The following is a 72,089-nucleotide window of genomic DNA, read 5'->3' as shown; positions in this document are numbered from 1 at the left end:
AAGTCATGACTAAAAAAAATCGACAGTTTTCACTTACACAGTCAATTTACAGACAACATTTCTCATCACAATTAGAATTTGAAGTTAGTGACAAGCTCCATTGTCATTGAGGAGTTTCTGTTTTCTATTCTGTGCAACTCATTTTTGTCAATAGAGATCTCAACTTTGTCACTATTTTAATAAACTCACAATTTTAGCCAGTAAATTACTTATTTAAAATAAATAAAAAGAAGTAAACCTAGACAATTGATAACGTAGAAGTACTCAAATGTCATATTTAAGTGTACATTAACCAACAAATATCTACGAAAGTAACACTGTGCCCAAATATCACATCTACGTAAGGTACTTTTACAAAAGGAATTTGAGTTCAAGAAACCGAAGAACATTTAAGCGAACTACTGCATTAGCAAAAATGAAAACGGTAGCCGAACCACTGCATTAGCAAAAAAGGGCTTTATTCAACATCCTTTAGTCAAAACCTTATCTCTCATGTTCTTCACTCCTGTAATAGCTACTGATCTCTTACAAAGTTTGAATGAACAACATTTATCTGCAGTAAAATAGTACAATAAGTAGGAGAAAATCAAAATTTTAAAAGAACAAAATAACTTTGCTTATCATACCTACCACGAAACTGGAGTCTAATAAAAAAACTTAGTAAAGATAAAAGCAAGTATTGGCAGCAAACTCCAACAACTATAATATTAGAAATATTCTGATTGGCTTCAAAAACTCACTAATTTCAAAGGCTGGCCACACATGCTTGGAGTACAAGCATTACTAAAATGAAAATGTATTATCAAGTGAGAACAATCAAATGTCAAAACAACGTTTATGCATGAATGACTATTACCATATCCAAGTACCGGTGTAGTACTCATAATGAGTAACATAGCAAGTATAGTAAATAAGTTCATAATATTTTAAATCTCAGAAATAAATGCACATAGAAATGAAAAGAGCATGATAATCAACTACACTGAACCTCTAATTCAGTCTTGATGGAAAAAAGTATTCAGCACACCATGCAAAACGTATAGAAAATTCCCCTACACAAGTAATCAGCCATGACATCCAATTAGAAGGATACAGACCGGTCATTTTATGGCATCCTTTTATGCAAAATTTGTTTTCACCCATGCGACAACCACTTTGAAATTTCATAAGAATAAAGTCTAGAAAGTCACATGATTACATTGCTTGTGTAACTAAAACTCATGCAACAAAACCCACAGATCAAACAGAGTTCATAGATCATATTACAAACTTTTGAGATGATGTCCATGTTTATTTCCTACTTATCACTGAGTTCAACTTATATCCAGCACGAAAGATTATTACACACTTTTACAGCAAGGCAATTACATACTTCAGGTTTAAGCACAAAGACTATTCCAACTAGCCATGTTAAGAAAGTATCCAAATCTGAGTATTTTAGTGTTATTGTATGAGACAACTTGATGTACACATAACATCTAGAATGCACAATCTATACCCGGATTAGAAAAGGCAACTTTTCTCACAATTCATTACTCCACCAGAAACACCAAGCAAGTATGTATGAACGCAAGAAAGAACTCCATTTTATTAACACAGACAATTAGTGAACATTACTTTAAGCATTTGCAAATAATTAAGAATGCTATGAGATGGAGTTACATAAAAACAGATTGAGTTAAGATGCTCAAAGTTGAATAGATTCATTGTGACATGCACCTTTTTAACGACATACTAAACAAAGAAGAAAAGTAAATCCAAACTACAATAAAAAATGAAAAGAAAAAATTCCCTTCAATTAACCAATAACAGTTCCATAGCTATCTCTCCTGGCAAAGCACAAAAGAGAAAGGAAGAAGAAATAGAAGTGATTACTCTCTTGGAAACAGAATGAATGCTTCGTATTGCTACCTTCGAGAAAATTGCAGTTCGCAATTCGTGAGAAAAAAATCACGGCAGCAGGAAAATAAGATCTCAAATTCTAGTGTCAACACCGAGTTATGGTAAAAGTTCAATAAAAGAAAAAGACAATCCAAAACTCTTATTCATAGGTATGAAGCCGAGGATAAGCAATTACAACATAGCAAAGTACCTCTAAAAACATATGGCGTAGCCAATGCTATAGCATAACCTACCAAAACAGTAGTTGAGCTCATAAAAGTGCCAAAATTAGTTGAATTAGCAGTATTAAGCTTGGCAATAACACTAGCATTACTGTGACGACCCCATCTCCCCCTAGGGCTTACCCCAGGGTTTAGCGGACCACCTGCCCAACTTTCGCCAGGACTCACTCACTCACTTCGATGGAAATAAGTTACGACCTCAAGAGTAAATGAAATAACAGTTCCCAAACTTAGAATGTACAATTACATTCATTCCCATCTCAAACATTCATACGATCCCAAATATAACAAAAGATTTGAGTTTCAGATACATTCAACCCTAAACGAGCACTAGCGCGAGTACAATCGCCAAAATAAAAGAAACTAGACTTTGCTAGCCTGTACCGGTCCCCACGCCCTTGCTTGTATCCCCTGTAAGGAAAACAAATCTCATAGAATGAGTTAAAACTCAGTGAGGTTCCAAAACTTCATGCAGACCCAAATAACAAGTTGACCATGATTTAAAATCACAAGTATCAAAATAGCGAGCATATGAAAATCAAGAAAATGAGCCAAGCAATGAATATTTAACATGTCAAGTAAAAGGATACAGCCGCTATGTGAGGACCCGAAAATTTACTTACTTTTACCTTATTTTACTGGCTTTAATTATTTATTCAACTATTTTCTCCGAATAATTTATTTCAACCATGTTAAATCCATTTACATGGAATAATGCCTTACTTATATTTTTAAAATGTCCCGTGAGCAAATTTAATTTTTCTGCTACTCGTTTAGTAAGGAATAACGAGTACACGTTTTTCAAGACAATATTCGATTCGAGAGTGCAATAATTTTGGAGAATTAAGAATGATTAATAGTAGACTAAGAAAAGTTATTTGAGGAATTAGAGGTGAGTGAGTTCAAATTTTTGCTTTTATCGCGCGCGCGTCGAAAGTTTCTCGTAAGTCATGCCGTTCCGATTAATTGGAGATTTGAGAAATTAATACTAGACTAGTAAGAGTGAGTAATTACAGTATTCAAGGAATTACATTGGAAGATTAGTGCATGAGTGTATCAAACCCGAGAGAAATTGGTAGTACAAAACCCTATTTCGTATTATTAAGAGTTGACTTTTGTACACCATCTTAAAGTAGCTTTTCCATTCTTTCTCTCCAAGTTTTCATCACACAAAAACCCTCAGCTCTCTCTCCTTCATTCAGCCGACCAAGAAGAAAGAAAAAGGGGAAGAAAACTTCAATATTCTAGCCTCCATTTCACTCACAAATCCTCCACCAAATTACTCACAACTTGGAGTACCACTCTAGCTAGGAGCAAGAAGCAATCTTGTGGATTTTCTTGGAGAATTTTCGGTGGAAAAATCTGATATCTATCAAGGGTTTCAAGGGTAAGCACTCAACCTCTTTAATCCTTTCATTTCTTCAAAGTTTAGCGGTTAATCTTCATGGGTTTAAAACCCTAACCGCATTGTAGGCTAGCGGACTTGAGGAACCATTTATCTCGCTTTAAATCATAGGCTAGCTGTCTTGATGAGGCCTCTAGGTAGCTGAATTGAGGCTTGATTGTTTGATTATGGTTGTTTATGTGATGAATGAGATGATTATGGTTAGAAAGTGGAGAGAAATCGAAGGAAAAAATGAGAATACAAGCTGGCTGAAATTTCTGGTCATGTTGCTCTGTTTTTGTTTCGAAATTTTGATGCTTGGTTGACTGTGAAATTGATGGATATATGTTGTATATTGTGTGTACAAAGTGTCTTTAAAAAATTGTATCGGATGGTTGTGGAAAACTTGAGTTTTTGGTAGAGGTTCGAATCTAGAAAACGTATAACAGTGCACTCAGACAGTGCTTCTTTGTTCGAATGTAACTCTTTGTACAAAAGTCAAAATAGAGTGCCATTTGTGGTATTCAAAAATAGACATTCATAACTTTTTAACGGTATAAAAATCCCCTACTGGTTCGTTTTGAGTGAACCGTAGCGAGTCGGCAAAGTTGGCTGTTCTGTTTCGACTGTTTATGCAAATAAAACTGGAAGCTGCATCTTGTGGCTCGATTTTGTCCCATTTGTAAATGGATTTTCAAAATGATGTCTTCTGATGAATTGTAACATTTGGAAGCTAGTTTCGAACACTGTAAACCAATCTCAATTTAGAGTTGTATAGAGTTAGATATGGTTTGGTTTCGAAAATGCGACAATGCTGGAAATTGGAAACTTTTCCCTTTCTTGTTGACCGAATGGTCAATTCTGTTTTGGGATGTTATATTTTGAAACTTTTAGTGTCATTTAACCATTAATTACTTATTAAATGTTTCTAGAACTTTGGTTTCAAAATTGGAGCGAATTGGGGCTGATTGTGTTGGACAAAACGTTTGAGAAAGGAAGAGAACTACGGTTGGCAGATTAGCTTTGAAAGTCGTTTCGTTAACTGCCTTTCTGGGCGATTTTTTACCTGAAATTTGTAGATAAGTAGTCCCTATATGAAATTTTAAGTGTACCAAATTTGGTGTGATTTCAATACCATTTTGATACTCAAATAATGCCCCAAAGATTGCTCTTCAAATCTGGAAATTCACTGATCAGATTACAAAAACCAACTGACTTCCAACTGTTATATCTTGTTGCTCAAAACTCCGAATTTAGTTTTGCTTGTTGTGTTTGAAATTTTGTATGGAACTCTTATTGTGTTACAAATTTAAAAGGCTGATTCACTTTCTGTGAATTTTGCCGAATTTCCAAATTTCACCGAAAACCAAAAACTGATTCTGTCTCACCTTCTTGAATCAGGAACTTTGAGCTAAAAAATGAATGATTTCTGTTTGGAATCTTGGAAGAGTGTCTTCTAGGAACTTTTAGTACTTTGAATCTACATTCCAATGGTATATAGTTTTCCATTTTTGAACATACCAAACTCAAAATCTGATTTTACTAAATTTGTCGCGCAAAGCTGAAATTTCATGATTTCTTGGGAAATGAGTTTTTGAGAATTTTTCATTGTCTTTCGATATTGATTGTCCGTTTTAAACTCAATTTCATGGAGGATGCAAGTTTCTCTTGTGACCTTAAATCCTCACTTTTGAATCTCGATTTTCGAGATATTAAAGCTTTTTTAAGACATTGTCTTAGTATTAAACAAGTGTACATTCTTCCTTGTTTGGCAAGGAGTTTGTAAGTATTTTTGGGTGATAGTTAATTGTTATTTCTTCACGCACTCAAGAGGATCTTGAAGAGAATCTCGGAGCCGACCACTAAAGATCTTTTTGCACTTACTCACTTATTTGAATTGATGAGTGTCAAGTGCATGGCTTGTTGCATAATACCTGAATTACTTCTAGTTGAATATATGAATTGGTTTTATTGAGTCGAGTGTGTACTTTATCGCACTCGTTCTCTTTTACTTGATTTTATACTTGACTTGCTCATACTTGAAAGTATGCTTATGTTTGACTTTTGTCGATTGGAGTGAATCTCATCGACTTATACTTCTAATTGTCGACTGGAGCGTTGTCTCGTCGACCATTCTTACTTATGGTGGACGCCTAACCTCATTGGCTAACTTTACGAATCGAGCCAGCATGGGTTTGGTCAAGAGACTTAGTAAACCATGAGCAAACACGACGATTGATCTATTGGAGAGATCTTGCTTGGCATACTTGCGTAGTATTGCCATGATATACTCGAGTAATATCAAAACCTTGACGAGCGGGCCCGGTAAGGGGGTGTAACGGTGAACAGGATCTAGGGAAAGTGGAGTTCCTACAGATTTGATACTTATTTGATTGACGGAGTGTCAATATGGAATTGGATCAAGACCTTGACCCTACTACGTGGAATTTAGCTCCTGAGAGCTACGGTATCTTTGAATTGTTTCTGCTTACTTTTCCTACTTGAAATGTTAATTACTCGAACTTTACAGTTTTACTTACTGTATAAATGTTGTTGTTACTTGGACTATGTGGTTGCATGTGTGTTTCTTGGCCTCACCGAGCGTTCGCTCACCCCATTAGTTTGTTTTTTTTTAACAGGAGATCGGATTGGGAAGAATTTTGGGGAGCCGATTTGAGTACTTTTGATTAAGGCGTTGAGATGTATTTGACTAGTTGGCTTGTAGTGGTTGTTTTTTTGGAAAGTTGATGTACTTTGGAGAACTTGTGATGTAAGATTTGAAAATTTGTTTAAAGAAACGACTTTTCTTCATTTCGACTTTTATTATTTTGGTCGTTATCCTTTAAGTTTAAACTTGACCTGTATCGAGTCCTGGCGAGAGTTGGGCAGGTGTTCCACGAATACCCTTTGGTTCGCCTTAGAGAGAAGTGGGGGCGTCACACGCTATTTCAAAATAGCTCCACCATAGCTTGATACAAGTAGTAGTTGACTCTCCGTCAACTTTCAAGTAAAGTAACCAATCCAGTAGTGCCCCGTTTCACGTCAATCTGTCCACCATTAAACCCCCTTACCGGGCCCGAACACCACGAGAAACACGCGTGGTAATACTCGTGTATACCGATCAGTCGAGGAGGTATCACTCTACTCGACAAAACAAGAGACCCAGGGTTCGTTATCAAATCGACCAGGCCCTTACCGACTCGACTCGATTAACTAACCTCAGGGTTTCTGGAATTCTATAGTGTTCATGCATAGACAAGTATATCAAGTCATGTGCACTTAAGGCACAACAACAAGTCATGTTTAGGACAAGTGCGATAAAGTATACCCTTATCCGTTCAAACAAGCAAATATTGTCTAAGCACATTAGTAAAACATGTAAAAGCAAGTATCAAGTATAAATATGCACTTGGAAGCACTCACCAAAAATCTAGTACTTTTCAAGGTCACACTCAGGTGCAACTCCTTGGATGGAGTCCAAATTTGCGGTAAAATATTATGCAAGAGTTTAAAATCAACTAGGATTCGAAACACAGGAGTTTCGCTTTTTAAAAAAATCAAGTAAATGAAACGCGTTTAAGTAGTATTCAAGGTACTTATCAAACTCTAAAAAATTCAAACTCGCTCGTTTAGTTTTAATGAAGAAGTGATTTAGACTTTGGAAGTTGCATTTGGTATCAAAGACCGGGAAAATCATATTTTTAAGGGTCACTACTTTCATTTTTCCAAGGGTACGAGTTCCGGTAAAATTTCAGCTTATATACCTCTATTAAAGAAAACTTGAATACCATAGATGATCCAAGTCCAATTCGACCACAAATCTTCGCTCAAGTCGCGAGTACATACGCCTAACCCTCGAGTGAAAATTTGGGCAGCGTGCCCTTTGTATTTAGCTATTTTCCAGCCACTTAGGGCTTCATTTCTTTCCTCAACTCAGCCCAAATTCACATATAAGCAAACTTAACAAGATAGCTATTCCACTAGGCTCAATATCATTGAAATACAAGTCAATTCTAGCAATGCAACCATCAAAATCAAAGCTGGAAACTAGTTTTAAAGAAGAATGTCTAAGTGGCAGATTTGTCATCCTTCGGTGTTTTGGTCATAACTGCAGCTAAGTATATCGGATTGAGGTACATCTTATGGCATTTCGAAGCTAAGACATAGGTCTACATTTCTTATGACGACATTGACACACAGTTCTCGCATTTTCAGAGTAAAAAATTGAAATCTCAGAGAAAACAGAAAGCTCTCGGTTAAACAGGGCATTTGGGTAGTCAGGGGTCCGATTGAGCTGAAATTTTCTGGGTAGAAAAATAACTCAAATCCCTACAACTTTTATGTTTTGAGCAAGAACTGTTTTGGTCTTTATCATAGACGAATATGCAGTTCAAGTTGGTTCCAAAAACAGGGCAGAATCACTACAAATGCTGGAAATTCAACTTTAACTCTAAAAAGTCACAACCAAACCATTAATCACTTCACCAAATCCATATTCTAGCTCAATAACATCACTTAATAGGTAAACAACAATAATCAAAGCTGAAAAATTGCAAACCCTAGCTAAACATGCCACTACACCATCAAAACTAAACATTCAACCATAATAAGCCAAGATTAAAAGCTTCTATACCAACTTTAGCAAGATTAAACCACAAAAAAGCAAGTTCAAGCCTTATACCTTCCAAAAGTTTCTTGCAAGTGAGAAACAAACCACTATCTTCCCAAAATTTCAGCACACCAAGCCTTCCAAGCACCAAGAGGTAAGTTTAATCGGTTTGGTTTTGTTGATTTCACTCAAACAAGGCTTGATTCAAGGTTGGAAATGAAGTTGGTTTTCTCTCTTTTTCCCCCTCCTAGTTTCGGGCACCAAGGTGAAGAAATGGAGAAAATGAACCAAAAATGAAGGATAAGAAGGAAGGAAATTGGTTGGTCAAAGTTGGTTTGATTTCCGCCAAGTGTCACTACAAGATGGTTCCTTATTTTTTTTCTTTTCCCCCTCTTCTTTTGGTCAACAATTTCAGCCACTTAAGAAGATATTTTAGGGGTGATTAGCTGAAATAAAAGCAAGGAGATTAAGGTAATAAAGTAATATTCAAGTGGTGCACTTAATCGGTAGCAAACGGTGCACGTTGGTTCAAACCGATTTTCCTTAACTCGCGTGTACTAGTGTTTTAACTTATGATTCACTAACTTATTCTTAGCACTTCTAATCACACAGTTTCTCTTATCTAAAACTCACTCTTAACCACCAAAGTTAGTACACACACCTCACCAATTAATCACACTACCAAAATACGCAGAAACCCTAGTTTATCCTAAGTATAAAAGTAAACGTAAAACTCTCGATTCTATTATATATTGCAATTATTGAGGGAGTAAATTAGTAGTAAAGATATTATAAAGTAATTTGTTCAAAAGAAAAGGAAATTTTAAGAAAATATAAGCAAATTTCCAAGTCGTCACAATTACCCATTGCTATTGCTAACCAATCAACAAGTAGTTTAAGTAAGAAAGGCTCTTGAACATTCGACATATAAAATACACAAAGTTGCTTAACAAATAGAAACTCTAAAATGTTGATTTCCAAACAAATACAACTTAGAACAAGTTGTAGTTTCAATTATTTGAGAAATATAAATATTCTCTTTTTTTTCACTTTCCTTTACACCACCCAAGAAGCCTAATGCACAACAACCTACAACTGAACTTCATAATTGTCCTTCAACCATAAATACTTTGCTAGCAAATTTGTCCTTCAACCATAAATACTTTGCTGGTATTTACTAGACTTTGGCATTAGGAACTTGGTCTACTGACACTGCTCTCACTTGCTTTGGTAGGTAGTTTTTTTTCCCTCACCAACATTTCCACTATTCGTCCAAAACATCCCAGCACTGTGTGGTTGACCCGTAAGAACTTTTTTTACACTAAATTAAAAAACAAAGAAAGCATGACCAATTTTTACAAAACCAAGAAGAAAAATAGACCAGAAACTTTCTCAAATGAACTCATGAAAAATTCTTTCCTTCATTAAAATGTTAGTAATCTCTAAATAAAATAAAAAAACAACTTTAATATGCACCAAATAAATTCATTGAATGGGAATGAATGATAGAGGGGTTTGAATTAGGGCTGGAACTGGATCATCACTAGTATAGGGAATCAAAAAATCAACTCCATTGAAAGACTTTAGGAGGGGGGAAATTCAGGTACAAGTTAGGGCTTGAAGGGACTAGGATTTGAGGAGACCTCATGAGAGAGACATAGCCAGAGTGAGGGAAATTCTGACTAGAATTGGAATGGAAAAATAAAACAGGTCTAGGAGATGCAACTTGTTCGTATGGATGGGTGCTTGATTTACAGATCAAAGATGATGACGATGCACGTTGGAACGGCCTGTGGGGAGATTTTCTGAAAGAAGCAATACCTTAGAGGTATGGGAGTCAAAATGGAGATGTTTTGGAAGACAACCCATCAAGAGAAGTGGCAGATCTACAACTGCAGAAGTGCAAAATGAGATCTAGATGAGAGAAGAGAGACGGAAGGCTGCTCTGTGTGTGTTTCGAATCTTCTGTCCCCTCTATCCCTTCTTTGTACAGCTGCTATGTCGCCTCTAATTTTTTGATAACCAAAACTCAAACAAATTGATAATAATCAATTGACAGGTTTATTCAAAACCAATTAAAAAGGATAAATCAAAACTTATTTTTTATTTTCTTTTTTAACAAGAAAGAGTTTTATTGGTCATAAACATAGAAATTAACTAAAACTCTTCTTTATTTTTAAACTACTTAAACAGATAACTCAAAACCTATTTTTTATTTTCTTTTTTAACAAGAAAGAGTTTTGTTGACCATAAACATAGAAATTAACTAAAACTCTTCTTTATTTTCTAACTGCTTAAAATGGATAGCTCAAAACTTATTTTTTATTTTCTTTTTTTAACAAGAAAGAGTTTTGTTGGTCATAAACATAGAAATTAACTAAAACTCTTCTTTATTTTCTAACCGCTTGATTTATCTAAAGAAAAAAATAGTTTTGAGTTATCGGATGAATTAACGAGGGAGTAAACTTGTCAACCGATTATTATCAGTTTGTTTGAGTTTGCATTATTAAAAAATTAGAAGCAATGTGGTGGCTGTACAAAGAAGGGACAGAGGGAACAGAGACTAATTTGGGGATGGAAAACATACTGCTCTTAGGAAGCAGTGCTAGAGCATCTTGGTTCGAGTCTGAGTGGCGGCATGCTACCTTCTAAAAAAAGCAATATAATAGAAAATTAAAAAATACAACAATAAATTCATAAAAAGTCTTATTCTTATGCATTTTGATTTTTTGATTTTTTTAAATTTTGTGTCTTATTCAGTTAATTGTTATTGAATTTTAAGGAAACAAAAAAGAACTAAAACATGATATTTATAAAGGAGAAATAATAATATAATAAAAGGGTAAAATACCAAAAAACTTCTTGTGATTTACTAAATGTTTAATTAACTCTCTCTGGTTTAGAAACCTAACTATAACCCCTTGTGGTTTCAACTACTTTGAAAATTGGACGAAAAACATCCAATCGAACAATAATACGTGAAATGTCAATATTGCCTCTATACAAATGAACTCCCTATGGTTTGTCAAATATTCAATTTAATCGCCTCTAGTTTGAAAAAATTACACTATAACTCCCTATGATTTCGACTAAATTGAAAATTGAATGGACAGCATCTTACATATATTAGGGGCAATATTGATATTTCACACACAACTGTTAGTTGGATGCTTTCTGTGAGGACTCACAAAATTTACTTATTTAATCTCCTATTTCTAGCTTATTTAATTATTTATTTGGTCTTTTACTCCGAATATTATTTTCTAAGCTCTTGAGACCTAATTACATGGAAATATAGTTTCATTATATTTTTAAAATGACTTGTTTCAAAAATTAATTTTCGGAAGCTCATTTTGTAAAAATAGTGAACACGTCTTTGGAAATCTTGATCGATTGAGAGTACAATAGGTTTGAAATATTGGAGACATGTACAATGGACCTAAATTAGGCATTTTAATGTTTAAATACTCAAGTGATAGTTATTAGTACTATCGTTATAAGAATTTCTCGGAAGTTTCGCGTTATTGCGCTTAAATTGGAGATACGCGTTTTCACACGCGCAATTTAAATTGAGGAACTTTAGACCCTTATTTTGGGACAATTAAGAGTGAATAATATTTATATGAATATAAATGCATTAGAAGTTTAGTACACTAGTGAAACAAACGCGAGAGGAATCGAGCACAAAACGCGCGCGTGCGCGCACTTTTTGCGGTTGACTTTTGTGCACCCAATCCTTAGTCATTAAGCTTCCTTTGGAAGCCTCATTTCAGACCACAATTTCTCTCTCTTGCTCCCTCATCTGGCCGAACAACAAAGCAAGAAAAACAGCTCAAGAGTTCTTCCAATTCCTCCATCAAATCTTCACCAAACCTCTTCCAATTCACTCCAAATTCGAACTACACTTAGCTTAACACTTGAGGAGTATTTTGAGCTGCAAAAGGGAGCTGAAAAGCCACGGTTTTCTGGAGCAAAGAGTGACCAAAATTTCTGATCTAATCATCCAAGAAGGTAGCAAATCATCCAACCCATAGATCTTAGTTTTTGTAAGATTTATTGCACATATAAGGTTATATAATCATGTGGGTAGCCTTGTTTATGGTATAAAATGTGAAAGTGGGCTCTATGAACTCCCACTCTTGGGTTGTTGCTGATTTGATGTTGGATGATGAAATTAATGGTGGTTTAGTGCTTATATTAGTAGATTAATGTTTTATTGTTGGTAGAAAATCAAAGGAGGTGCTTGGAGCAAAAGTGACCGTTTTACCCCTGCCTTGTCCGACCATTTTCGTGCCAGATTTTGAGATTCTAATGAATTGATTATGTTGTTTATCTATTATTGTAAGTGTGTACAAAATTTCATTGAAAAATAACATGATTTGGTTGGTCAAATGAGTTGATTTCCAAAGTTAGCAAAACTGGAAAATGAATCCCGTATTGCCCAGGCAGTCATTTTGTAACGGCCATAACTCTTTGTTCCGATGTCGAAATCAAGTGCCGTTTGCGGCATTGGAAACTAGACATTCCTAGCTTTCTATCGGTACCAATTTCACATTCTGGTTCCACTTGAGTGAGCCACACCATTCGATTGAATATCACTGTCCTGTTTCATTGCTCTCCAGGAGACAGGACAGAAATTGCTACTTGATGCTCAAAAACGAGCTATTTGTGAATGGAATTTGAAAATGGTTTCTTCTGAGAAAATTCAGCTTTAGAAGAGAGCTTTCCAACGCCATCAACCACGCCCAATTCCAAGTTGAATGGAGTGAGTTGTGGCCAAAGTTTGAAACTGCTACAGTGATAGAATTTTCCACTTGGACAGATTTGTAACTAACAATGATTTGGGACTTGTTGTTTTGGAAACTTTGATGTCCGACATCTACCAAACTTTAGATTAGATGTTCCTTGGACTTTGTTTCACAAATAAACCAGATTTGGGTTGGTTGCTTTGGACAAAATGTTTAAAAAGGAAAGAAGAGCTAGAAGACAGTTTTACCTTGGGAAATTTCCTGAACTTTGATGGTTTAGTTAACTACCTTCCCGTGTGAATTTTCAAATGAAATTTGATAGAAGAGTAATCCTCATATGGAGGTTTAATTGTACAAAATTTGGTAATATTCTAAGACCATTTTGATATGCAAATGATGTCACAAAATTCGCTCATCGAATCTGGAAAACTTTTCGTTTTCTCTTAGCCAAATGGTCAAATCTGATTTGGAGAGTTTTATTTCTAGAATTTGGATGTCAATGGTCTTTAAATTGCTCAGTGGATGTTTATGAACTCTTGGTTTCAATAATGGAGAGATTTGGAACTGATTTCATGGTACAAAAAGTTTGTAAACGAAAGAAAAGTGAGAAGGTAGTTTAGCCTTGAAACTCTTCATAAACTTTGGTTGTTTTAATGACTACCTTACCGTGAGAGTTTTTGTACGAAACTTAGTAGAAATGTTGTTCACACATGGAAGATTTAGTGTACCAAGTTTGATGTATTTCTAATGCCAACTTGATGACCAAATGATATTTCGAATCTAGTTTTAAACCTGGAAAATAGCCCAACAGTCTTAACTTTTTCAGCAACTTGGAGGTACTATATCTTGGTGCTCGAAACTCCATTTCTCGTTCCGCTTGTTTTGTTATACTCTTGGATTGCAACACTAATTGATTTCCAAATTTCAAAGGTTAGTTCAAAACAAGTGAATTTTGCCGAATTTCTAAAGTTGGCCAAAAACCAACTTAAATCTGTCTTGGTAATTCAAGTTACCAACTTTGAGCCAAAATTTGAGTGCCTTTCACTTACATTCGTGAAAAAGTGTCTTCTAAGAACTTTTAGTACTTTGAAAGAGGATTCCAACAGTACCAAGTTTTCCAATTTTGGACTTGTGGAGAGTGAAATATGATTTTTCAAATATTGCTTGTTAAATCTGGAATTTTCTAACTTAAAGGAAACTAAGGGTTTCAAACCCTCCATTTTCCTTCAATATCATTTGATCGTTTTACATTTGATTTCAAAGATGGAAATCAGATTTGTCTTGTATTTTAAAACCCACTTTTGAACCTCGAGTTACACGAACTCTTAGACTCGTCTCTGCGTTAATTTCTTAGATTGTACTAGTGTACAATTTTCCTCGATAATTAGAATGATTTTGAGTGGTAGTTGATTATTGTTTGCTCAGGCACTCGAGGGAATCTCCCAGAGGAACTCGGAGCGGACACCTAAGACGCTTGTTTAAGAACTACTCGCTTGTTTTGACTAGGTGAGTGTTCCATATAGGAATACGTAATTGGAATAAGTCTATGACATGCTTAACCCATGGTCATTAAGTATTTACCACACTCATGCACATTTGAATAATGTATACTTGAATTACTCGACATGAAACACCTGAAGTAGGTATATTTGAACTATTCGATATGAAATGCTTAAAGAGCATACTTATGTGATTACTTGAAATACTAGATATGAAATGTTTGGAGAGCATATTTTCATGATGTGTTTAAATGATTAATTATGCTATGACAGCATAAGTCGGTTGGAGTAAATCTCCTCGACTCTTACGTGGTGAAAGTGAAAAACGGCCAATGGCGGCCTATTGAAATGACATATGTCTACCAATTAACCGTAATTACTACCGTTAACCGTTTACCGTTTACCGTTAACCGTGTTTACTTACCGTTTTCTAATCTATTTGGTTACTTGCTTACTTGGTTATCTGCTTACGTGATCACCAACTTACTTGGTTACTTGACCACCTGATTACTTCATTATCATGAATCACATGTTATATGAAGCTGTCCATCATTATTAGGCGAGTGTGTACTTTACCTCACTCGACCTACTCAAATGATGAATTTTACCTTTTGTCGAATTACTTGGTTACCTGTGCATGTTGTAAGCTCTAAGCTGAACTTGGGCCCTGCCCTTGGTTACTGACCTACTCGAGCCAGGACTGGGCTCGGTCGGGTAGGTTGGAACCCTGGGCCACCGTTTCGGTATACTCGAGTATTACCACTGGAGGGATAAGGCGATGGCCAGACCATACCGTGGGGATCAGAAGTCATAAGGTGCAGATGACCGACAGAATTCCACTGGAACACCGTATCCTACCGTATATGTTTACCTTGTATCATGATAATTGTTTCATGCTAAAATGTCAACATGAAATCCTGAACTATGCCTGTGATACGCTCCATACCTGTTACCTGACCAATGTACTTATATCATGATACCTGTCTCATGATAAATGTCTCATACCATGATAAATGTCTCAAATTACTCGTACAATGATTATCACCTCATGATAACACGCCATTGTGTAACATTGAACCATGCATATGATATGCCCAACTTACTTGATTTATTTGAACTGTTAGAGTGTCTTGGAACCTCACTGGGCTGTGTAGCTCATCCCACGTTGTGGTTTTCTTTTACAGGGTTCGAGACCAAGGGTGCTCGTGAGTAGTACTAGATTGTTTTCTTTTGAAAACTTTAAGTTATATTATAACGGATGGCTATTGTACCCTTTTCCGTTGGGTTGTATTTAAGCTTGGAAGCTGCATAATTGTAAGTGTGAGATATTTGGAGTACTTTAATTATGTATTGAAGTTACTTAAAGTATTTCGAGCTTTTGAATGATGGATTGTAGTGAGTCCTGGCGAGAGCTGGGCAGGCGTCCCGCGGATACCCTTTGGTTCGCCTTAGGGAGAAGTGGGGGCGTTACACTTTCTGTCCAATTTTCAATTTAGTCAATACCATAGGGAGTTATAGTGTAGGTTTCCAAATTAGAGAGAGTTAAATTGAATATTTATCAAATCATAGGAAGTTTTTTGGTCTTTTATCCTATAATAAAAAATGGGATAGATAATAGCATAGGAATTGTGACAGAAGATCGTCAATGAAAGTCGTAGAAAATCTAGATAAGATGATAAAATCATTTTTGCCCTTTACCTTCTCACTTGTGTGCTTCAGAGAACATCCAAAATAAACTTTTGCCCACACAGAGAGGACGACTAATCTTCTGTTCCACTTTCTATGTTATTCTCTGTCCCATTTTTTATTATATTGATATTTCTTCTTCATAAACATCATGTTTAGTTCTTTTTTATTTTTCTTAAAATCCAATAACTATTAACTAAATAATACACAAAATTTAACAAACTCAAAAAATCAAAATGCATAAAAAATGAGATTTTTTTTATCAATTTTCTGCTGTATTTTAAATTTACTATTATATTGCCTTTTTAGAAGGTGGCATGCCACCACTCGGACTCAAATTGAGATCCTCTAACACTGCTTCCTAAGAGCAGCATGTCTTAACAAACTCAAAAAATTAAAATGCATAAAAATAAGATTTTTTATGAATTTGTTGCTGTATTTTTTAATTTTCTATTATATTGCTTTTTGAAACTATTGTATTTACTCAATTAATAGTTATTGAATTTTAAAAAAATAAAATGAACTAAAACATGATATTTATGAAGGAGAAATAGCAATATAATAAAAAAAGAGATAAAAAATGGCACAGGGAGTGGGACAAAAGATCCGTTGTGGCTTTAGTCATAGAAAGTTTAGCTTATTATGATGATAGCCTGAAACTTGTCATAAAAAATGACTTTTTGTGGTGAATTAGACTTTTGTCAAAAATTATCTTGTCATAAAAAGTACCATTTTTGTAAGTACTGTGATTCTTAAATTTTACTCCTTCTTTTTAGAAAAAATTTTAAAAAAAGGATCAATTAGATGGGAAAAATATTTTTTTCATAAATAATTAATTTACTATTAGTCAAACAAAAAACTTCACATTTAATTTACTACCTTGGAATAAAAAATACACAATTAAAGCAATAAAATAATTTGATTTAATTAATTAACTAAAGGGTTTAGGAGTTATTTGCTTTAATAACTAGTTCAATTTACAAACTCTTACAGCTTGACGATTTTTAGGTATTGGGAAGTTAACTACAAATTTCTTTAGTTTTTTTTTTTCTTTAACAAGTCATTCTTTGACAAATTAATATGACCAATTTGACTAAACTAGTCAAATCGCCAATTTATATGAAAATCAAGAGGCTTGAAATTGTATGATAGTCAAATGGTTTCATTAGAAAAAAATCAATATTAATATTAATATGTGGCCAAAGTTGTAAAAATTCTATGACAATTTAGTGACAACATAAAATTATCACTAAAGCTATCCATTATTATAGTGACAACAGATAGTTGTCAGTAAAGAAAGTACACAAGCTTCAGTGACAACATTGCAAAGTTGTCAAAGAAACAGAGATAATAATAGTGATGACATTCACCAAGTCGTCACTAAGGTATTCCCCAATAACTCCCGTTCTCTTGGATCCAGTTGGTGGGAATATATTTGTAATGACAAATCACAAGTCGTTACTAATTAGTTAGCTCCATGAGGCATTTGTGATGACTTTCAAAGTTGTGGATAGAGGATCTCATTCTGTGACAACTTTTTTGTTGTCATTGATGATCAAATTTCTTGTAGTCTATCTTCGTGAAACGATTTTGCCTTCTACTTATTCATGTATATTTATGCTTAGCTGTGTATACAAATTATTAATCAACAAACATTTTGTTCCATGAATCCATATGTTTAAGGAGGCATGTTTTATGTTTATCCCAATGCGCAATGCATGTTTTATGCCTCCTAGTATAGTTTAAAGGGGGTAAGGGACGACCAACGCTAAGTGTGATGAACTGGTTTATTAACGATAGGGGGAAGCCTACATCTGATGATTTACATGGATTCCTTCAAATTCATGCACTAGCTTTTTCTCTATCATTTGGAATTTGAAATAATAGCTACAAGCAATGACCTGTTTTACATTATTTGCAAATCATGAACTTGCTCAAGCATTGATTTATTCTCCATCATTTGGGATTTCAAATAACGGGTACAATCATCTTGTTTGGAACTTGAAATAGCAGCTAGAAGCCTCACCTAGCCAAAGTACTTTATCTTTTTGTTTTAATGTAATTATCTTTTTCTTTATATTCACAATTGATTTGCAAAAGCTGGTTAAGTGCTCAATTTAAATTTGATAGAACTTTGAAATCACTGTCTATCTTAATTCTGTCTTGGGCGATAATTAAGCCGGTAAATACGATTTCTCGTAAAGTCTCTTTTTTGCAAGGCATAATTATACTTTAATTAGTATAAAGAAAAAATTTTCAAATGACAAGGGAACTAAACTTCCCCGTAATACACCTAATGTACAACTAGGCATGTCAATGGGTAGGGTCTGAGTTGGATCCCTTTTATCCATATCCAAGCCCATTTAATTTAGTTAGACCCAGACCCAGATCCTAACCCCTTTGAGTCTGAAAAAGTAACTCCATACCCAAACCCTTATGGATCTGGGTATCCAATGGGTATCCATGGATATTTTCTGAACATACTAAAGTAAAAATGTATTTAAAATATATAGACTTCATAAATAATACAAATACCATCCAATTTTTGTTTCTAATAATAAAATTAACATTCAACAAGTTGAATGCAATATTGTGAACTCAAAGAAAGAATTATTATTGACTACTTCTATATATTTTCAAAAATTCAACCGCATCCACATCCAATATTTTATTTGTTTGCCTTTATCTTTTCTCCTTTTCTTGAAAAAGTTTGTACCAATTACAATGATAACTAAGATTAGTTTTTAAAAAAGAAAACAACCATAACTATATAAAGATTTAGTCTTATTAAAGAAATGTAATTTTTTACCTTTTTTCTTATTTAAACTTCAATGTTGGTAAATGTCTCGCAATCCAGCACTAAAATGGTAAATGAGATAAAAGTCATTTAACTAAAGATCGATGGCAAATAAATAATAGAATAAAAAAATTTATAAACACTTCCTCAATTTTTTTATTCAATTCAATCATCAGTAATCACTAATGTTTCAACCATATCTAGAAGCAATTTGGCACGAGTTTCATCAATCACCTAACCACCAACACTAAATGCAGATTCTGATGCCATAAAATCTTACTGTGTTCGATCCAATAGCCATAAAATATTATATTATTTTATAAATTTACTAATATATATTATTTAATTAAATATATATGGGTCTGGGTAAGGTCTGGTATGGATCTGGATTGGGATATGAATTCAAGAAAACCAGACCCTACCCAGACCCATGACTCTCTCATAGGGTCTGGGTAGGGTCTGGATTTGAAAAATTAAATCCAAACCCTACCCAAATATATTGGGTCTGGGTAAGATCCGACTCATTGACATGCCTATGTACAACACTGACCAACAGAAATTAAAAAAAAAAACAGCTCCACACCTCCTAATAAAAAATGGAGAAAAGTAAAGGCTAGCGAGTAGTCTCGATTCAATTTCCTGCATCCGGTTCTCATTGACCAGCTTGACGCCTTCCCAAGCTTAGACAACCAGCCATCTTCAATCATAGTAGTTACTATTTTTGATGCAGAAACATTTTTTTTCTGGAATAGAGTAGCATTTCTAAATGCCAACAACCTAAAACTGTAACTGCAAATGCCAACACCAAAGGTTCAACTGCAAACTTGGTGTTAGGCTGGAAATTTGTGATGCCCCAACTTTTAGGATCATCTTTGTTTAGTCTCAAAAAGGATATTACGGTTTCTTTAGTTTATTTTATTTTAAAACATTATTTTGATTTAAAGAAGATACTAAAGTTATTTCTTTAGGTTTGATTTAAAACCTTGTTTTGTTTTAAAAGACTAGAAACCCTAAAAGTCTAATCAAAACCCTAGTTTCACTTGTGACTGACCGTTTTCTCAAATATCTCATATTTTAACCGAAACCCTAAATTCAATTTATGGAATTGTAAAACCCTCACGTTTTTCTTAAAAATCCCCTTTTATTTGGAAATTATTCATTTATAATAGCCTTACTACTCAATTACCCCACAATAAGTGCAAATGAACCTAGAAAGTAGGGTTTCACTTTTTGATTTCAAGTTAGAGCGAATTAGGGTTTTCACATTTTTCCGTAGTATGATTATTCGGTACTGAGTGAGAATCAAATTTGGTAGGTAAGAGTGACTTTTGGATGAGGAAATATTATATGATTAGAGTGATAATAATAAGTTAGTGATTAGAAGTTAAAAACCCTAGTATACTCGATTTAAAAAAAAAACCGGTTCACACCGACGGGTACCGTGCACTATCGATTGAACGCACCATTTGACCACCACTTTCTTACCATATGAGCTCATTAAAATTTTGAGCAAAATATCTCCTCAATTCTAGCTGGCTTTGACCAAAAATTTGGACCAAAATGGCAAGGAAAAGAAACAAAAAAATGAGTAGAGGGTGGTGAGGACACTTGTCGGCCATCTAAGGGCCTTGACCAAGACAACTTGTCTTGCCTGCTTATCACCTTGGGCTACCTTTCTTCCTCATTTTTTCTGCTGTTTGGCCGAGAGAGAGAGAGAGAAAAACCCAAGGGAGAGCTTCACCATTTCATCTTGAAATTGAATCATCCAAGTGAGGAAACAAAAAACTAAACCGATTAAAACCTTCCTTGAGTGTTTAGCTAGTGGTGTGTTGGTGAAATTTTGAGAGGAAAAGCTAGGGTTGCTCTTGGTAGTCACTTTAGCAAGGTAATGATGCTGATTTCCCCATTTCTTACTCTTGATCTTGTTTAAATTGGCTTAGCACCTTAAAATTGTGGTGAATGATATCTATTATCATGATTTGGGTAGATAGTGTATGTTTTTTTTTAGTTATATGAGTTAGGGTTTGAAGGATTGCTGCCTATACTTGCTGTATGGTTAATATATGTTGTATCTAAGATTATATAAGGGGCTTTGGTAGTGATTGAAGCAAAAAATGAAGAAAGTTTCCTTTGAAACCGAAAATTCCAGATTTCTGGAAAATTGTAGCCCTGTTCTGTCCGGTTCCATTTCGTGATCCTAGAGGCCGAATTAAGCTTAGTATAAAACATGAAAGTTGTAGAGAATGATATGTTATAGTTTCCTACAAAATTTCAGGGCAATCAGAGTAATGTAGCCTGTGAAAAGACCAAAATATTCTCACTGCCCTAGGATGCTTTCCAGTGATCCGTTAGACAGTTCATCCATTTGGCTGTGTTTATTCACTATGATCCGTGCTGATTTAGCCATTTGCCAAAACATGAAAGTTTTAGTACTCTGACTTAGCTTTTAATGCCTCCAAGAACGCCTTAAACGGACTTGGGTAGCCTGAGATATGACCATTTGAAGGCAGTACGGTTAAATAGCCAATTAGTTGGATTTTGATTCTGTAAATTGGGAATTTGACTGGGTTACACTGGACATTTGACTAAGTGATCTTCATGAAAGTTGTAGGCCTTTTTCTTAGCTTCGAAACGGTATAATTTTTACCTCAATCCGATAAGTGTAGCCTCGGATGTGTTCTTTTCGCAAAAACCCGTCAAATCTGTCCTTTGTAAACTTCATATCCGCATTTGTTGTTAGTTTGATTTTGTCCTTGTATTGTCTTGAGCCTATTGAACGGCTATTGAAATGGATTTGTGTTGTGTGTAACTTTGGGTTTGATTGAGGAAATAATGAAGCTATAAATGGCTGGGAAATAGGAAAATACAAAGGGCATGCTGCCCAAATTTCCGCTCGAGGACTAGAGAAATATACTTGCGACTTGAGTAAGGGTTAAGAGCGATTACTACTTGAACTATCTAGAATATTTACATCTTCTTTTATCGAGGTATATCAGTGAGGATTTGGCCAAACTTGTACCCTTGAGAATTACAATCATGACTACTAGGAATACGTTTTCCTTGTACTTTCGACTCAAATGGCATTTCCAAATATAAATGATACAAAGTTATATAGTTTGAAAAGCGAGCGAGCGTGTGAGACCCCGAAAATTTTCATATTTTTCAGGCATTTATTTTGGGCGTTTGGGCCTAATTTTAGGGTTTTCTTCTATCCGTGGGTTTTCTGGGGAATTTTATGAGAAAATATGAATTTTGCATCATTTTCTGGGTTTAGGTCAAATTCTGTGTTGTTAAGGGTGTACAGCGGTTGCGGGACCCACTAAGACGATCGGTACAGTTAAATGTAGCTTTGGGAAATTTTATATACGGAAGTTTTACCATCTTGTGTTATGAGTTAATTGGAGGTTAGTTGGTTTAATTAAGTGTTGTAAGACAAGAATGAGATAAGCTTGGAAAAAACACATGTTGCAATCCTATTGGACCTTGGACTTTTGACTTGTCTACACCTTTACTAAATTAAAATTTTGACCAAAATTCCTCATTATTTCTTACCTCTTGGCCGGCCAACTAGAGAGAAAAGAAGGAAGAAAGCTCTTCAACTCTTGCTTCATTTCTTTGCCAAATCATGGAATCCAACCACTAATCTCTCAAAATCCTCCATAAAACCTTCTTGCTAGGAGTGTTTGAAGTGCTTGGTGGTTTTTGTTTGAAAGGAAAGGCTCTCATCTACCTTGTATCAAGAATTGTAAGGTGAGTAAATATGGAATTGTTTCCTTGTTGGTTGTAAGATGAAAGTTATGGGTGATAGTAGTTCAAGAGGCTATTTTATGGAGTATTTCATGACTTATACTTGAGATGTGGCAATTTTCTATTTATTTAGGAATTTTCTGTTTTATATGATATATCATGGTTGAGTTGGGTGTGATGGCTTTATATGGCATGATTTAGAGCTTATATGTGTTAATGGTGGTTAATTGTGGAAAATTTCAGCATTTGTGAGAAAATTTCGGTTTTAGGGTTTGATGAAATTGGGGCTTTTCCATGTATGGTTGTCATGCTATCAATTGATGTGTATATGGTTGTATTGTGATTCAAATGGGGTGAATGGACTAGTATAAGAACCATAAGTGTAATGGTACAAGTTGGGTGTTGTTCATTAGGTTGGAAATGTGAAGAAATTAAGGGGAAATGCCGCCCAATTGGTTGTAGATATGGGAGGTCTTGAATTGAGAAGGATTTGAATAGAATGGATGAATTGGGGAGTTTGTTCACATTCCACACTGTTGTTACTCCATTTTATTTGTTTTGTGTAACTTGTATTAGTAGTTAAAGTTATACTTTGACTCGTGTTTGAGTCTTAAATATGGTTACTTGCTTGTTTTAGGTCGTACCGGTGGACCGGGACCTACTCCTGACTCGAACGTGTGATTTGCTTGTTTATTTGGTGAGTGTACCAGTATATGATGAACATACTTGTTATGTGGTTTCTAAATGTCTTGATTTGGGTCGAGAGTGTACTTGATCGCTCTTGACCACTTACTTGCATTTACCGTTATTGTTTGGATGTGAAATGGTATATATACATGCTTGACATTTGATGGGGCAATGCCTTAATATTAATGTGAAATTGAGCTCATGCCCTTAGACCGTTATTCGAGTCGAGCCGGCAAGGGCTTGGGCGATTCGTTAATGAGCCTTTGGGTTCTTGATAGGCGAGTGGAGTGTTAACTCCTCAACCTTGTGGTATACTCGAGTATTACCCTTTTGGAACTATGAGTCGGCGGGCCCGAATAGGGGGTGAATGGTGGAAGGAAATGGTGCGAAGTGGTGTCTACGGATTTTGGTTTGTTTAAATGGTTGACGGAGTGTCAACGTGTGAGATCAAGTATGGCAATCGGAAACCGGCCCTTGAGGGTCGCATGTATCCTTTTATATGTGTATGTTGTATGAAGGTGTTTATGTATATGTGTTAATAGTTGTATCATGAAATTGTGCATTTGGTACCTCACGAGCGTAAGCTCACCCCCGTTGTTTTGTTTTCCTTACAGGAGCGATGTTGAACCACATTTTGATATGAGTTGAGCTAGTGACATAGTTAGTTTTGGAAGCTCCTCGAGCATTTGAAACTTTGATGTATTTGAACTCAAGTATTTGTGTTTGAATTGTATAAGGACACTTTCTTATGTATAGATGACATGTATGTATGGTTCACCAAGTCTTGGATTCGTTATTTGGTGTATGTGCGCAATCGCCGGTTTTTAAAAATGAAAGCAGGAAATTTTGGAAAACCACTGCCTGGAATCCGGCCTAGAATCCGGCCAGTTTCTGGCCGGATATAAGGCCGGATAGGCAGGGGAAAGGAAAAAAAAAAAGAAAAAAATTGGACTCTGGCTACTGCCCAGAATCCGGCCAGAGCAATCCGGCCAACTTCCGGCCGGATTGTTGGCCGGATTGGCAGGGGACATTTCGAAATTTTTGGTTTAGCCTCGGCCTCCTATCCGGCCGAGAATCCGGCCGGATATCCGGCCAGAATAGTGACGTGGCCGGTCACTGTTCATCCGCGGCAAAATTTTCGTTTTCCGTTTTCTGGTCCGATGGAAGTGCTCGAGCACTGTACTTTCTTGTACAATGATATTATTGTTCTAATAACACCTTAAGGGGGAAAATTGTTCATTTTGTCGAGTTTTCTTTTATGAATTAAATCCGACTTGATTGTTTTGCGACCCGTAGACCCGGCGAGAGCTGGGCAGGCGGTCCGTCAACCCCTCCGGTTCGCCCTAGGGGAAGATGGGGTCGTCACAGAGTGTTTCACAAATATTCTCTAAGTGAATTTCTATTTCTTGATTCTTATTGAACGAAACGTCTAAGTTTCAAATCTTAGTCATGTTTCAAAGTTTTCAAACTGAGTTTTATCGCAGATTTGGACTCCGAACCCAGAGTACAACCTGAAAGTGACCAATAAAAGCACTATATCTTTTGGTGAGTGTTTTCAAATACCAAAGTGAACTTGATACTTGTATTTGATACGTGACCAATATGATTACATGTTATATACGTGAATTGTTAGGGCGAGAGTGTACTTTATCGCACTTGCCCTTACGTGATATATACTTGTTTATTGTTGCAATTGATTTGATATACTTGTTTATGAGGTGCGCACTTCCTGGAATTCCAGAAACCCTGTGGCGAGTTACTCAAGTCGAGCCGGCAAGGGCTTGGTCGACTGGGCAACGAACCCTAGGTCTCTTGTTTTGTCGAGTGGAGTGATATCTCCTCGACTAATCGGTATACTCGAGTATTACCACCCGTGTTTATTGAGAATTTTGGGCCTAGTAGGGGGTGTGAATGGTGGACGGAGAGTAGTGTAAGTGGTGCTCTACTGGATTGGTTACTTACTTGAAGGTTGACAGATTGTCAACTATTCCTTGATCGAGATTTGGTGATGCACTGGGAATTTGGCTCCTGAGAGCCTTCCGTATCCTTATACCTTGGAATGTTTATTGCTTATTGGATTATTGATTCTTCTGGAAAACTTTTACACTCGCTCACTTTGAAATTTACTACTTGAAGTGTTATTGTTCACTCTTATGAACTTTTGATGCCCATTAACTTACTACGTTGATATTCATACTTTTAAAATGGTCAATTTGTTATTTGGGACCTCACTGGGTTTTTAGCTCATTCCACGCCATTTGTTTTCCTTACAGGGGGTACGAGCGAGGCATAAGACATGTATAGACTAGCGGAGTCTAGTTGTTTTGAGTTTTGCTTTTGTACTCACGCTAGTACCCAAATAGGGTTGAATGTACACTCGAAATGTAAGTTTGAAGTTTTTTTTTTTGTGTGTAGAAACTTTGTATCTGGATTTGAGCATCAATGTATATATTAAGTTGAAGTGGATATGTTATTCATTTTCTATGGATGCACGTTATTTTGCTTGAGCTATGAGTGAGTGCATGAGTGAGTCCTGGCGAGAGTTGGGTAGGCGGTCCGCCGAACCCTTTGGTTCGCCTTAGGGGAAGGTGGGGCCGTCACAAAATTCATATGCCGTTCTAGTTCAATGATTCACTGATCTGCCCCTTAAAGTGTCTAGCAAATGAGGATCTGCTAAAGACATGTTAAAATTAGGGAAAAGGGTCACAAAGATAGTTCCAACATTTAAAGTTGTTTCAACAGTTGCTATGCAAGCATGCTGATATTTTGTAAATCTAGTGTCGAGTAAAGCTACTCAAGCCACTATTGGAAGCCCTTTTCTTCAATGAAAGGAGAGTTTCTTCTTGTTTTGTTCCCTTGCTTCCTTTTCCAGGATTTCAAGACATTTCTGATAATAAGGATGAAGTACCTTACTGGGTTTTGGGGTTTGATAAACACATGATGTAGGAATTTTATACCCATCAAAGCTACTTCTGGATGATGTAAAATCATCGGCATCTGGTTGTCTTGGTTCTGGATCTGGCTTGCATGGTCTTGGCTCAAATGATATGGGTCTACTGGCTTAGACCTTTTAGATCTGTTCTTTTTAGAACAGAGATCTAAAACATCACATTCCAATTGTTCTGCCAACCAGCATTCTTCACAGTTTGTGCATGTATCAAAATAGATATGTCTAGAAATAGGATCTTGGAAGTAGTCTTATTAGCATTGGATAATCTTTGCAACAAGAGGAAGGTTATTCGTGAATATCTTAAAGGAGATGCTTGTCTCGATCAAGCTTGCAAGAAGCCTGAATTGATTATTAAAGGAAAGTGTCAAGCTTGTGTTCCATACAAAAAGAGGAAAAAGTTCAAAAGATTCAAAAGTTTCAGCAAAAGCTATAAGCAATTCTCAAGGAGACCTTTTAGAAAGAAGTGGAGCTACTTCAAAAGGAAAGGCAAACCATTCAGAGGCAGGAAAGGAAACAAATGTTTTATTTGTGGAAAGCCAGGACATTTTGCAAAAAACCGTCCTCGAAACCAAAAGGGAGTAAACCTTATTTCAGAAATTCAGAATGAATTTAATTTACAATTCTCTGATATAGAATCTGAATTCTCTGAACAGGAAGAAATAACTGATAACACTCTTTTGGCTTTACAGGTTCCTGATATCCTTACAATAAGGACAACTCATCCACAAGAAAGGGTTACTTATCCTCAATCACTCGTTCATATCCTTATGGATAAGTATTCAACACCTATTCCCTTAATTGCATTTTTTAACACTGGTGCAGCCCTTTCCATTATGAAAAAAGATGTTTTATCAGACAAATATTGGACTACTTACACTCATGAGTTTAAAGGAGCTGATGGGAATTCTTTTTACACTACTTCAATTACAAAATATACCATTACTCTCAAACTTCTCCCTAATTGTTACATAACAACTCAGTTTTTGGGAGCCAATTTGATGTCTGGGAAAGACCTTTTACTTGGATTTGATATCTATAAGGAAAACAAGTTTTTCATCACAGCTAAAGGGATAAGATCAAAAACATTTTTTAAATCTTTCATTGATATCCCAAAGCTTTATTTACTAGATGATACAAATCCTTCTTTGGAAGAAAGACTCAAAGAATTTCATAATATAATTATTCAAGAGTCATGTGCTTCCAATCATCAAGAGTTTTTATAGAAATGTGACCATCCATTGTGAAAAAATTCTGACTTTTACATCCGTCTTCCTTTCAAAAGGAATGAGGATATAAATCCTACAAAGCTAGTCATTTAGAAATGAATCCTGATGAGACTTAGCTTGCTAAACAAGAATGCCAAGAACTCTTGAAATTTGGATTAATTGAGATATCTGATTCTCAATGGGCGTGCCAAGCTTTTTATGTCAACAAAAGATCAGAACAGGTAAGAGGAAAGATGAGACTGGTAATCAATTATCAGCCTCTTAATCTTTTTCTTCTTGATGATCAATTTCCAATTCCCAATAGGTTTACATTTTTTTCTCAGATTTCTAAAGCAAAATGGTTTTCAAAATTTGACTTGAAATCTAGATTTTGACAATTGGGAATTCACCTAGATGATAGGCACAAAACTGGCTTTTGCATTCCAAATCATCATTATCAATGAAAGGTGATGCCAAAATGGATCCATATTTGTTATGGATGTACATCTCAGCACCATCAGCAAGAGATTTGGGGAGTGAACTGATAAAAGTTTGTTTCAGATTTATATCTGCACCAAGAATATAAAAAAGCTTAGTCATTTTCTTAAAATGTTTATTGAGATCTTTTCAATCATAAGATAAACACTTCATTTGAAAAAACTTTTTTCTCTTGGTTTCTCTGCTTTCTTTGACATCTCCTATAACATCAAGTGAAGGATGTTTATATTTTCTGAAAAATCTTGCCTGGTTAAGAAAGTCATCTTGTCTGTGTCTCCCAGACTTATCCACCATTCTTTCAGGATTCTTGAAAAATGTCCAGTAAAGACAGATAAATTTTCAAAATGAGATTCTTCATGCAAGTTTTGTGCAATCATCCAAGCATGAAAATCTTAGAATCTTGCTTCCCATTTTTCAGAAGGAATATCATCAATAGTAAAAAGTTGGACTCCCTTTGCTTGTGGAAAGTCTGTCCTTTGAGGCCTTAATGGGGAAGTTTCTCCTTCTGCTTCATCATTTGGTTCAACAACTTCAGCTTTGGTGTTCATATTGATAAAAGGAATTTCTTCCTCTTCATTATGAACAGTTATTGACTGATCAAAAGATTCAGAGGATTCTGAAGTTTGTTCTTGGCTGCTTTCTGAATCAGAATTTGTGTCATCTGAACTATCTTCTGAAGATTCTGATTCTGGGGATACTGGATCTGATGTCTTTGTATATGTAGTAATATAAGGGACTGAATCTTGTTGGAGATCCTCTAACATAGATGAAAGAGGATTATCATATACCTTTGTAGCTTCATTTGCCTTCTGTTCCTATTCAATAGAAAAAATCGGATTAGTATGTACTGTATACATTAACGAAGCTACTGGTTGATCAGCAATTACTTTAGCCTTGCGTTTTTTGTCTTCTTCTGCTTTTCTTTGTTCAGCTTCAATCTTTCATTGCTCATTTTCTTGTCTTTCTTGTTCTTTTTTATTTCTACGATATTCTCGTAGAACTGCAGCTATGTCAAAAGGTTTAGAAGCTGGTTGTGGTTGATCTGGAAAGAAAACTGAAGGATTAGGTGTTGTAATATTACCAAAATAAAAGGGGGTTGGCCAATTCCTAAGAGGAATGGTACCAAAACCTGAACTTACCTAGGGAGTAAGTTCAAATGGTCCAATATCATATTTTGGAACTTCTCCCGTTGCTTTCAAATTAGCAATTTGGTTTTGAAGAATTTAGTTTCTTTTTCTCTGCTCAAAACAAAATTTGCTAAAGATGATGAGGTAGTAGGCATATTATATTTAAGACTTTCAAGTCTTTTTTCAAGAACATTAATCATATGTGATACTTGATCTTTTTGAGACTGAACTGTAGTATCAATATGATTAACAGTAGTATCAATATGATTCACCTTTTTGTGTACCTCAGAAACATTATGATGAATTGTGGTGAGAGCAATATTTTGGACCAAGGAATTTTCTATCTGCCAGTTAAGAACCTCATCAGCAAGATTGGTTCTCTGGGTTTCTCCAGTTGGAAGGATGACAGGTGCTGGAGTTTGAATCTTTGGGGTATGTTTAAAATCATTTTTTACAAATGATTCTAAAGGAGGAAAATCAGCTTCTTGAAACATGAAACATTCGGTTGGTTGGGCTGAAGCCATGGGTTCAAACGTAGGGATTCAAAATTTTTGGGTTTGAACGGTTTGAACAGGTTTCCATTCTTGGGTCTGTTTCTTCTTGCTTTGTTCCCTTGCTTCCTTTTCCAAGATTTCAAGACATTTCTGATAATAAGAATGAAGTACCTTACTGGGTTTTGGGGTTTGATAAACCCATGATGTAGGAATTTCATACCCATCAAAGCTACTTCTGAATGATGTAAAATCATCGGCATCTAGTTGTCTTGGTTCTGGATCTGGCTTGCATGGTCTTGGCTCAAATGGTACTAGGTCTATTGGCTTAGACCTTTTAGATCTGTTCTTTTTAGAATAGAGATCTAAAACATCACATTCCAATTGTTCTGCCAACAAGCATTCTTCACAATTTGTGCATGTATCAAAATAGATATGCCCAGAAATAGGATCTTGGAAGTAATAGACTGCATCTCTATTTGTATCAAAATACTGAATTATATCCTGAAGGATGCAGGATTTCTTGCAATTTTCCTCATATGCTCCCAAGTGAATTGCTTATTCTCTTGGTGATTTCATAGAAACTTCTGCAAATAAAATAGATAAAGTATTATTTTTTGATTTTTAATGTGAATGATCGAAAGCGATTGAAGTTCTCCCTTCTTTTGTCTGTGAGATCCTTGAGAGTGAAAACTCTAAAGGTTCATTTGATTGTGTGTGCAAAGACTCATAATCAGTGATCCAACTATCAAGCAAGAGTGTGATTGGATCTGACTTTGAGATTTGTCTAGGTACATGGGTGCAACATGCAGAGTTCTTCTCATCAACCCGAATAAGAAGAGCATTTTCACCACCAGGGACTACAAGGTCTAGTGCATGATTTTGCACTCGATAAACCATTTGGTAGTGAAGTGTTGCTGCAATTGCATCAGAAACCTGATCTGCTCCAACAATTTGTACCTGTACTTTTAACGTGTCTAGCAAATGAGGATCTGCTAAAGACATGTTAAAATTAGGGAAAAGGATCACAAAGATAGTTCTAGCATTTAAAGTTGTTTCAACAGTTGCTATGCAAGCATACTGATACTTTGTAAATCTTATGTCGAGTAAAGCTACTCGAGCCACTATTGGAAGCCTTTTCTTCCATGGAAGGAGAGTGATATTCTGATGGCTCCAAAATGAATATGAGTGTATCCCTGTTCTTTCCATGGGGAAGGAAAATCAGTTGGAATATGAAGAGTAATAACTGTTCCTTCTTTGTAGCAAGAATAGGGTGTTGATCAACCTTTGAAGCTTTAATATATTCTTTGACTCCTTTGGGTTGGTGTGTGACAGCCCCACCTCCCCCTAAGGCGAACCAAAGGGTTCGTCGGACCACTTGCCCAACTCTCGCCTGGACTCAGTCGATCACTTCAAGCAACCATCGGAATAAACCACAAGAATGAGTATAACAATGATCCAAACTTAAAGTGAAACTTATATACATTGCTATCTCAAAAGAAATACAACTTCAATGTACAAAGGTTCTCAGTTCTTCAATCATCAGCCCGTGCCAAAGCTAGGGCGAGAACCATTACAAAACAAAGAACTAGACTAGGCTAGTCTATACCAAGCTCTCGTCCTGGCTTGCCTTCCCCTGTTAAGGAAAACAAAACTAAAGGGATAAGCTAAAAGCTCAGTGAGGTTCCGAATATATAATCAAGCCATAAATCAAACAACAAGTCATGAAACATTCACAATATAAAGCGATATTAACACATACATTAAAAGGATACGTTCGTTCGTTCGTTCTCCTGTCATTTCCCCTTATCCCTCCAATCATTTGGAAAATGCATTTTTTTATAAATAAAACCCTCGTTCTTTCTTTCGTTTCATTCACCCCCTCCTGGACGTTGGCCAGGCTCCACCAGAATACAAGGTAATACTCGAGTATACCAAATTCACCCAAGGTCACCATATCGCCCGACCGAATCCGCTTCTAGCTCGAGTCGATCGGTAACGAACGGCAGGGCCCAGTTCAGCCAAAAGACTTATATCATGCGCAACTAACGTTTCAATCATTAAATCCTTGAAAATTTCACATTTATTTAGGTCGAGTGCGATAAAGTACACACTCGCTTAGAAAACTCATTTTGGAAATCATTAAAAGTACTTAACACGTTATCAAACAATAATACAAGTCATGAAATCAAGAAAATATAGCAAACAAGGAACACTCACCTATTTACGCAAAACAAGGAGCAAAATATCCTTCCGGATATTACCTTTAGTCACCGAGAAAACCTATGATTAAATGAGAAAGAATATAGCACAACCAATTAGGTTAAATCGAAGAAAATCCAACTAATTACGAGTAAAACGTATAAAGATGGATTTAAAGTGAAAAGAGGACATTTGGATTCATGGACGGGAATAACTAGGGTTTCATAAACCAAACGCAAAACCAAACTAAAAAGGGTTATAAAATTCCAACGGAAACATTTGACCAAGGACAAATTAAAATCCAAATAGATAGGCTAAGGAAATATTCTTTCTAAATCGTTTGTGTGGCTAAAAGTCAATATATATTCAAGTAAAGGTCTTAATGAAAATCATATGGAAAAGGAGGACACTTAACCTCATTTGAAAGTAGTTCACGTGTGGCCGAGAAAACCCTAACTAATACCTCTATATTTTGGTATGGAGTAAATAACTATTTGAGTTTCAAACAGAAGAGGTATCATGTTTTGAAATGGTAAAACGGTCATGGTATTTGCCAAACGAAAGTATACAAGTTCAAATAGAAACTTAGCCCTCGACCGCCTTTTGAAAGAACCGATGAAATTTTCAATGAAATACACCCAAATCAACCCAAAACACATTTCTAAAACCCCTTTAACTTATACACATTACAAGAAAATAAACAGACGGCATTTCCCCTTAACTTCTTCACTTTCACCCTACAATCACATACCCAATAACAATAATCCACCACAAAGACATTTTAACATCATAGACCATTAAACCCCCTTAATATTCAACCAATTGAGACCTCAATAAACAACCATAAGAATTTCCCCAAATTAAAACCCTAATTCTGAAATTTATGCCCATAAGCGGAAATTTTCCGCAATCAATCGCAATTAACACATGTAAGCTTCAATTAACACCACATCATGTCACCATTCCAAGACTAAACAAGAGTTATCATATAAAATTAGGAAAATCACCAATAAATCAGAAATTTAGCAAAACTCTACTATCCACCATAAATCTTCCGCAAAATCACCTATTTAGCTACTATAAGACTCTAGTTTACAATTATTGGAACAAAAGGAAGTTTTCTAGGTAAGTTACCTTTTTAACTCAAGAAAGATAAGAGCTTAGAACTACCCCTTCAAAAATCACTCCACCAAAAGCTTTACACCTCCTTGGTAAACACTTGTACGGAGTAGTTTACGATTTCACCGGTTAAAACTCAAGATTTGAACCAAAATTGAAGATAGAAAATGAAGAGCTTTTCTCTCTTTTCTCTCTAGACAACCGGCCAAGAGGAAGAAGAAATGAAGATATTTTGGCCAAAAGTAGGATAAGAATAAAGGAAACAGCCGGTCAAAGCTGCTGATCGGCTGTGACACGTCAGAATCCGGCCGGATACTGGCCAGAGAAGAAAACAAATTTTTTTTTGCAAAACCTTCAACAATCAGGCCAGCAATCCGGCCAAGACTGGCTGGATTTTCGGCTGGATTTGGCCCCTTTCCTTTTTCGAAAAATTTTTCTTTTCCAAGCTCACACGCCGCGTTCGTCCGTACTTCCAACAAATATATATATCTATAATCTCACACAAAAACACTTAATGCAAACAATCACACGCTCATATATATGAAATGAAACCCTTCTTAGAAATGGATAGGGAATGGCTTTCCTTTTTTTCCTTTTCAATTTAGAAAAGGAAGTGAGCATAAACAAAATGTTGGGAAAATGTGAAAAATTTTAGGGTTCTCACATGGTGCTTGATCAAAGACTTGATTGTTCGGACAGGAGAGAAAGATTGTTTACCATATACAGAATAAGGATTAATAACAGGATGAGAGGTAGGATCAACCACCTTTGGTTCTACAGAGACTTCATACAAATAATCTAATTTATTACTATTAGTTTTATTTAATACAAGATCAGAAGAAGTAGATGAAGACATAACTAAATTATACTAGATTCTTCGAACTTTAAGATCCTTATCTATAACTACTCGACTCTTTTTTGTCTTTTCTCTTTCTTCACTATCTAGCTTCTCAGTTCTTATGACATGCAAACGTTGATAAAGTAGATCTAGATGAACTTGCCTACTAACTATAGTATAAGACAGAGGATGTAAATACTCACTAGCACTCTGTTTTTCATTTTCATACATTTCTATAAACATAAGACATTCTTCTTCATTATATTGATCATATGCACACCAATGATTACCTGCAAAATGACGATCACGAATACAACAATACAATTATTATAATTACCATATAAATTCAACCATTGCATATTTTGAAGATATTCATGGACAATATTCATGAGAATATAATCGGAATATGAGAGTATGGATAAGGGACTTATTTCCTTTAAACATTTGGCTCTGATACCAACTTTCAGAGTGGCCAGCATCCTTCAAGGTATTCCCGATCAACATAGCCCTCCTCTTGGCCTTCAACGATCAAGGGACTTTGGATACCCTTCTAGCCATGTATCTTTGCCTTGTTTAAAGGAATAAAAGAAAACTTAGGCTGCCATGAGATTTACAAACACTCTCAAACTTTTTATTGATAATTCTCGATGATCCCTTCCACTGGTAGAGTTCATCTATTTATATTACAAGGAAAAGGTCTTTCATCCTTTCAAGAAACACAGTTTGTCTGGGTACATGGGTGCAACATGCAGAGTTCTTCTCATCAACCCGAATAAGAAGAGCATTTTCACCACCAGGGACTGCAAGGTCTAGTGCATGATTTTGCACTCGATAAGCATTTTCACCACCAGGGACTACAAGGTCGGGAGAACTTCAATCTCTTTTGATCATTCACATTTAAAATCCAAAAATAATACTTTATCTATTTTATTTGCAGAAGTTTCTATGAAATCACCAAGAGAAGAAGCAATTCACTTGGGAGCATATGAGGAAAATTGCAAGAAATCCTGCATCCTTCAGGATATTATTCAGTATTTTGATACAAATGGAGATGCAGTCTCAGGATGGATTTAGGTTAATGCCCCATTTCTTTATCTGTATTTAGTGTTTAGTCTCCTTCGTAGCAGCAACCAGAGGATAAAACTGTACCCAGGTATACTTCTTTCGGTCCAGACTACAATATACCACATGGTTCAAAATGTTGGGTTTACTTGTTTCAGGAACTTAACCCTCAATTGGTCCAAAATACCATGCAGAGTGTATTATTATACCTATTGGCATGATTTCCTTGTCCTTGCAGTCAGAGATAAGATGAAAAACTTAAAGAAGAAATGGTCATCTTTAGGTCCATCATTTTATCACCGTTGAAATGGCTGAATTCCATACTCAAGATATTAAAGCAGCGAAGGCTGCGCGTCAAATTAGCTCGTCATCTCTGTCTAGTTTCCCCATATGCAAACAATTTTTTATTTTGAGTCAGAAGAAGGACAAGTAGAAAGGCATTACTGTCCCTTGACTATCAAAAGATGAGGATTTTCATCTTTTATCTTTTACATAATAATATCACTTAGTGGACGCTAGAATGTTGCTTTGGCCCATGTACAAAATTCTTTTCAGAATGGACACAAGAATCAGTTCTGTTTGAAAGTGGAGTGTGAATGTCAGAAATATTTCACCAATTTATATGAAGTTTTGATAGTTCTAATGACTTTGCTCAATCTTATTGTTGCTTTGGGGAACATTCAAGCCATATCCTTTCAATATATTTTCAAGCTATGCGAAAACAAGTATTTTTTCCTATTCAAATATGATGGTTGAGACTCCCAGAAAGACAAATAGAAAAGGTACGAATTTGAATAAAAAGTAAAAATTTTCTATCCTATTTTTTTGATAAGATTGGTGTTTTTCAGCTAATTTCTTACTATGACTAGGACGCTTTGAAAGAGAATCAAATAAAGTCAGATCATTTATCCTAATTTTGTCAACCATGGGCCTTCACCTTTCTGCCCGGTGCATTCTGAAGGTGCCCTTTGCCCTCCGTGACAGAAACTTACGTTTTTTGGACAACGAAGGCAATTGTGTGCTAAGCTGCCCCTAATCCTTTCGAGGTTGTTCATGAATTCCTGTGGCAGAGTTCCTTGAAGGAAGTTGTACTCGAGAAACAAAGTTTTCCAAGAATACAGCTTTGCTCCATATTCCTTCGGGATCCAACCAGAGAATAAATTATGCCCAAGATAGATTGCTCTTAGATTCTGAAAGGTGATTAAATGCAATGGCAAATGACCACGGAGATGGTTACCGTGGGCGTCCAATAGCTGAAGCTGGCTGGGTTGATTCATGAATACGACTTCAATATCAGTGAAGAGATTTGCTGAGACATTGATGCTGCTTACCTTAGGTGATGTAAGGATATCCGGCTCTATTTTGCCAGAGAGCCTATTATCACTGAGATCTAATGTCTTGAGATGTGGAAGCCTTCCAATGGATGAAACATTGCCAGAAATCATATTGTGACTTAATAATAGCGTTCTTAAACTTGTAGGGAAGTGAGGCAGTGTACCATAGAATAGGTTGCTACTGAGATCTAATGTGGTTAGCTGCCATAGACCAGAAAAGTCTGGTAACTTCCCTGAGAATTGGTTGCCGGATAGTCGTAGGTGTAACAAGCTCCTTAATGCAGAGATCTTTGGAGGAATGGTACCAGAAAGCCTGTTCTGCGACAAATCAAAATGTTCAAGCCTCGTCATCTCGCTCAATCCTTCAGGAAGACCACCAGAGAAAAAGTTTTGCGACAAAAGAAGTTTGGTTATCTTTCTCAACTTGGCTATAGTATTTGGTATTGGTCCCCGGAAGTTGTTGTTCCTTAAGTTTAGGGTAGTGAGCTCTGTCAAGTTTCCAATTGTTGGAGTCAGAAAACCGTCCAATCCATCTCCTTCAAGGTTAATTACAGCTATTCGACTGCTAGAATTATCTTCAGGAGTTGTACATAAAACTCCTAGAAAATGAGGCCCCGAGCTTTCGCATGGATCTGTGTCAAAGTTCCAAGTGCTGAGAAATGAAGTTGAGGAGATAGTGTTGGGATCAACAGCCTCCCTGATGTTACGTAGAACTTGAATATCAGATTGCAGAGTTAGCGAAACAACAAGACATGGAACAAGAATAAGGGAAATAGCTAAAAAAGTTGTATAGCAGAAAAAAGACGATGCAAAATGCATAGATGTGGCCATTGCATTTAGAAAACTTTAGAGCAGTCCGAAGCTCAATATTGATACTCGACGCCTGCTGAAGCTACTTATATGCCTTCACAAGCAAAGCATGATAAACAGCTTAGGAAATCGTTAGTATCATTCAGGGCATCGGCACGCAAAATGAACTCTGCAAAGTAGGTTAAAAATACAGCAAGCGCTGCCAGTTAATTATTCGGGAATGTATATTATATGCCAATTTCGTCCTAAATTATTCGGTGAATCAAATCTTACTGTAGACTTAAGTTGTTGTGACTTTTTGTTAGTTGAAATCAGTTTATATTGCTCCTGCTCCTCCTTTGCTAATTCTGCACATTTTTGACAAAATTTTCATAATTACCAAAAGTTAACAAATTGTACAAATGTGTCATGGATTTATTTTTAATGGTGAAATTGAGCTGCTTCCCCGTTGGCTCGGCTCAGTTAAGACCCAAAGCCGAGAAGCCCCCAATCCCCTTGTGAATCATTTGGGGACATGTTATTATTACAGAATTTGTTTTTTTTTTTGCTTTTCTTTTTTTGTACGTCTGAGAGTCCTGATTTCACATATCTATAAACACCCCCCAACCCCCCCCCCCAAAAAAAACAAGGGATTTGGATTTCAGTTAATTACCACGAAGAGACAAATTGAGGGGAAAAGAAAGTATCGTATCTTGGGCTGTAGCTGGAAAACAATTTATGTAAACCAGACAAATCACATGAAAAAGTCACTTTTTTGCAGCAAATATTAATCTTCTCAGACTTGAGCCCGCAGCACATCTACCCATGGCTCACTTTTGCTTGTTTCCAACTACAGCCATTAGCCATTGTACCTTTTCATGAGTTTCTTTTTTTGGTTGGTTGTCAAATAATTATAGGTAGTACTACTAAGACTAATTAAGGTTGGCTAGAGTCATTTGTAAGTAGTACATAGGTTAAGTTTGATTAGGGTCCACTTACGTAGTGTACAGTATACAATTATCATTAGCGATTGCCTCTCTTTTGTCCTAAAGTGATTTCTTTTTGGCTCATCATGCACGAATATATTAATTTGGGAATGGACATGTTTTTGGGACCTTTTTCTTCGAAGAACAAAGACCAAAAAACGTTGGGACTTAAGCAGGAATTTTTTATTCTATATTTTTTTTCTTTTCGTGCCTCTTATTAATGGATGCCATAATAAATAAGTTAAATAGGTTAGTCGGTCGATATGAGGTTTTTCAAATTGACCCCAAGTTGACCGGTTTGTTTTTCAAACTATTAAAACGTGATTTTAGGTCGAACACTCAAACCCACAACAAATGTGTTAGGTTCATATATGAATTCACTGTCCTATATATACTTTAGAAAATGGAGTCATGTGGCTCTGGATTTGCTTGGAAATGTTCACGCCTCGCTGCCCCAAGGATGAAATCAGGAGTAGATGTCTCAAAATGGGTGATTCGAGCGGATTTGAGCGGGTCATAATTGGATAATGAATATAATCGAGTCAATTCATTTATACTCATATAAATAAATAGATATATATCCATTTATACCCATTTAATAAATGGGTATGAGTATATATCCAATTACATTTTTATACCCACACCTATTTATGAGTCATTTAAAATTCTATTTATTATTTTTATTTTTTTGCATGCTGTTCGACAAGGAATGATGATATTTTATTGTTATTTGATTGGTAAGTTAGTTTGGACAGGTCAACATGATTGAATTGTATTGACACCTCCAGTCAAGAGTTGAGGAGGATACTACATCTAAGTCTTAGAAATTCATGTTTTTCACTTTAAACATCTAAAAATTTTCAAAATCTCCTTTAGAAATCACAATTTTGATTGATTTTTTTGAGTGTTTTTAAGAATATTTATAGAAAAAAAATAATGTATCACTTTTTTAAAATGTGAAGTAAAAATGTGATTCATAATTATTTTAAGATAATATTCTTAAAAAATGCAAAAAGGAAAAAAAAAAACAGAAATGCAATCGAATGCACCCCACAAAAATTTTATATTGCCTGTGTGTGATGCTTGTCCTCTCCAAATAAATATTCTAGTTCTACTTCTGTCTTGCACTACGTCCCCATGAATCGGACCAAAGTAATATAATACTCCCTCCGTCCCACTTTGATAGTCCTGTTTTTTTTTTCATCCGTCCCAAATTGTAGTCCAGTCTTCAATTGAAGAATGTAGTTGTATTTTAATTTTTTTAAAATACCCTTATTCAATGTAAGTTATTGTTACTATAAACTTACCCCATTTAATGAGAGTTGATTATTTTTTTACCATTAATTCAAGTTTCCATAAAGTTATACTCTAATTAATGTGAGGGTATTTTAGGAAAATAGTTACCTAAATTGATTGTTCTAACAAAATTAACTACTTTTTCTTAAACTGTGTGAAAAAGCAAACAGGACTATCAAAGTGGGACGGAGGGAGTATGAAAAAAAAGAGTCTAGAAAAGTGAAAAGGTGCAGAAAAAGTAAATGAAGCACGTTCATTTCACCTGTCGATAACATGCAATTCGAGGATGATCCGTTCCAAGAAGTCTAATTGCTTTTAGTGTTTAATTTCTCATCAATACAAACACAATTTCTTTAATTCGAGGATGATCCGTTCCAAGAAATCTAATTGCTAAAGTTGCTTAAAACGATTCTTTATATACTAAATGGATGCTACTTTCCCTTTGTATCTTCCTTTCTGCTTAAAACGGTAACAAGGACTTCTTTTTTCCTTTTCTTTCTCATTTCTTTTTGTTCTGAATAGTATTTTCTCTTTTTTTCTTTTTTATGGTGTACTACAAATATATTGACTGGTAAATTTTTATTATTTTTTCTCTCTGGTTTTGTTTCTTTTTTTTTTTCTTCTAAATGTATGCATGAGAGTGCGTGTTTGTGTCGGTAATCCTTTTTTTTTTTCCGCTTCTTCCTCATAATCAGCAATTGGGGCTATTGGTCATCATATTTTTTTTTCCTTTAGGTGCTCCTCGTTCCTTCTTTATATTGATCAGGGTTATAGTACATCATATTGTGGTACTTAATTATAATTATTGAATCCAATTAACTCGTCATCTTGCACAAGTATGAATTGAAGCATAATTAACTTGTCATCTTCCTTACCGCCTTTGACAACATGCATTATTATGGGAGAATGATTCATTCTACGAAAACGAAACGAATTAAAGGGGAACGTCATGGGCTAGAAATTGGTAAAAACTGCCTCTAGAAAAATAATCAGAAAAATTTTTGTACTGGAAGCATTATATACATTAGATATTTTTTTAATTAAATTCTCCTTGAACTAGAGAAGGGTTTTTATTTCTTCTTTTTCTTCTTCTTATAGTATTGGAGCGTACAATTATGTAAAAGTACAAGAGCTATGATAATGCATCCCAAACCCCATAGGCTTTGGCCTCGTTTGGATAGCAATTACTACGTATTTTCGCGAACACATTTTCGAATCACTTTTTTACCTTACATATATCAAATATCTACAGTAATTTTTTTATAAAAAGTTTAGAAAAATACAATCCAAACAAGGCCTTTATTTACTGGATATGGGACACGGACACTTGTGACAACTGCCCAGAATAGAACAGTGTAGAGGTGTCAACGGGTTGGGTTCGGGTTGAAATTCAAAATGTCTGGATTTGAACCCATTTTTATGTAGTAGACTCGGACTCAATCCGTATATACCCGATGAGTCTTGATCTTAGAGTCTTGGAATTGGGTCTGACGGATCCGAGTCGGGTTCGGGTCTAAAAGGTTCAAATTTAAATATTTTAAAATCAAATCCAAAAATAATCATAAATCAAATATCCAAACTTAAACAAATCAAATTACAAAACTAAATCACAAATAACTCATAATAGTCAATTCAAAACTAATCACAAATCAATCTACAAAGTCATTACTAAATTGTTAATTTGGTAAAAGAATATATTTAGAAATATTTATATTTTATAACTATTAATATATTGTTCGAATCTGGATCGATTACGAGTCGAATCCTATGTTTCGTATCCAATCCATTTTTGTTAGAGTAAACGGATTCAAATTTGGATCTGGATATCCAAATTATTTTTCAACCTAAATTCAAAAAAAATTATCAGATTCGGATCCGGTTCAAATTCAAGCCCGACCCGTTGACACAGTGACACTTCTTTAAATAAGTTGTGACCGCTTCTTAACCGTGTGTCGCGGTAAGTTTTTATAAGTAATTCACTTAAAATTTACAGGGATTATTCACAAGTGATCGAGACAGAGTATCACATCGTTCCGGACAATTGTCCCGTGTCCTGGGTTCTTATCTGCCATTCATTAGTGGGACAGCTGTCCATAAAGAAATCAGTTAAATAATACTAATAATAATATATAAAAAGTGCACATATTTTTGCACGGCATGCATAAATGGGTCCGCCTCAGTGGGTTGGAGCCCTAATTCCATTCCCAGATACTCCGTCCAGGTTATTGTTACTTTTGAGTTCTAACGCCAGGGTATCCTCTTCTCTGATTCCTCTCCATCCGACCACCCTCAATACCTCGTGTTTCTTCTTCCTTTTCTTTTTCTTGCTTCCTTTGGTCATTCTTGGCCCTAATTCCCAATTATCGACCCTTTTTTTGTCCTGTCAATTATTAATTGACGGTGTTACTGTTGATCTTTTCTGCTGCAGATCCATGAGTACCTTCCATAATTTGGTAGCTATGGGTGTTGGTGCTGTGTTAGGTGTTGTCACTGTAATAACAGCTGCGTCTCTAAGACGGTAACCAGGATTTCTTGTTCTTTTGTCATGTTTGAGTGCTTCCCTCCCTCTCTCCCCAAAAATAAAATAAATAAACAAACCAAAATTTTATCTGTGTCTAGTTCAAGGCTAATCATCTAATTTTTTTTCCTTTTTTTATTTTCTGGCTTCTTTTCCTCTAGCCATCTGGACAGGATAGATGATGAGGTGATTTGGGAAAAGTAAGACGCTTTTGGCTTTGGTTTTTTAGTTGATCTGTTCTCCTCATTGTTTTGGGGTCTAATTTATTGTAATTATATTAAATCTTTGAGCTGTGTTGTCTTCCCAGGTACCAAAGCGCAGTCAGAAAAAGCCACGAGGAAAATACTCGCTGACTGTTGTCTCCACCAAAATGGCTCACACTTTTGCGTCCTATTAGCCATTAGATGTTAGAAATCTCCATGTTTTTTTTTTCTGGGTTGTCGTTCTGCTGTCGTATTTAATATTTAGCAGCTAGTACCTATGTAGTCACCACGAAGTTCCGAGGAGAATGGTTTTGCTTTATTAGTCTCGGATTGTGGCTGTTTTGGTATCTCGTCTTATAAGTAAAGCTGTTCTTCGTACAATTTTCATATTTATGTTGCGTTATGATTGAATGGCAGAACTAGGAAATGGTTTGTATCTCGTTGCATTTTTGTATCAAGTACTCCGGATAGGTTAGCACTCCCGTAGGGTTTAATACGGGCATTATTTTTGTGAAATTGTAACTGATTGAATATTTAATTTCTCCATGATTGACAACAAATGAAATGTCTTACAATGGAAATAGTCCATTTTTCATAATCAATAATCTCAATATATGTAGAATGACAAGATTTGGTATAAAATTGACTGCTTTTCACTCCTGTTGAGCATTCTCTAAGAGATGTAAAGACTGCGTTATGCTTCGAAAGATTTAATGGCAGCGTCAGAAGACAGTAGTGCTTTTGTTCAGTTGCTGTGTTAATTTACTTATTTTAATTGTTTTCCTGTGATCTTCTATTTGCTCGTGTTTATTGTTTAGAGATACAAGATGGCTTCAATGTTATAATCCTGCAGGAGAAGAATATTACAGGGACTGACTTTGGGGATGAAATGACAATTACGAAATTTTATTCTAGTTACCTAATGAAACCATCTCCAAAATTAGAAAATTTTCACCCCTTAACGGACTATATTATACTAATTGAGAATAGTTATTGCTTAAGATTGGATCATCACTTTTTATCATTTTGAAAATTCAGATCAACTCACCAAAACACTTCCCGTAAACTAACTGTTCACAAGTGACGGCCGGGTTTTCTGTCCAAGAGTCTGAATGTAAATCTAACGTCCGCGGAAGTTACCAAGATCCCTCTCAGCCATGCCCCATAAACATTAATCGAGGGTTAATGCCGGTTCCTAAAGGCATGGACCAAAGGTTTAGCTTGGAATTTGGACGATTTGGAATTGCAAATCATAACTCATTAGGTATAAATAAATGAATTATTATGATGGCTTTGAGTAAAATACCACATATTTTCTGTCCATCTACGCAATGGCATAAGCCGCATCTCCTGATCGTTCCCTCTTAACATATGATACAAAACCTAACCGTAGCTACTCATAATGAACAGCGTTGCGATATGTCCTACGAATTAAGCTCTCTAACCAACATACGTATATAAGCTGATTATCTATCTACATAACTACTAATTGTACTTGTAATTCCTTATCACTGTCCAACTTTTCTCCAGCTCCACTCCAATATGGGAGCATCCACATCGAATCTTCTCTGTCTGTCAAATGGATCTCCATCAATCATCCATCGGCCAAGGTTACTCGAGTAAATGTTCTAATCGCCACAGCAGTTGGCACGTTTTGCCTCCCGAAGCTTCTGCCAAAGACAAAGCATTTCTCGAGGACCTTGATAGTGGGCAATTACATAGCCATCTCTGCATCCCACATTGAAGATCCTCTCATCTGTCTCATATTTTACTTCCAAACCTTGCTTCTTCATATCTGAAATCCAAATTCCCATAGCCACATCCTCTAGCTTGAACATCTGCAGCAGTAAACCACAAGATTTTTAGCATTTCAATGACTTTACAAGAATTAATCAAGGTGATGGAAGCAATCTTATTTACATGCAAAACAACTAAATAAATATTTCTGAAAGACTACTGGCGTAGAGAGACTGATGCAAAGTTGTACCTTAAGTTGGCCTTTTCTGTATCTCTTGTAGATTGCCTGTGCTATATCATTTGATACAACATATCCAGGACCATGTGCCCAAGGAGGATAGGAGTCATCTGGCCATTCCTGAATTGAAATACAAAAGAGAATGAGATTTGATCATATACCACGGTTATAATCGAAAGGAAATAATATATATATCATAGTTCGAAGTCTCGGCCGAGACCGAGACGACTCGGCCCCTACCGATATGATACCGTGACGAAACGATATCGAGATACTTGACTCGCCGAGAAATCGGCCGAGACGTCACCGCTATGGATTGACTCGGCCGAGTCACACCGAATCACTCCGAGTTATCCCAAGTCAAAACGAGAAATCAGTCAAGTTACACCGTGACGGATTGACTCGGCCATTTCTTTTGCTATTTTTTATTATTTTTGTTTAGCATACTATTTTTATATTATTAACAATTTTTAGAATATTAAATACTTTAAAATTTGCGTCTCACCGAAACCGCGACCGATATGCCGAGACCGATGTGGAACGTTCCAGGCCGCGACCGCGACTTTGAACCATGATATATATCACAAGTTGAAATTAGAGATGCATCTTCCAAAACCTCACGAGGTTCAAAATTTCACGAGAAAACTCCATAATCCAGCATCCTGGGGTTATTAGAAAGCTGCTAGAAATGTATGCAAAATGAAAGTCTGTGAACTTTTTTCGGTGGACATGGCAAGGTTTGAAAACTGGAGCACCATCTAACTGAGCTAATGCCCAGGTAGAACTTGAATTTTGCCTCCCTTCAGATAAACAGTCGAGTTGAAAGGAGAGGGAACAGGATTGTCTGAAAGCCTCTTTAGACAGAGGATTGTAACCTAATTAATTGCATTTGCCACGACAGAGGTGCCAGAGGTGCCTAATCTTTGACACCTCTTCCTCATAAAGCCTAAGATTAAAAGTGTCATTACGAACTCTCAGTGTTTCATAAATGTTGAAACCATATTTTGTGCCTTTTATTGACAGGATTTTCTCTCTTAGGTTAGCATAGGGTTAAGCTTTACCCTATAACCACAATTTTCCCAGAATAAGACTTCAGTTATATTGCATTTCTAAGTCCCAATGTCTTCTTAACATAGATGAACACACATATTCTATAAGATATAGCTATCCTTGCATCTATTCCTGTATCTTATGGCCGCAAGTAGAGGTGGCAATTTGGACTGAAATCCATTTATCCATCCATATAATCCATAATTAAATGGATTTGGATTATCCATTTATAGTATTGGTTTTAAATGGTTGACCAAAGTAAAACCATTAAATAAAATGGATTTATATGGATTATCCATAAAAATCATATATATCCATTTACTTAAAAACCAAATAAAATTGAAATTTTGGTGGATAGAGAATTGGGGATCAACTGTGACCGGATTGAGGTGGGTGAGATGCTCCAAGTTGCTCTACTTTGCACTCAATACCTCCCCGCCCACCGGCCTAAGATGTCGCATGTGGATCGAATGCTTGAAGGAGAGGGCCTAGCAGAAAAATGGGCAGCCTCCCATAATTATACAAATCAAGGCACAAACCTTCCCACCCTCAATGCTGTTTTGTGTTTTACCATGTATGTATATATCGTTTCACAGTAAGAGATACTGATTGCTCCAATGAGTAAATAATATTTAAATAGATTATAAATGGATAATTGGTTTTTATTTAATCCATTTAGATCCATCCATTTAAATCCATTTATTAAATGGATCTAAATGAATTAGATAAATTTCATCCACCATCCATTAAGTTAAAATCAATTATGAACCATTTATCCGTATTGCCACTTCTAGCCGCAAGTATTATGTGCACATCTAATCTCAGATATAGATTTTCAGAGATAAAAGGATTAGGCCCTAACAATAAACTAACCACAGAATGAGATGCATTCAGGACAAACTTACTTCAGGACTAATGTACCACTTGCTATCAGGACTTCGATGAGGATGTGAATCAGAATTAATGAGCCCATAAAGCAAACCACAGCTCACATTAATCCTATTCAAGGAGCCCAAAATTTCATCCACCCGAACAAATGCATCATCGTCTGTCTTCATGACAAATTTTGCTGAAACTACCTGTGTCTGTTCAAAAGATTTAAGTGAAAGAGGCACTCGAAACTTTCCATGAGCTTTAAAGAGACAGGACATTACCCCAAATACACATATAGCTAGAGTCTTCCATGTGATAAGGCTATAGTAGTCAACAAATGGCATCAGTTGGATGTCACCATAAGTTTTCGCCTCATTCCATAGCTCCTCATTCACCACCTGGTTTTTATGCTACAAAGCAGAGGTGACACTTTCATCATATTGTCCAACAAATGGCAGGTTAAAATTCAGAAGTCAAATGCTAGGGACATGACTGAAAAAAAATGATACATGTTTAACTAATACATTGAACCGCTCTTCCATGAAGCAACAATTCTTTTGTAAGTTAAAACAGACAAAGTTGTTCCCTTTCATAGTGCCTATCAAAGAATCTAATCTCTTCATTATGGCTCACTTGTGCTGTTGATGCTATATTCTAGAATCAAGCATGTAAATTCAAGAACTACAGTGTGCAAATGAATTGCTAAATATTGGTAGAGTTTCAGGATTTGGGCATGTCCTAATCCTCTTTCTAGAAGTAATAGTTCACATCAATGGCTGCAGATATACATGCAGCAGTACTTGTGAAATAATATTGCCTGTAATTAAGTAGATAACTAGGGCAAGATAAGTAGCGATTATCCAATGCAAGCATAAGTGACAAATAAAGTAATCAAGCAAAAACATAAACAGCAAAACTTGCAAAACTTACCAGACCAACAAAAAAACGAACTGCAATCGTTCCAGACCTCACAGGACCATACTGCATCCATGTTCTTCGAACAGCCATTCTGCGTTTAAAATTGTTGATAAGTCTAATTACAAGTAATTAGAAGTGAACACTAATAAGATAAAGCTGTATTTAGTAAGTGAAAAATTGCATTAAGTGCATTAGAACCACATACTAAAATTACTGCTGCATTTCCAAATTACAGAGTTATAACTGCATTCATGCAAAGAGATGTAGCTGCTTGACAAGCAGCATTAGGCTGAACTAGATGAGATTTTAAAATAGAAATGAACTGAGCATATGCATTTGTACAAGTTCTCTTTATACTTGCTCTAGGAGAAGTTTGAAAATTGCTTACTGGCCTTTCTCTCTTCAGTTGTATAAAATTATACATAGATTGATTGGTTTGAGGAACATAATATGGAAACATGTATGTTGTCATTACAAAAGTTAAGCATAAGTCAGCGGAACTTAGAGCCTTGTACGGCCTTGCCTCTCTTGTATTTTTTTTTTTCCAATTCCACCTATAGAGATGGCATAATACAGCCCCTATCATCTTAAGAGATGTCAACCTGAAATTGGAGCCATCCATTAGCTTCACTTACATTGGCTAATGATGTTAAAACTCACATGTAATCTAGTTTAAATAGTTACTCAATTTATGGATAAAAAATATTGTTTTTCTAAAATTTGGTTATTAAGTTTCTACAATTAATTAAGGCATAAAAGTAAATTCTTACAATTTATTATTAGAAATATGTCCAATTACCTCCCTGGGGAAGGGGGGGTGTGCGGTATTTTAGAAACGACAGGAATGGTAATTGCTAGCTAATTAGCTAGGTTTCTGCAATTATCCTACTATCTAATTTAATAGTTCTTAATACTTATTCTTTTTTAGGGACAGCTGGAATCCAGTGAAACCCGAAATCCTTTTTTTTTCTTCTGGATTGGGGTATATTGGACGGAGCCCTAATTCCCAGACAGAAGATCTTTTGCTACTTCATCCTCTCTCCACGGAGTCCTCTTGAATTCTCTTAGCATTAGATCTCTGTGGTCTCTCTCTCAAGGGTAATTCTCCTCCGTCCATCCAACCGAACTGCCATCATGATTCTTCTTCCTTCCTTTGATTATTCTTGGCCCTAATTCCCAAATGTCACCTTGCTTCTTTTATTATTATTGACGGTATTGATCTTTTCTGCAGCCGATCGATGCATCCCTACAGGCAATTGGCGGGGTTTACTGTGAATTATCTCATAGGTGTCGCCTGTGGCTGTGGCGCTGTTTTAGCTGGGTCTGCTATACGTCGGTAATCAGGATTTTTGTTGCTTCCCCCAACCCCCCCTCCCCCACCCTCACCGTCTTCTTCTTCTTCAGGGCATACTTCAATTATGCTTTTTTAAAAAAAAAAAAATTTCTCCGATTTTTTGTTTTTGTTTTTGTTTTTTGAGTGAATCTGTCTCTAACTCAGGGCTAATTATCTTTCCTTTTTCATTTTATTGGCTTCTTCAGCGGTTGGGCCAGGAGGAATATGAGCTCGTAAGAAGCTTTTGCGTTTCGTTATAGTTGATCTGTTCTAGTCGTTTTTCTGGTCTAAATCTTATTTATGATTCTGTTTTCTGAGCTGTTGTCTTCTCAGGCACCGCACCGGCCGCAGCGAAGGACGAGACACTTCTGGCTGACTGGCGTCTCCATGAAATTGGTCTCGCTTTTACGTGCTTTGAATGTTAAGGCTATGATTAGCCATTACATATTAGATGCTACTTATTTCAACCCTATGTTTCTTGTTATGTTAAAGACTCGTTATGGATTACATTATGTAATGTCTAATTATGGAATTTGATCCTTTCTAGTTAATTTATCAAATAGTCACGTAATTATATTTGATTGATCCTCCGATATGAACTGCATCTTCAGTATTATTTTGTGCTAATGATCGAGTTTGAAAATTCAATAATTGAAAGCGATGAAGCTCAAATCTTACTGTAGACTTAAGTTGTGGTGACTTTTTGTTAGTTGAAATCAGTTTATACATTGCTCCTCCTTTGCTAATTCTGCACATTTTTTGACAAATTTTTCATAATTACCAAAACGTTAACAAATTGTACAAATGTGTCATGGATTTATTTTTAATGGTAAAAGTGAGCTGTTTCCCCGTTGGCTCGGCTCAGTTAAGACCCGAAGCCGAGAAGTCCCCAATCCCCGTGTGAATCATTTGGGGACAAGTTATTATTACAGAATTTTTTTATTTTTGCATTTTTCGGAATTTGGATTTCGGTTAATCACCACAAAGAGACTTTGAATGTAATTTATATTCTATAATGTGTTTCCTAATTCACGGTATTTAATAAACATTTGGGAAGACCATTTTAACTCCTATATTAATTATTATTTCGACCTAAAACCAAGTTCTTGACATAGATGATTTGCAATCATAGTTTACTTAGTATTGTATAATTTATTTTCTAGCACAATTTACATTGCTGTTAAACAATCCTGGGCACAAAGCAATATTGGGCATGCACGGTGATCACCTCCTAGTTGTACAATACATGCATTATGCCTCCTAAAATGATTCAGTTATTTAAAAGACACGACCGTCTGTTCTTGTGCATTCGTTAAAACATCTAGGAATTCATAGTTGGCTTATTATGCAAATACGCACTCACATGCATTCTTTAAAGGGTTTAGCTAACAAGTTAATTGGGGCCTCTAGTGTTATTTTATTTTTAAATTTTTTGATAAAGTTGAAATTAATTTGAGAAAAACTTTTAAATGTTGGGACTTGGGACGCACTAACTGTGAATGCATGCATTTATATGAAAAATTAAGTGTAATATAAGTGTATCAAGGAGTGCGTCAGGCATATGTTACAGAAATCCCTTGTTAAATAGCTATTTCCCTTATAAGACGCACATGCACATTAATTTGTGCATAATCGAAACGCATAAGCATTAATTTGTATATAATCGGAATTACCATTTCAGTCGGTTTTTAAGGGTATCTTCATTTTTGGGGAGAGTTGTGAGCGTGAGGGGAGAAGAAGGAAATTATGAAGTACTTAAACCTTTGAATCTCATTATCGTACAACTTTGACATAAGAGTTTCATGTTAAATCACCTATCGTGGTAGAACAATTTCGATCTCTTAAGTATGAGGAATTCTGGAGTATTTATGTGAGGAAACTAAGAAGAGTTATAGCATCCACTCAACACATCCTCTGAGCACAAAATTCGCAAGTAACAGACAATCAAAGGTGGACAAAATTACAATGGAGAGGTAATTCTATATTTCTACAGAAGGGGGGAAAAAAGAAGTAAAAGGTAAGTCTTATACCCAAACAACAAAAAAAAGAAAAAGAAGAAGAAGATAATGAAGAATAAAAGATGAAAAGACTTCAGAGGTAAGTCTACAATTGCAATGGCAACAAAGTTGCAGAACTTCATAAAAGCCTGTTAAATGAGTCTTTTGCTGGTCTTGTGCTGTAGCTGGAAAACAATTTACGTGAACCAGACACACCACATGAAAAAGCCACTTTTTTGCAGCAAATATTAATTTTCTCAGACTTGAGCCCGCAGCACATCCACCCATGGCTCACTTTTGCTTGTTTCCAACTATAGCTATTAGCCATTGTACCTTTTCATGAGTTTCTTTTTTTGGTTGGTTGTCAAATAATTATAAGTAGTTTGAGTCATTTGTAAGTAGCACCTAGGCTACTGATTAAGTTTGATTAGGGTCGACTTACAAAGTGTATAGTTAAACTAACCTACTCCTCATTAGTCATTCCCATCCTTATTGACCCGTTTGGTTAGAACACATTTGTTTAATCAGGATTACTGCCTCTGCATTTATATTGTTTAAATGCAACCAAATTATATGGTTTGACTGAAATTTCAGGTGAGTTTGGCGGTTCATAGATTTTGACTCACATTCATAAGAGACAATAATATTAATGTTTTGGGACAATTACAACTACTAACTTTAATTTTTCTGCTGTATCACCATTTAATTAGTTCTGAAACATCACCAGAAGAAATTGATGGCACATAACTTTCAATTCTGTTACAAGCCAAAAAAAAAAAAAAGTATGAAATACTCTTTGTAACGACCGTTCAATTATCAAATTCAGGAATGATTCATAAACTAATTTTAACATAATTTGGAATCACTAAGACTTTGTCTGAATATATAGAGAGAAAGTTGTGTAGAAAAAACGAAGTGATGGAAAAATGAGATAGAGTGAGGTGAAGATACTATAGTGAATGCCTCTCTTTTGCCCTGAAGTGATTTCTTTTTTCCTCATTAGTCAAACCTCTTGACATACATGGTTTGGCACAAGTAGACAAGTGATTTTCATTAAATTTTGATGATTTAGCTAAGCCTTCACTAGTTTTTGGAGAGAGAGAGAGAGAGAGAGAGAGAGAGAGTTACGGTAGTCCCTTAGTCAAATTATAAATCTGGTGAATTAGATAAAGATTATTACAGGTCCATTTAATTTTTCCTTTCCCTTCAAAGCAAATATCATTTTAATCCTCATCCAAAGGCACCTTATATCCATGCTTTTCGACCCCGGCCATATTCACTCTCATGGTCTTAACTTTTAGCATCAATTTTTGTTTTTCCAGCAATTGTTGATTTTGAGGTCTTTTATGGTTTCCGAGGTCAGTCATTGGTGGGGAAAATCTGCTGGGTTTATCTACCAAGTCGGAAGAGTGTTGCAGAAATGCTGAATTTCTTTCTATTTACTTTACCAAATATTACCTTATTTGTGGAAACACATTACACATCTGCAAATACAGCACCAAAAAAAAAAGAAACTAATAATAGTAGTTTACGGTTTCCCGTGGCCTTTTTCTTTTTCTAATTTTTTGAGGTAGATAGACACGCATTTGATACACATAACAATTTTGAGCACGAATTTGGTTAGTCCAATTTAATTAAAATTGGTGAATTGATTTCAGCGAAATCGAATTCGATTCGGTTTCGGTATATAATTAACTTTTGAAAGCAATTAATTAGTTTGAAAGTGATTTTCACTTCTGAATCTCAATCTCAACTGAAAACTTACTACGATTTCATGTTTCCTATTATATATACATATATATATATATATATTATAAGACATCTATATTGTTAATTACTTAATTGTGCCTTTAGATATTACATATTATATACGTATGGCCTATGTTATTTTGAATGCTAAATAGTCTTAATTACCTTTTACGCTCTAAATACAATCTAAATACAAGTAACTAGTGAATATATAATACTAAATCCATTAGAACAAGTTAACCGCACATAAACATACATAGTTACACACTATGATATTAACTTCAGTTACTACCCTTCTTTAATAAAAAAAAAAAAAGTTTTTGGATGCCAAATTCAAAATCATTGTTTTTAACAAAATTTTAAAATTGATGAAATTCATTAACTAATTTCGAAACTGAATTCTGGTCTCAATTCAATTTTACTTTGATTCAGTGAATTCGATTTCAATCGCAACTGTTAAAGGACTATAAACCGATTTTAACTGATTTTAATTAACTAAATTATCGATTGATTCTCACCCCTACGTATCAATTTTTTTATTTTTACGTTAGTTGAAATGACATTAATAATCCATCCTGTATAAATATGTTTAATTCTTAATTCTCCTCCGCACAATGACTGCAATGGTGAAATTTTTGCAAACAACTATTGTGCATCTTAATATTCAGAAACAAAAAGTGCACAAATGTCAAAAGAATTTTGTATTCACACTCATATTGGTCATCTTTGCGGTAAAAGTAACCCAAATTTGAGCATCATAGTAATTTAGCGGTGCATTATGAAACAATAAGCATTACAGAGCACAAACAGCTGTAGTCGTAAAAATGATATTCCTTCATTATTAGCATTGCGTATTTGTACAGTACACAACAATAGGTGCAACTTCTGGAAGAGACTGGGATTTTTATAGAAGCTGGACCATCACTGGCATTAGATTCTAGACATGGATAAAGCGAAAAAGAGTAATTACCGTATATAAGAGCAACGGCAGGGGTATATAGATAATCAAACAGCACAATTGCTGCAATTTTTGTTCAAGATGTAAATAGAGTGCTCAAGTAGTGCATGGGGTAAAGTCAAAAAGTCCAAAGTCTTGGAGAACCTAAAGATAAAATGACAATTCAGATTGCTCCTGATTGATCCAATTAATTTGGGATTCTGAAATGACTGCTTAATTCTTCTGTTTGCGTATCTCTATACTAAAACAAATGAAATTAAGAAAATTAGTAGATTAATGTAGTATTTACTAATACTAATAAGATTCGTAAATGTTCCACGAAGCAGGATTGTTGGATTCGTGTCTTGCTACAGAAATAAACAATCTGCAATTTGAACGTTGATAAGTATTTTTAGAATATTTATTATCAGCTTTTAAAGGTAAGATTCAATTCATAATTTGTTTACTCTGAACGCTTTGAAAAAAAAAAGTAAATGAACATTCTTTTTTCTTCTTTTTTTTTTTTTTTGTTTTTGCGTTTCTGTAAGCAATCCTAAAATCATAGTGGAGTTCGAGTAGGAAATAAGTCTCACATCTTATATTTCTGCCCCCCATTGCAACTCCCCAATTAGCATAAAAGTTTTTTCCTCTCCTCTGGAATAGAAATTTCTTTTGATAATGATTATCTTCCGTTGTTTTCTAGTAGTTGCATAATGCAATTTTTTTCATTTTCATTTGATCTTGCATTAGCAATGTAAAGTTCTCTTCTTTTTTTTTTTTTTTTGGTTGTTTTAGCAATAGAAAGTAAGTATTTAGTTAACTTCAAGCCCGAACATAAAAAACAAAATCCAAAGAATTTTCACTTCACTAATGGGATGAATTCCAAATTCCCCTTTGCTCTCCTACTTAATTAATGCCATGTGAAGATTAGGTTCCAGCTGTATGTATGCCAGATGCAGGTACAGTTCATGCTTCCTGCTCCCAAGGATATGGACGAAAATCACACTAAGGACGAAGGGAACAACAGGCCAGACTCCAGAGCAGACGCTACATCAGTAATCACCATAGCGGTAATGCATAATGGGGTTTCTCTAAAGATGTCATATCTAGGACTAGGACTTGCTAGCTATAAAACCTATACAAATGAGAACAATTAAATGGCACTAATATTCTTCAAAATACTACGCTAGCAAACAAGTATAAATACTCGACAGTTAGGACAAAAATCATTATCCTAAAGAATGAATTTTGGAAAGTATAATATATTATGGGGTGGTGGTAAATCATTTGCTTGACAATGCGAGATGCGATCAATTGAGTATTGGAATTCAGCTTTTAATTGTTTTAACAAAAGCGCATGTTGAATAACTTTGTAACGCTTGAGATTAAGAACTGTTATATTTGGCTCGCAAAACTTACATCCAATTTTAAGCCAAATTTTACATTAGGAACATAAGGAGAATGTAACTTTTTTTATCAAATAAAAATTTGTGTGCCTTGTGAGGAATTTTTTTTTTTTTAAAGATCAATAGGGGATAAAGCCTAACGCCATGTTCAATGGACTAGTTTTATTAGATTAGGAAAATTTTGATGATAATAATTTTCCTAGGTTATTTTAAATATTATTTATTTGTATCATAAATTCATTTTTCAATACTTTTTATATTTTATCTCACATATATTATATTACAAAAAAAAGAATAATGCAATAATTATTCCATATGTTATACACACTTACTCGAGCCAGAAATAATTATACACTTATTAAAAAAGATTTGCATGACATACTATGTGGATTAATCTTTACTAACGGAAGCATACAATCGTTACGAATGCATATTAGCATGTAAGTTTTTTTTTTTTTTTTTGGGTATGCAGTGACGACTATCTACCCTACTCCTACTCTATTGAGGGGAGTCGAATTTTTATGCTTTTTGTGAGATGCATTAGCCGAATTTGAACTCCCGACTAAGTGTATGAGAGAGGTTTAAAGCATTGTTTTGAAAATCGGACCAAATCGATCGGTTCGACTAATCGGACCGCGAACCAATCATAGCTCCGATCTGATTCATACTTTAGATTGATTGGACATAAAAATCGGTTAGAATTGTTTAAACCATACGATCCGTTTAAACGGGCGATTTTCTGTTAAAGTGAAAAAAATTAAAAAAAAAGAATAGATTAACCCTAAAAACTAATTACTTAATACTGCCTCCATTCACTTTTTTCTTATTTTTTTGCCTCTTATCAAGTTTACACCTCTATTTTTTATTTTCATGATTTCCTCCAAATTTCAAACTTTTTTTTAAAGTTCCAATCTCTAAATCCTAAAAAATATGAATGAAAATTTAAACTCATAATGTCTAATTTCCATAGGCATCGATTTTGTATAATTTGATTTGTGAAAATACAAATTCTTTGAAAATATTAAACTTTTTATCATATAAAGTCTTAAATTGGTCCAATACATGTTTTATTTTATGCATATATATTTCTATAAATTATTTTTAAAAAATTCATTGAGCTAGAGTTGAACCGGCCCTATCGATTGAATCTTGATTGAACAACTCGCCGATTCAATTAACTGTCCGAGTTTCAAAAAATTGGTTTAAAGAGACTATCACTCACCATTGGACCAAGGCCTATGATTAGATAAAGGGTGGAATTTAAAATGTTGGAATTAAATAAAGGGAACTAAATGTATATTAGTATCTAGGGAAAATTGTATAAACCTCCTCTGAAATTTCTGACACTAGCACTCACCTTCCTTGTGGTTTAAAAAATAACACTGACTACCCTTGAACTTAAGGATTGTGTTGCAGATTCAATCCATGCTAGGAGAGTTACCATTAAAAAAATTATTTTTGAGAAGTGAGATAAAAAATTTTTACCAGATTTGTTATTCATGCTGCTTGCCAAGTTGTATTGACAAAGAATAACAAAACATGAAACTTATTAAGAATTAGTAAATTCAGGTACATGCCAATTTTGTCACAAGAGAACAGCAAGAAACTAGTTTCTACAATAATACAAAAAACGTATTAATCAAGTTCTTAGACTTTGAATGGTAGGGAATTACGTGTACAAATATATCAGTGGTAATATGGTACAGTAATACTTAGTTGTTTAGTAAATGGGTTTTGAACCCATTAACGGGTACCACAGGTAATGATAGTATTCCCATTAACAGTCCTTGTACCCGCATTGGTGGCACGGCGACGGCTTGAGGCCTGAGAGCGTAGCTGTGAAAAATTTCTACATAATGCCATTTTCTTGCTTTTTAATCAAATATCCAAGTATTCAAGTATTGAAGCTTGTAATATTTGAGCGAATATCATCTGGAATGAACGTTAGTGGGTTGGATTTGATTTTCTAAAACATTGGTGAAGCGTGGTAGAGGATTCTGGATGATGGATGAGATATTTTTGGTTAAAGAAGAGAAACAACTGAGGAAGAAGATGAAGAACGTAAGTAAAGAAAGATAAAAAAGAGGTTGTTTGTAACAGTCCCACCTCCGGCGAATCAAAGGGTTCGACGGACCGTCTGCCCATCTGATATTTAGTAGTACTCCTTTACAACTCACATATGCACAAATGAAAATTTCCTAATATCTAATTGTATAGAGGCTATAACAATTCCAGGCAGCTGATGAATAGATGAACAAAACAACTCTGAAGGAAAGCGCAAACCTGCTAATTTATCCAAAGAGCTATTAGGTTTTCCGAAAATATGAGAAATGGAAGAGGACAAATCTTTTAATAGAACCCGAATTCTTTGCAACACATTACGCCACTTCGATACCATCCCAGAGTTCAACAATCGAAACAAAATTTCCAAATCCACATCAACTAGCAATTTTTCTACCTCTGTATCTTTATAAAGCTGTAGCTCATGTAAACTCTTCGTCAAAGCATCCACCTCCCTAAACTCCTTAAAATAAGAACAAATCAAATGCCCCTCATGATCCCTAGGCAATCCACCCCTAATAGGCACGCCCCTGAAAAACGCGTGCATCCGTGTTTAGTTTAACAAATGGACAGAACGGCCTCCTCCAAGCAACTGTCACACTTCACATAACACGCAAGAAACATTTAGCAAATCTGACCAATGGATCATTAAGGTCACCTCGAAAGTGAGAAACTAAAAAAATCTTCACCATTCCCAATTGCTCGACAAATCTATCAATCGTAACAATGACTCTTAGCGCTTCCAATTGATCCCCTTCAAATTGAGCTTTATTCCTTGCCTTCCATAAAAAGCATAAAACAATAGCTTTGAAAGCAGCCCTAATGTGATCCGTGGAAACAAAAGAGGCTGAGTAAAACCAAGATAAAACCATAGCAGAAGTCGACGAAGACATTATATTAAGAATGCCAAATCTCCGTCGGCAATGACTCCAGACCTCTGAAGCTAATGGACCTGTAAGAAGCGATTGCAGAACTGATTCTTCATGCGACATACAAGGACACCGTGAAACCAAAATAATTCCACATTTTTTAAGATTCAAATCCGCAGGTACTAGATGTTGCAGTACCTTCTAAGTACAGAAAGAAATTTTTAATGGAACAATGTCATTATATATAAGCCTATCCACTGTGGATCTATTCCTCCGTTGTCTTAGAGCCTCCCAAGCTGACTTAAACATGAAAGTTCGTGTGGTTGACTCTAACCAGACCATGCAATCATCTTGATCCGGATATAATTGAATCTCATAAATTTTATGAACTAAATCCATGGGCAACCAATGCTTCAATCGTTCCACATTCCAACCAGCCTCTCCATAAAATTCAGCCAACAACACATGAGGTGGATCCTCAATAGAAATTATATCTGCTAGAGGCGAATCGAACAACAATCATTATACCAAAAATCAACAAAACCTTTGCCCAAGCGCCATCCAATCTTGCCCTATGCAAAATCTCGAATGTCTTCTAGTCTTCGCCAAGCTAAAGGAGGCCTATAAACTAGTGCTTTAAAAGGATGACACCCTTTAATGTACTTTGCATACATAAACTCCTCCCATATGGAATCATTCTTCTGCAGACGCCACCGGAGCTTGCATGCAAATGCCGAGCTCATAGCTTCAAAGGAAACTAAACCACACCTTAGTATTCTGAAAGGCCACAACCCACGGTGCAGGAGCAAGCTCCGCCTTTTGATTTGTTAAACATTTAATAATAAATAATCATATACAAAAATATCATAAAAATACAACTAAAATGAGAAAATTTATAAAAAATACATATGACATTAATAATACTGAAAAACTTGGTTAAAATTCATCATTCAAAAGTTGTAGGCATGTTTGTTTGGCTAGTGAATTATTTGCTAGGATTTATTTGTCTAAATCATTAATGCATTTTTCAATGATTTTTTTTTAATTTTATATGCATTATATAAAAAAAGTGGTACAGTATTTCTTTCAAAAAATTATCCGAAATAATCTACTATCCAAACACATGGTTAGATCCAACAATGGATAATTATTCCCATGAAATTTAGATATCTAAATTTCTATGGTATGTATAACTATGTGAAATGATAAATTTAAAAAAGAAGGTCGTTGTAAATTTTGAGGTTAATTAATCAAAACTCGAAGTGACATAAGAGCAAAATCTTAAAAGCGAGCCCACGTATTAGTACCAAAATAGCATTGACAAAAAATGTGATGGATCAAACGCAATTTCCAGAATTCGTGCTCTTCCCATGTCTTCCCGTTAACGCTGGAATTGCAAGTGCAACTAGCAGTCAGCGCCCAGGCCATGACAAACACTATTAGCAGGGGTGGAGCCAAGATCTAGAGGTCAGGAAGTGCAAGAAATTTGATGAATACATGTAAATAAAGAAAGGAAACAAATAATTTAGTTGTCATTGAAGTTAAAAGATTTTCATATCGTTTCTTTGTCAATGTTTGTTTTAAATTTTCAATAGAATAAAAGTAAATGAATTTCAGAAAAAAATAGTGAGGGCGAGAAAATTTTAAAAATTTGAGGAGGTGCAAATAAAATAGAAACTAAAAAGTACAAATTTTCCCTAGCCAAATTGCTAATGTTTTGAAGTTCAGGGGGTTCAATTCCCCACCTTGGCCATCACATGTCTCCACCTCTGGCTATTAGCCTTGTCTTTTTCATGAATTTTTACCTCAATTTTAGTGTTTCACATTATTATGAATGTTGCATCCATTTCCTTCATTCTAACAAAGAAGAAAACGAATCCATAGAGAACCAAAAACATTGAAGACCTGTTGGGCGGTCGCCTCATGACTTGGGGCGTAAAAAAATGCACCGCTATGCTGAGGCACTTGCCCCAAATTCTTGGGCGTATGCCCAACAAAACATTCGCCACCCCCTTTACTACCGGGGGCATTTCGCTGCCGCCTCACACTCGGGCGCGCTAATGCCCGTCAAAACAGAGGCTACATTTATATACGTACATCATTAAGAATCTGCGAAGTTGAAATTTCAGCAAGTATTTGGTGAAAATTCTGGTTCAGTTTTCTGTATCTATATGAGCATGAGACTATACCATAGTTATTAAACTCGACTCGGAAACGAACCCGGCAAATGAGATGGGTCATTGGTTCAACCAGTGAGTGAGTGGTTAAGGTCACTAAATATATTTAAATATTATGTTTCAAAATTTTTGATATAAGATATATGATATAAACTTTAATAAACAATGTCATAGCAAATGCTTATTTAATTTAATTTGCTATAAAATAATTAATTCATATAAGATTCAACAAAATATAAATTTATTTAGTAATCCATCAAAGTTCAAGTGTAAAATTTTATATGTATTTAGTATAATTATCTAGCTTATTTTATGAATTTTAAGTGCAAAAAATTATTAAAACAATATTTGTCTTTAAAATGAATTATGTAATATGTTATTTTTAAAATCCATTTTATAACTAATAGAGTTTGGGGTCATAAGTTTTTATTAAAAGATTTCAAATAAATTTGTTTTAGAAAAATAAAAAAAGAATAAAGATAGAATTGACAAAACATTCATATATTATAAGAAAGCTATTCAACTAACATATGGCAAGTGGTTAGGTGGTGAGTATACTATAGAAACATCCTTAAGGTCCCAAGTTTGATTTTTGGCAAAATCTTACTAAAGTTTTTCCACAAAACCCGTTTCGTTGACAAAACTGGCCTAGTTCTTAGTTTAATTCGGTTGAACTGCCGAGTTATTGACCAATCAATGAATTCAACGCTTAAATGGTTCAATTAGAAATCCAGCCCGGTCCAATGACTGGTTCACTGGGTTGACCGGTTTGACTGCCGAGCCAGGTGTAACAACTGATGAGTTTCTACCATGCACCAAATTTTAATAAAATCTAAACACCCCATTTTTTTGCTAGTATACAAGTTGTTTATTGAGTATAGGAGATATTAGGTGTCAATCACATAGGGAAGATTGTCAATTACCATTAGTTTTTGAATTCCTTAATTATTTAGATAATCACAAGTGCAAGAAATTAAATCTATACCACAAACATGAAATAAAAGTAATAAAAGTGATAATAGAAAGCTCCTACGGCTATGGAATTCCTAACTACTCTTGCAAGTGAAATTATTGGTTAATTGAATGTTATTATCTTGGCTAGTTATGGCAAAATTTCTCGTGTATGTGAAATCTACTCTCGTAGTTGTGACGGCCCCACCTCCCCCTAGGGCGTACCCCAGGGTTCGGCAGGTTGCCTGCCCAGCTCTCACCGGGACTCGATGCTCTAGAACTAGAAAATAGAGTTCATGCCAAAAGAAAATTCTGTTTAAACGATTACATCTTCAAAAGTTACATAAACTAGTACATCAAGTCATATATACCACGAGTACCAGAAAGTAAACCCTAGAAAAGCTGATAACTACAACCATCACGACAACTATATACATCTTACTCGTCAACTTATAACAAGTACACGTTCAACTCGTCTATAATCAAAACACTAAACCCTTTCCCGAGCGATCCCCGTGTCAGCCCCCTGCTAAGGAAAACAAATAGAATGGGGTAAGCTATATGCTTAGTGAGTAATCAGGGGGAAAAATGTAAACTCACATAATTAAACAAGTAAATCAGGATAATTCATATCAATAATCTAAAGGTAACATCACAATGGTAGGATACGGGTGGCTTCAAAACCAGTTCAATTCCCTGAACTTGAACGCCTGTTGACACTGTGACAGCCCCACCTTCCCCTAAGGCGAACCAAAGAGGTTAGCGGATTGCCTGCCCAACTCTCGCCAGGACTAACGATGCAGTATAAAGCGATCTATCACGTTCGGAAACTTATAATGAACGCAAACAAGGCAAAAGGGCAAAATAACCCAGAATAAAAGAAATGAAGTCCAGGGTCGGCCATGAATAGTAACCGACCCGTCCGAATCCCAACCAAACATCGAAATACATATACAACATAACATTAACCATTTACAAGCCACAAAGGCATTTAAAAGTGACACAAAAGTCACTACATATGTGGGTTGCCAAAACAAAAGTGAAAACGGCCCTAATGTTACATTTAGGGTCCTATTTTATATACAATACAAAAGAGGCGTTCATCTAGTTCATTCGGCAACCATTTAACAAAATTCATTCCAAAATAGTCATATTCCTGTAAGGAAAACAAAAGAAACGGGGTGAGCTAAATGCCCAGTGAGAATACAACCACCATAACAACTAAGATCACAAAAGCATAACCGTTCAGTTCAAGTATGCAAATAAGAAGTAAATCAAATCAGTGAAAGGATACGGACGGCTCTCAAGAGCCCATTTCCTCGCTTATTTTCTTGATCCAACCTCATTGACCCTCCGTCAATGTTAAAAGTACCAAACCGTAGACATCACTTTACTTCCAATCCTTCCACCCAACATACCCCAACCGGGCCCGCACTCCAATCAGTAGCTTTTGGTAATACTCAAGTTTACCGGAATCAAGAGTCTCATTACTACAAGATTCCCCAGTACAGTCCCAGTGGCATGTCAATTATCACGACCAAGCCCTCGCCGGCTCGATCCAATTGACTACCTAACGGAGTTGAACTCAGTGATACAGTAAGGTCGTTGGACATCGTCCAAACAACACCAAATCAGTTTCCATAAAATGGAATGCAATAACTCATATATCAAGTTCAGTAAGACAGTGAAACAGTAGACAATCAGTGATACTATCAAAAGGGGTGAGGGCGGTCAAGTACACCCTCACCTTAATCAATTACAATATCCAAATAAGCCTTCAAGGCAACACAACCACATATAGCAAAGCCACATTATAACATTTAAGTGAGTAGTATACTCACCAAGCAAGAAAATGATGTGTAAGTGCCCGGTGCAACCCAATGAGTACAAACAAATTCACAATGATGCACAAAGATATATCAAATTTAAGCACAATAAAGAAAACTTAATTAAAGAGAAAAGATAAGAAATGCAAACCAAATATCAATCCAATAGCCTCTTCAATTGATGGCGATGCTAACCAAGATGTACAAGTGAAGGTTCACTCCTTCCTCACCCCAAATACTCTTTGGTTGAGCCAAGGAGTTTTACAACAATTCTAGTTAACCCTCAACAACCTACACTTGAAAGATCACTCACCCAATTAAGAACTATTTTATACAAATGAGGCAACCTTCACCAAGGTTTTACCACTCCAAGTGATAGGTTCACCTTCACCAAGGTTTTCACTTGAGCAACCTCACAACCCAACTTTCCCAACCCCTTATACAACCAACAAAGAATCTTTCTACTCAAAAATCTCACTTGTAACCTTGTATTTTGTGTTGGCAAAAGTCTCTTGTCTTCTTGTGCTTTGGGGTCTTTATAGAAGGTGAGAAATGGCTCCAAAAGGCTCTCCAACGGTCAAATATTAAATGCTGTCAAAACTAGCCGTTGGCCTGTCGGACGTCCGACAGGTGCCTGTCGGACGTCCGAACCACCTGTCGGACGTCCGAACCCTGCGTCCGAACGTAGGCAGAGAGTCATCAAATCTTTGCGAAATTTCTCGGACGTCCGATGCGATCGATGTGCGTCCGAGGCGTGCGTCCGATCCTTCCGGACGTCCGATGCTTCCTCACGAGCGTCCGACAGAGTTTCCTTCTTGATGTTCTTCATCCTTTCGGACGTCCGATAGCGTCCGACATGAGTGCCCTGTTTTTGCTTCTTCTTTTATGCCACAAGAATCTGTTCTAACAAATTACTCACATAAAAACATTAGCCCAAATCTACATTTTGGTTTGTTAATCATCAAAACCAAGGATTGATCGACCAAGGTCAACAATCTCCCCCTTTTTGATGATGACAAACAAAATGAAGATTTCTTTTATCAAATAAGTTCAAATAAAGCTCCCCCTTAGAAAGTGCCAACATACAAAGAAATTTCCATAAATCCTACTCCCCCTTTTGGCATCAATCAAAAACAAACTCCCCCTTTATTTTTCAAATCAAGACCATATTGAATATCAAAATTTTCAAATGTACTTACAACCATATAGCACTACTTGGATCAAATCTTCATGATGTACCTAAATATGAGAAATTTCATTTGGTACCCTTTCTTTATAGGGTCCTTGGGAGTTAGTACGACATGATCTAGCAATCCACATGAATTTCATGCCTTTTCTCATATTTTTCTTTACATAGCAATCATTTTGCATATGTCCAAATTTACAACAAAAGTTACACATGATAGAAGTATTTTGCACATAGGTGGATTTAATGCAACTAATTTTCTTACTTCTTATCATAGCAAACTTATTTGTGCCTTGAAAAGATTTGCTTTCTTTTGTTTGAGAAAACTTTTGTTTTTCATTTTGGAGAAACTCGTTCAAGTCATTAATTCTTTTCTTTAACACATTTTGTTCCTCCAACATTTTTCCATAAAACTTTGTTTTCTCTTCTAACTTCCTTTTCAAATTATTTTTGCAATCAAAAACACTTTTTTGATTTTTTAAATCATCATTTTCCATTCTCAAACATTTGTTTTCTTGAAACAGTTTGGAGTTTTCTTCCAACAAATCATTTATTTTTGTTTTCAAATCTTTATTTTTAGCATAGGATTTTCTCAAACTTTTATGCATTTTAATCATAAGAATTTTCACATCATCATCTTCATTATCTTCATCACAAGAAGAGTGATAAGAACTTACCTCATCTTCTCCAACGGCCATTAGTGCCATTTGGGCCAACTCTTCTTTTTCTCTTTTTAAATTGCATTCATCCCATGTAATTTTGCAATCTCCTCTTGAGCATCTCTTGTTGAAGGTCTTCTTGGAACTTTTGATGTGAGGAGTTGTATCATTGTCCACTTCCATGATTTCATTACCCATGAAGGATGGGTTATCCCCCACTTGAGATGCTTTAAAAGCTATGCCTCTCTTATACATTCTTGCATTTTCTTCCTCTTGCACTTTGAATTTCAGCTTTAATTCATAAGAGGTTAGGGTATCCACAAGAGATTCAATGGACATAGAATTTAAATCCTTTGCCTCTTCTATAGCATTTATTTTGTTTTCCCATTCTTTTGGCAAGGCATTCAAAATCTTTCTATTTTTCTCACCCAAAGAATATTCTTTTCCAAGCAATTTAAGATCTTCAATAATGTCACAAAATCTACTACACATCTTATCAATATTTTCAAGAGGATGCATTTTGAAAAATTCATATTGAGAAACAAGCAAAGATTTCTTTTGTTCTTTAATATCTTGGTTACCTTCATGAAATACACACAATTTATCCCAAATATCTTTAGCTGATTTACAACCTTTAATCCTACTAGATTCATTTACATCCAATGCATTGTACAATATACACATGGCCTTGGCATTCAAAGAAAGGTATCTCTTGTCTTTTTCATTCAATTCTTGTCTAGTCTTTAATCTACTCAAATTGGTGGTGGGGTCAACTATTCTAGCTTCATAAGGACCATCTTCTACCACATACCATAATTCAATATAAACGGATTGTAAGAAAATCATCATTCTTTGTTTCCACATGCTGAAATGAGAACCATTAAACATAGGTGGTCTATCAATAGATTGCCCTTCTAAAAAAGAAACTTTTATGGTTGCCATGATCTTTAGTCTAAGTGGTTAAGCTTGATCAAAAGAGACCAAGCTCTGATACCAATTGTAAGTGCCCGGTGCAACCCAATGAGTACAAACAAATTCACAATGATGCACAAAGATATATCAAATTTAAGCACAATAAAGAAAACTTAATTAAAGAGAAAAGATAAGAAATGCAAACCAAATATCAATCCAATAGCCTCTTCAATTGATGGCGATGCTAACCAAGATGTACAAGTGAAGGTTCACTCCTTCCTCACCCCAAATACTCTTTGGTTGAGCCAAGGAGTTTTACAACAATTCTAGTTAACCCTCAACAACCTACACTTGAAAGATCACTCACCCAATTAAGAACTATTTTATACAAATGAGGCAACCTTCACCAAGGTTTTACCACTCCAAGTGATAGGTTCACCTTCACCAAGGTTTTCACTTGAGCAACCTCACAACCCAACTTTCCCAACCCCTTATACAACCAACAAAGAATCTTTCTACTCAAAAATCTCACTTGTAAGCTTGTATTTTGTGTTGGCAAAAGTCTCTTGTCTTCTTGTGCTTTGGGGTCTTTATAGAAGGTGAGAAATGGCTCCAAAAGGCTCTCCAACGGTCAAATATTAAATGCTGTCAAAACTAGCCGTTGGCCTGTCGGACGTCCGACAGGTGCCTGTCGGACGTCCGAACCACCTGTCGGACGTCCGAACCCTGCGTCCGAACGTAGGCAGAGAGTCATCAAATCTTTGCGAAATTTCTCGGACGTCCGATGCGATCGATGTGCGTCCGAGGCGTGCGTCCGATCCTTCCGGACGTCCGATGCTTCCTCACGAGCGTCCGACAGAGTTTCCTTCTTGATGTTCTTCATCCATTCGGACGTCCGATAGCGTCCGACATGAGTGCCCTGTTTTTGCTTCTTCTTTTATGCCACAAGAATCTGTTCTAACAAATTACTCACATAAAAACATTAGCCCAAATCTACATTTTGGTTTGTTAATCATCAAAACCAAGGATTGATCGACCAAGGTCAACATGATGTTTCATGCACCGTCGTTAAACGAACGTCGTGCACCACCGTTTCCTCCTAGAACAAGCAAACAAATGCAATGAGACTCGATAACGAGTCATATAGCCATGCCAATTATAACCCTAATAGGGTTTCATATGCATAAATAAGCATCATAGGTAACCAGAAATTAAGAAATGGCTTTAACTTAGGCCTTAACAAAGAAACCGTATTTGACCTCATAATGCGGTAATGACACCACTTTCACTACGGTTATCGGATGGGGGTGCAAGACCCACTGTTTCGAAGCTATGAAACAGGGCTACAACAATGTAGAAGGCCACTCAGTCCAAATCTTAGCAAAACTAGGTCAAAAATGCAGAATACCACAACCTGAACCGTAATTGCAGGTTTACAAATCACACAAAACTGTAATCAGTATAACTCGGTCTATACAGGTCCAAATGCATTGATTCCAAAGGAATATGGTAGCTAAGACATCCCTATACATTTCATCAGAAGACACCAACATCTAAATCCAAAGCAATTCCAGTCAAAATGGCCAATTACAAGTGCAGTTTTCGCATTCTGATCAACCCAGAACAGCAACAGTAAAATCGACATATCTCACTCTACACTAATCCAAATGACCTGAAATTTTACAGGCACCTCAAACACATCAATACCTACAACTTTCATGTTTTGAGCAAAGTCCAATTCGGCCTCTAACCCTATGATCCAAAACCAGACAGAATAAGGGTTATCAAACCCTAACTTTTCACAATTCACTCCAAACCCAAAATTAGTTGCTATTATCACCAATTCACACCCACATGAGTCATTACCCCTCATTATCAACCATCATAGATGACCACAACATCACATTCATATTAAACCAGAAAATTCTTCAAAAAAATAAAAACTTCACCAAATCACTTCAAATCAAAAATAAATCCCAAATATCATCACTTTAGCCACTACTAAGCATAACTTAAGCATCATTAGGTATAGGAGGAAGTTTAGCATCACTTACCAAGTAAACAAGAGAGAGGAAGTTGTAGACCACCTTAGCTCTCCAAGAAAACTTCACTAAAGCACTCACTAGCACCAAGTGGTAGGATTTTATGGAGTAGAATCTAATCTAGGCAATTGTTTTTGGAAGATTGAACCAAATGGAAGCTAAAATGGTGAAGTATTTCTTTCTTCTTTGCCCAAGGGAGAGCCGGCCATGGAGGAGAAAGAAAATGGTGAATTTTGGTGATTTTTGAAGATATTTAACAACTTGGTCAAAATGTCAAAAAGCATGAATAGTTGTCATAAGTCCTAACCAATGTAGTGATGACACTTGTCACCTCTTAAATGCAATCTTATCTTTCTTTTCCTCCCACATCAATCATTTCACACACTCTACTTATCTCTTAACGCCCGATAAATTTAACACAGTATCCGAAAATTAACCTTATTGGCCGAATTTTTCCGAACTTTTCACACTAGTGGGTCCCACGTCCGTTATTTATCCTTAATTTTTCAAAAACTCTACAATACTGGAAAAATCATCTAAAAACTATAATTACTCATAAAATTTACCAGAAGAATTTTTCTAAGCCAGAAAATACAAAAATTATGCCTTTAAATGGGGAAAAACCCTAAGAAAATTATTAGGGATTTACGGGTTCTCACACTCTCTCCCCCTTAAAAGAATTTCGCCCTCGAAATTCCTTATCATTGACTACACCGGGATTAAATTGAGCATTATACTTAGCTAACAGATCTGTACCCCTCACTGGCCAGGTTCAGTAAATTATTACCTTCCACGTCTTCTAATGGATCAAAGACTTGATGTTGTTCTAAGAAGTACACCCGAGAGGACACTTTCGATCCATCCTTGTCCCTCTTCGGCTGGGCAGGGTTGGTAGTAGTTGGTGGCAGAGTCCCTTGCCGCTCGCGCAGGCGAGCTGGACAGTTAGCAATTTGATGTTCGGCACTCCCACAGAGCAAGCATTTTCCTCCTTTCTTCCAGCAATTGTCCTCCGAGTGGTTTAATTTTCCGCAATACCCGCAGGGTCCGCGTGCTGTAGAAGCCGAGCCTCCTCTTGACAGGCTCTCTTGTGACACTCTCGGCATCCGTACTCCTCCCGTTCCCTGCCCAAACTTGGGAGGGGTACTTTCATCCTCCTGTCCCGAACTACTTCCAGGAAATCCCCTCTTTTTCGCCTGGACGTTTTTCACCTGGAGCCTAGCATTCTCTACTCGTTGTGCTTTCTCCACTGCTTCGCTGAAAGTGTTAATTTGGGCTGCCGCGAGGTCCTTCTGGATTTCTACGTTCAGGCCCTGGACAAATCGCCGTATTTTTCGTTGCTCGGTCATGATAAGTTCGGGCGCAAATTTGGATAGGCGGGTGAATTGGCTCTCATATTCCGCCACAGTTTGAGCTCCTTGGCGGAGTCGAATGAACTCGTCTTCCTTCCTCTCCTGAACTAGAGGAGGGAAAAACTTCGCATTGAACTCTCTGATGAAGTTCACCCAAGTCCTAGGTGTCTGTTCTTGTTCCCACTTCTGCCGAATTACGTTCCACCAGGAACGGGCTGCCCCCTCAAGCTGGAACACGGCAAAAGTCACCTGCCGTTCGTCAGAGTAGTGTAGGGCTGCAAATATGTCAACCATCTTTTCAAGCCACCTCTCGGCAACGTCCGGGTCGGGTCCCCCAACAATCTTTGGCCGAGCGAACTTTTGAAAATGTTCGAGAGCTCTATCTTCGCTCTCGATATGATGGCCAGGGTTTCCAGGGTTTCCAGGGTTAAAGTTTGGGTTTTGGGCTTGTTGCTGCACTACTTGTGCAAGCAGGTCTGTCATTTGCTGCATAGCAGCAGCTATTTGCACATTAGGGTTTACTTGCGATTCCAGATTGGGTCCAGTAGAGGTTTTCCCCATACCCCTAACCGGTGTAGGTTGTCTAGTTCTGCGTCCACGGCCTCGACCACTCCGAGTGCCTTCCATCAATCTAAGTCAATCTAGGTCACCAAATAAATATACTGTTAAAGGGCACCTAATCCTCCTTTCCGTAGCACCAGACAGGAACAATGAAACAAGAATAAGTAACTCAAACAATTACCGCGAACAGCATTTAAACACATAACACGTATACATAGATCACATAACCAGGTTAAGCAATTATACGGAACAGTCAGTCAAGTACATACGAAGTCATTGCATGAAACAATAGGGTCCTCAAAAAGTACTATGAACAACTAGGTCACAAGTGCAAAAGAACTCACGAAAAGCTTTTCCCCTTCTAGGGCTTCGTCCAAACATTTATATCTTAATCAAGGTCGATCACGCTTAACCACCCGAACAAACCGCACGAAATTCCATAGAATCGCCTTTCTAGTTCACCTAATCCTTTCTAACCTAGGCCTTCATATCTTTCGTATCCGGGCGCAAGAATCTCGTCTAAGATAATTCACATCTCGAGCCGGCCGGTCCCAAGAGTAAATCATCCTTATTAAAGATTTCTACCCGACATATATACCTATCTTCCTCGAGTCCCATGATAATAATTTGTACACTTATCACATGCCCGGTTCATAACTTACGCTTAAACGAGCACTTAGACATATTCCGGAAATTAGGACCACAACACCCCTTGCCCAGTCTCACTCCGCGCAGAGACCACGCGACGTGGCTCTGATACCACCTGTGACAGCCCCACCTTTCCCTAAGGCGAACCAAAGAGGTTAGCGGACTGCTTGCCCAGCTCTCGTCAGGACTAACGATGCAGTATAAAGCGATCTATCACGTTCGGAAACTTATAATGCGCGCAAACAAGGCAAAAGGGCAAAATAACCCAGAATAAAAGAAATGAAGTCCAGGGTCGGCCATGAATAGTAACCGACCCGTCCGAATCCCAACCAAACATCGAAATACATATACAACATAACATTAACCATTTACAAGCCACAAAGGCATTTAAAAGTGACACAAAAGTCACTACATATGTGGGTTGCCAAAACAAAAGTGAAAACGGCCCTAATGTTACATTTAGGGTCCCATTTTATATACAATACAAAAGAGGCATTCATCTAGTTCATTCGGCAACCATTTAACAAAATTCATTCCAAAATAGTCATATTCCTATAAGGAAAACAAAAGAAACGGGGTGAGCTAAATGCCCAGTGAGAATACAACCACCATAACAACTAAGATCACAAAAGCATAACCGTTCAGTTCAAGTATGCAAATAAGAAGTAAATCAAATCAGTGAAAGGATACGGACGGCTCTCAAGAGCCCATTTCCTCGCTTATATTCTTGATCCAACCTCATTGACCCTCCGTCAATGTTAAAAGTACCAAACCGTAGACATCACTTTACTTCCAATCCTTCCACCCAACATACCCCAACCGGGCCCGCACTCCAATCAGTAGCTTTTGGTAATACTCGAGTTTACCGGAATCAAGAGTCTCATTACTACAAGATTCCCCAGTACAGTCCCCGTGGCATGTCAATTATCACGACCAAGCCCTCGCCGGCTCGATCCAATTGACTACCTAACGGAGTTGAGCTCAGTGATACAGTAAGGTCGTTGGACATCGTCCAAACAACACCAAATCAGTTTCCATAAAATGGAATGCAATAACTCATATATCAAGTTCAGTAAGACAGTGAAACAGTAGACAATCAGTGATACTATCAAAAGGGGTGAGGGCGGTCAAGTACACCCTCACCTTAATCAATTACAATATCCAAATAAGCCTTCAAGGCAACACAACCACATATAGCAAAGCCACATTATAACATTTAAGTGAGTAGTATACTCACCAAGCAAGAAAATGATGTTTCATGCACCGTCGTTAAACGAACGTCGTGCACCACCGTTTCCTCCTAGAACAAACAAACAAATGCAATGAGACTCGATAACGAGTCATATAGTCATGCCAATTATAACCCTAATAGGGTTTCATATGCATAAATAAGCATCATAGGTAACCAGAAATTAAGAAATGGCTTTAACTTAGGCCTTAACAAAGAAACCGTATTTGACCTCATAATGCGGTAATGACACCACTTTCACTACGGTTATCGGATGGGGGTGCAAGACCCACCGTTTCGAAGCTATGAAACAGGGCTACAACAATGTAGAAGGCCACTCAGTCCAACTCTTAGCAAAACTAGGTCAAAAATGCAGAATACCACAACCTGAACCGTAATTGCAGGTTTACAAATCACACAAAACTGTAATCAGTATAACTCGGTCTATACAGGTCCAAATGCATTGATTCCAAAGGCATATGGTAGCTAAGACATCCCTATACATTTCATCACAAGACACCAACATCCAAATCCAAAGCAATTCCAGTCAAAATGGCCAATTACAAGTACAGTTTTCGCATTCTGATCAACCCAGAACAGCAACAGTAAAATCGTCATATCTCACTCTACACTAATCCAAATGACCTGAAATTTTACAGGCACCTCAAACACATCAATACCCACAACTTTCATGTTTTGAGCAAAGTCCAATTCGGCCTCTAACCCTATGATCCAAAACCGGACAGAATAAGAGTTATCAAACCCTAACTTTTCACAATTCACTCCAAACCCAAAATTAGTTGCTATTATCACCAATTCACACCCACATGAGTCATTACCCCTCATTATCAACCATCATAGATGACCACAACATCACATTCATATTAAACCAGAAAATTCTTCAAAAAAATAAAAACTTCACCAAATCACTTCAAATCAAAAATAAATCCCAAATATCATCACTTTAGCCACTACTAAGCATAACTTAAGCATCATTAGGTGTAGGAGGAAGTTTAGCATCACTTACCAAGTAAACAAGAGAGAGGAAGTTGTAGACCACCTTAGCTCTCCAAGAAAACTTCACTAAAGCACTCACTAGCACCAAGTGGTAGGATTTTATGGAGTAGAATCTAATCTAGGCAATTGTTTTTGGAAGATTGAACCAAATGGAAGCTAAAATGGTGAAGTATTTCTTTCTTCTTTGCCCAAGGGAGAGCCGGCCATGGAGGAGAAAGAAAATGGTGAATTTTGGTGATTTTTGAAGATATTTAACAACTTGGTCAAAATGTCAAAAAGCATGAATAGTTGTCATAAGTCCTAGCCAATGTAGTGATGACACTTGTCACCTCTTAAATGCAATCTTATCTTTCTTTTCCTCCCACATCAATCATTTCACACACTCTACTTATCTCTTAACGCCCGATAAATTTAACACAGTATCCGAAAATTAACCTTATTGGCCGAATTTTTCCGAACTTTTCACA

At 36.0% G+C, this 72,089-nt stretch overlaps 1 protein-coding gene and 3 long non-coding RNA genes across 5 annotated transcripts; 2 read left to right on the top strand and 2 right to left on the bottom strand.

Moving 5' to 3' along the window:
• Positions 1-11,707: 11,707 nt before the first annotated feature.
• LOC140038100 (uncharacterized) lies at positions 11,708-15,783 on the top strand. The gene is made up of 3 exons (XR_011841910.1): positions 11,708-12,127; positions 14,290-14,370; positions 15,548-15,783. It is a non-coding gene; the product is annotated as an uncharacterized lncRNA (long non-coding RNA).
• A 27,635-nt stretch (positions 15,784-43,418) lies between these two features.
• On the bottom strand, positions 43,419-46,074 carry LOC113735770 (beta-1,3-galactosyltransferase GALT1-like). Its single transcript, XM_027262759.2, has 3 exons — positions 45,829-46,074; positions 43,886-43,993; positions 43,419-43,736 (listed from the first exon to the last, which is right to left on the bottom strand). The coding sequence occupies exons 1-3, from the start codon at positions 46,072-46,074 to the stop codon at positions 43,527-43,529; spliced, it is 564 nt and encodes a 187-aa protein (XP_027118560.2). The 3' UTR covers positions 43,419-43,526.
• Positions 46,075-46,101: 27 nt separating this feature from the next.
• On the bottom strand, positions 46,102-46,826 carry LOC140038099 (uncharacterized). The gene is made up of 2 exons (XR_011841909.1): positions 46,727-46,826; positions 46,102-46,206 (listed from the first exon to the last, which is right to left on the bottom strand). It is a non-coding gene; the product is annotated as an uncharacterized lncRNA (long non-coding RNA).
• Positions 46,827-47,638: 812 nt separating this feature from the next.
• LOC113733695 (uncharacterized) lies at positions 47,639-48,579 on the top strand. 2 transcript variants are annotated; one of them, XR_011841907.1, is made up of 4 exons: positions 47,639-47,812; positions 47,946-48,046; positions 48,254-48,280; positions 48,381-48,579. It is a non-coding gene; the product is annotated as an uncharacterized lncRNA (long non-coding RNA). The 2 variants fall into 2 exon arrangements; XR_003459116.2 differs by having other exon boundaries at positions 47,640-47,812; positions 47,946-48,050.
• The last annotated feature ends 23,510 nt before the right edge of the window (positions 48,580-72,089 follow it).

The sequence above is a fragment of the Coffea arabica genome, chromosome 3c (assembly GCF_036785885.1).
Source record: "Coffea arabica cultivar ET-39 chromosome 3c, Coffea Arabica ET-39 HiFi, whole genome shotgun sequence".
Lineage (NCBI taxonomy): Eukaryota > Viridiplantae > Streptophyta > Magnoliopsida > Gentianales > Rubiaceae > Coffea > Coffea arabica.
The sequence above is the reverse complement of the archived record's forward strand: the minus strand, read 5'-3'. Positions and strand labels throughout refer to the sequence as shown.

Coding starts and splice junctions, on each gene's coding strand:
- LOC113735770 (XM_027262759.2), bottom strand. CDS start 46,074: ATGTCCTGTCTCTTTAAAGCTCATGGAAAGTTTCGAGTGCCTCTTTCA. Junction 43,994..45,828: donor AGTGGTACATTAGTCCTGAA/GTAAGTTTGTCC, acceptor ATTTCAATTCAG/GAATGGCCAGATGACTCCTA. Junction 43,737..43,885: donor ACAGAAAAGGCCAACTTAAG/GTACAACTTTGC, acceptor TTACTGCTGCAG/ATGTTCAAGCTAGAGGATGT.